The 56,417-nt window shown below is 34.0% G+C and overlaps 7 protein-coding genes across 13 annotated transcripts; 2 read left to right on the top strand and 5 right to left on the bottom strand.

Annotated features, from left to right (window-relative positions):
• Positions 1–87: 87 nt before the first annotated feature.
• Positions 88–12,862, bottom strand: LOC120265645 (ABC transporter B family member 25, mitochondrial-like). 3 transcript variants are annotated; one of them, XM_039273595.1, is made up of 18 exons: positions 12,408–12,862; positions 11,840–12,076; positions 10,828–11,014; positions 10,666–10,727; positions 9,300–9,343; positions 8,464–8,566; positions 8,157–8,264; positions 7,912–7,995; positions 7,726–7,786; positions 7,227–7,372; positions 5,646–5,762; positions 3,566–3,648; positions 2,838–2,926; positions 2,538–2,593; positions 1,097–1,177; positions 517–582; positions 316–408; positions 88–156 (listed from the first exon to the last, which is right to left on the bottom strand). In XM_039273595.1, the coding sequence occupies exons 1-18, from the start codon at positions 12,687–12,689 to the stop codon at positions 88–90; spliced, it is 1,968 nt and encodes a 655-aa protein (XP_039129529.1). In that variant the 5' UTR covers positions 12,690–12,862. The 3 variants fall into 3 exon arrangements, with proteins under 3 accessions (XP_039129529.1, XP_039129530.1, XP_039129532.1); XM_039273596.1 differs by having other exon boundaries at positions 90–218; XM_039273598.1 differs by lacking the exons at positions 88–156; positions 316–408; positions 517–582; positions 1,097–1,177 and having other exon boundaries at positions 2,838–2,876.
• An 854-nt stretch (positions 12,863–13,716) lies between these two features.
• On the bottom strand, positions 13,717–22,535 carry LOC120265462 (protein PIN-LIKES 6-like). 3 transcript variants are annotated; one of them, XM_039273382.1, is made up of 12 exons: positions 22,338–22,535; positions 21,766–22,027; positions 21,310–21,389; positions 20,521–20,645; positions 19,241–19,362; positions 18,054–18,248; positions 17,031–17,105; positions 15,894–15,994; positions 15,684–15,736; positions 14,885–15,079; positions 14,377–14,521; positions 13,717–14,282 (listed from the first exon to the last, which is right to left on the bottom strand). In XM_039273382.1, the coding sequence occupies exons 2-11, from the start codon at positions 21,964–21,966 to the stop codon at positions 14,400–14,402; spliced, it is 1,269 nt and encodes a 422-aa protein (XP_039129316.1). In that variant the 5' UTR covers positions 21,967–22,027; positions 22,338–22,535; the 3' UTR covers positions 13,717–14,282; positions 14,377–14,399. The 3 variants fall into 3 exon arrangements, with proteins under 3 accessions (XP_039129316.1, XP_039129319.1, XP_039129318.1); XM_039273385.1 differs by having other exon boundaries at positions 13,717–14,276; XM_039273384.1 differs by having other exon boundaries at positions 21,766–22,000.
• A 3,797-nt stretch (positions 22,536–26,332) lies between these two features.
• LOC120264385 (immediate early response 3-interacting protein 1-like) lies at positions 26,333–29,908 on the bottom strand. Its single transcript, XM_039272199.1, has 3 exons — positions 29,663–29,908; positions 27,067–27,314; positions 26,333–26,492 (listed from the first exon to the last, which is right to left on the bottom strand). Exon 2 carries the CDS (start codon positions 27,310–27,312, stop codon positions 27,076–27,078), a length of 237 nt encoding a protein of 78 aa, XP_039128133.1. The 5' UTR covers positions 27,313–27,314; positions 29,663–29,908; the 3' UTR covers positions 26,333–26,492; positions 27,067–27,075.
• A 6,689-nt stretch (positions 29,909–36,597) lies between these two features.
• Positions 36,598–42,244, bottom strand: LOC120264236. Of its 3 annotated transcripts, XR_005537384.1 has the most exons (8): positions 42,180–42,244; positions 41,971–42,087; positions 39,632–40,698; positions 37,656–39,527; positions 37,446–37,556; positions 37,287–37,358; positions 37,109–37,180; positions 36,598–37,025 (listed from the first exon to the last, which is right to left on the bottom strand). XR_005537384.1 is itself a non-coding variant. In XM_039272037.1 (3 exons), the coding sequence occupies exons 1-2, from the start codon at positions 42,023–42,025 to the stop codon at positions 39,677–39,679; spliced, it is 1,077 nt and encodes a 358-aa protein (XP_039127971.1). In that variant the 5' UTR covers positions 42,026–42,145; the 3' UTR covers positions 37,655–39,527; positions 39,632–39,676. The 3 variants fall into 3 exon arrangements, 1 of the variants encoding a protein (XP_039127971.1); XR_005537383.1 differs by lacking the exon at positions 42,180–42,244 and having other exon boundaries at positions 41,971–42,145; XM_039272037.1 differs by lacking the exons at positions 36,598–37,025; positions 37,109–37,180; positions 37,287–37,358; positions 37,446–37,556; positions 42,180–42,244 and having other exon boundaries at positions 37,655–39,527; positions 41,971–42,145.
• Positions 42,245–43,281: 1,037 nt separating this feature from the next.
• On the top strand, positions 43,282–43,910 carry LOC120264237 (probable calcium-binding protein CML27). Its single transcript, XM_039272038.1, has one exon. The coding sequence runs from the start codon at positions 43,347–43,349 to the stop codon at positions 43,908–43,910; it is 564 nt and encodes a 187-aa protein (XP_039127972.1). The 5' UTR covers positions 43,282–43,346.
• A 414-nt stretch (positions 43,911–44,324) lies between these two features.
• Positions 44,325–45,797, top strand: LOC120264343 (ycf54-like protein). The gene is given in 4 exon segments (XM_039272150.1): positions 44,325–44,458; positions 44,554–44,625; positions 45,560–45,628; positions 45,630–45,797. Coding segments are annotated over 4 exon segments (381 nt in total). The 5' UTR covers positions 44,325–44,386.
• Positions 45,798–46,903: 1,106 nt separating this feature from the next.
• On the bottom strand, positions 46,904–49,321 carry LOC120264342 (reticulon-like protein B1). Its single transcript, XM_039272149.1, has 6 exons — positions 49,224–49,321; positions 48,883–49,060; positions 48,003–48,183; positions 47,408–47,549; positions 47,255–47,324; positions 46,904–47,139 (listed from the first exon to the last, which is right to left on the bottom strand). Exons 2-6 carry the CDS (start codon positions 49,049–49,051, stop codon positions 46,970–46,972), a joined length of 732 nt encoding a protein of 243 aa, XP_039128083.1. The 5' UTR covers positions 49,052–49,060; positions 49,224–49,321; the 3' UTR covers positions 46,904–46,969.
• Positions 49,322–56,417: the final 7,096 nt, after the last annotated feature.

Here is a 56,417-nt window from a genome sequence, read left to right as displayed (position 1 = left end):
TGAATAGAATTTCAGAAAGTTAATAACAATGAATGTACATATTGCCCATAAACCATATGCAAAAGAAGAAGGGCAGACATCAAATCCTTACAATATAGAAGGTGCCTTCAAGAATACACGCGCAAGCGATACACGTTGCTTTTCTCCACCACTCAACTGTAAGAATGTCAAGTGACTACTTGTCACACAATATAACATCCATCAAGAACAATTGAGCCCTTATGCAATCAAGGTGCAGACAGATAGTAGGACAAAATTTTAATCATCAGACAGTTGAAGTAGCTATTAGATGAATATCAGAAAAAGATCTCTAACCTTTAAACCTCGCTCTCCTACAATAGTAGAATACTTTTCAGGGAAGTTCATGATTGTGTCATGAATAGCTGCACGTTTGGCAGCATCAAAGACCTAATCGTATCGATTTGTTTTTAAGAAAAAAAAAAAACTTAATAAAAAGCATACATAATTGTTTATTAACACTTTTGTAACGCATGAATTAAAATAATGTTCACCAACCTCCTCTTCTGTTGCTGATAACCGACCATAACGTATATTGTGGAAAATAGTATCGTTGAAAAGAACCTGCAAAATTGTTGATTGCAAAAGTCAACCATCCATCAAGCTGAACAAATCATACTTCAGAAAGTGGGCATGTTTGGAACAATAGATGCACACTGGCAAAAAAGATACTATAAAGTGCACACCACAGATTATTATTGGTTGTGTTGTTACACATGAATAGTTGCAACAGTCTCTTGCATTGCCAGGTGTACACTAAATTTTCAATCTATTAAAATACTAGGCACAAAGCTAAGGATATCTCCTTGTATTTCAAGCATGCCACATTCACAGCATCCACTATAGATCATACTATTGAATCAAACATTTGAATTTGCAAATGTACATTGGCATGCAAATTCATAGATCTCATCCAGTTAGTTGGGTCTTGGTCCTTGGAGTTTATAACAGGATCATATCATGATTTTTCATTTCAAAAATTGTCTGGGATTGGATATATTGAACAAAATATTATCAGCACGAAAGATGGAATACCATTAAGAGAATGAACTGTATGAAGTAGCTCATGGAAACTTACAGTGTCTTGAGGCACAACACCAATACACTTCCGCAGACTCTCCAAAGTTACAAGTTGAATATTTTGACCATCAATTTTTATCTGTGAAAGTAAGTTTGATAAACTCTGAACATGGGGAGAATATATCAAACTCCAAAGCTGGTACACAAGAACGCTACTAGCTATTTGGTGATTAAATAACTTAGTGGACTTGAAATCACAAGATATCAGTAAATCAACAGAAACATAAAAACAAAAAAGATAACTTCATGATGTTAGGAAAACTCCATTAAATAATTCAGTACGTATTTGACATCCATCTTTCATCCAAGATCCAGAAAATTAAAAAAAAAAAAAAAAAAAAAAAAATGGCCATAGATTATCAAGACAATTATGAAAGTTAGCTATTAACTGGTTTAACTGATCATAGTATCTAATGGTTAATGTTTAAGTTACTGCATGAGGGAAATCAATGCCGAAGAATTCCTAAATTTTGGGTGCAATAGTTATTGAATGAGATGAAGATGTAATAAGACTTATGCTGAGTTAACTGAAAAATTAACTTACCACATTTAGTGAGAACCAACGATCTTTTGTTAGAATAATTGATATAACAGCTAGACCAAACCCTATAAAGACATCAGCTATGGAGCACAGTGACATATACGAAGTTTGTATAAACTATCACTAGCATACATCTATGAAGGCACTCTTTGCTACTTGCAATCAAGCATCCTCAACAAAATTAGTTTGGGTCCTTATAATCTTAAAAAAAGGGCCTATTTATGAAACAACCATATAAGGTATGGCAGCAAGTTGTTTGTCAGGTTTAACAGATAATCAGTCAAAGTTAGCTATTTAATGGTTGATACTTATGGTGAGCACGACTAAAATCCAACAGAGATACAACCTCAATCGGTCCCTAAACTACAAAAAAATGCTCATATGGTCCTCTGGCCTCGAGTGATTAATGGTGCACCAGTTAGTTGTTTTAATAGATTATTTTAGTTTTCAATTTAGTTGATGTGTCATGGAAGAATCAAAATGAACATATTTGTGTCATTCAGGGACAAAAGTGAACATTTTCTTGTAGTTTAATGACCAAAATGAGCATTAGATAGTTCAGGGTCCAATTTAGATACTTCATCTAACATTAACACTTAATAGATGTTGGGTAATGGATCATTAAATATTTTATATTACTATCTTATTTTAAGTTGTTTTGTGTAATTGTTTATGCTGTGCAACTAGTATGAGGAAGGGAATGAAGCAATTCAAGTTCGGTCTATTTATTCAAGTTTGGTGAACCAATAGACCAAAAGCGAATTAGTTATAATGTTGGGTTTGCGAGGAGATGAGAAGAATAGAGAAAATAAAAGAACAGTAACTTAAAAAAAAAAAATATGATGTCATGTGCAAAACTCAAGTAAAATAAACAAACTGATGGGTTAGTGATTCTTACATTTCCAGAATCAGAGTCAAAAAATCTGTAGAGCAATCTTAGTATGGTTGACTTGCCTGCACATTTTCAAAAAGTGATGAATTAAAAACTTTCAAATGATACAAGTGAACAGTCAAAATAGTGACTTTGGAGTCAGAAACATTTACATCATAGTCAAAAAGCCAAGATATAACATCAATCATGCAGAATGATTACATCATATGACAGTAAACAATGCAACAAAATAACAGATACTAGAAGACTTCAACACAAGGGGAAAAAAAAGAAATACATCACAATGGAATAAGATAGATTACTTACCACTGCCACTGCTCCCAACAATAGCAATGCTTTTTCCTGCTGGAACAACAAAAGAAACCCCATCAAGAATCTTTCTCTCCTTTACATATCTGAAAATTGGAGAAACAATACTTACAAATATGTATTTGACTCAGAGCATTAAACTTAAAAGGCAATAATTCCTAACACAAATTGACAATCACGCGCAGGTTGAACAGTATGCATCAATGCTTAAGCTTGAGCACTCTAAACTATTTGGCCAGAAGGCATCAATGGTGAAGATGAATGTAAGGAAAAGATGAGCTTATGATGGAAACTCCATCTTGAAGCAGGCATGATGTCTGATGTAAATGAAGGACCTGGAGGGCTTGTTCCAAACATTTCAATATTCAGTGTATTTCTTTCAGAATCAAGTCTAGGAGATCTGTAAAGCTCCCCACACTGTTATATGAGGTAGCATATTTGTTGCTGTTTCGTCAGTATGATTTGCATGAGACAGTTATTATCCCTCAGATCGAACACAAGAACAAGTGTTTCATATATTCATTGCATTGTCCCAGAGTTGAAAACATTTGAGGAAGACCGTCACAGTTTTCAAGGAATTATTTGCTTCTTATTTGGGAATTTTAAAGATTGCGCCATCATGCAGGTAGAATATATATATATATGAGTAATATGTCCAGATCATGATGTTGAAGAAACATGTGCTGATATGTAAATATAAAAAAGTTCATGAATCAGTGTTTTACCCAAAATGCACATTGTCGAACTCAATGGTACCTCCAGCTAACAGTAAAGGTTTTGCATTCTCGTCTCTGATTTCAGCTTTCTCCTGTAAACACCATGGCAGACAAAAGTAAGAGATTCATGGATCAGAAAGAAATTCAAAAACCATCAATAAATGATTAGCACCCTAATGTTCTTTGTAGCACACAATAATCTTAATGTCAGCTTAAAGTAAAGAATCCACATGGGAAAAACTCAAGAATTATTCCTATTAATTCACCAGATATTTGTCAATTTAGAGAATCTGGTGAAAAATGAATGTAAATGTTTTGAACTTGAGCAGAACACCTAAATTTGATTCTATTCCATAGATCTAACCGTCTGAAACTTCAAGAGAACATATAAAAAGTTAACAGTTCTCAAGTTAACTGTGTTTTAACCCACATAAGCTTTAAAAAAGTTCAAGTTACATCCATACCAAAATTAAAAACTTATTCTAAAAACAGTGGCATACAGTTAAATAAAAGGTGAATTGTTCCCATTTTGAATTAATCAAGATCGCTTAGTACACATGCTTCCCATGACATAGACCTAGGTGGTAAAACTAATGTTCTTCAGTTCTTGTATTGCATGTGGTTTGGTTGATATCCAATATTTAACATAGATTATGTATTTCCATCCCATATTGTAAGGTTTAAAGTGATCACACATGATGCAGATATGTTTTAGTACATTCTCATCTTTCTCACAATGAATTTGTCTGCAATGCCCAATGTGAATATATTAGCATTGTGTAAACCTCCCTTGATGCCCATTAAGTTCAATCAAACAGATTGAAACACATGGCAAATGCATGCAGATATATATAGTAACATTAAATTAAGCGGCATTTACCTTCACGACATGCAATGAACAAGATCAATTATAATAAAACTCTGTCCTTTGTTTAATCAAACAGATGAAACATGCATCATAATAGCATGGAGAGATATATTAGCATTGTGTAGACTTCCCTGATACCCTTTAAGTTCAATCAAACAAATAGACGGCATATGCATGCAGAGCTATATTAACATTGTGTAGGCCTCTCCCTTGATGCCCTAATGAACACTTATCCAACTCTTAACACAGACACAGGAGGGTTCAAGTGTCAAACATTGAGAAGAAAGGGAAACATGATTTGAGGAAAATGCTTAACTGACACAGGTTATTCAATTTCAATTATCATTTCTTTCAAAAACAGAAAAACAAAACAAAACCAGAGTGGAGAAGAATACATGGTCATATCATGCAGTTATAAATTATAACATCATATAAGACAACTAAATCTAATTCATAGAAAAACAACAGCAAGGATATTACACAATCATGAAGTAAACGCACAGTTAGAAGGTAATGTTTGAAATATTAATGATAAAATTGCTCCTCAAACTAAGGGCAATAGCAAGTGATGTTTTTTAATATCTAACGCCTCAGATCTTGGTCACAGATTGGGAAAAATGTGCGATAAACATTACTAAAATATAGACAGTAGTCCTCAACAAAGCATCAGGGTTAGACCTTCACATCTATGAAATATATGTGCACCATCATGCTCCAATTTGTCAGTGTAGCAATGGCTAGCACTTTATTTAGGTAAATGCTAATGCAGAACTGACTTATACAGACTGAAATAATTGATCTAATGTTGTTTGGCAAATAACCAGTCCTTATGAAAGAGTCTAATAACAATAAAAGCCGAATTACTAATTCATAGAAAATTCAAAGAAATAGACAATAAATACCTCGCACATTTGAGGTTATCCTGTATGGCAGATAGTCAATCAGACTTCTTGAAAGATTCATAATGATAAAAGCCAAATTACTAATTCTGAAAGATCAAAGAAATAGACAACAAATGTCTCACAAAACTGATATTATGCTGTATGGCAGATACTTCAATCAGTCTTCATAAAAGAGTCTAACAATGATGAAAGCTGAATTACTAATCAATAGAAAGCTCAAAAAAATAGACCAAAAAGGCTTAAATCAATTGGCCTTATGTTGTACAGCAGACACTTAATCAGTACTCATAGAAAGCTCAAAGAAACAGAAACCAAATACCTCGAGCAACTGAAACATGGCCTTCATATCAATAAGGCTTTGTCTAGTTTCCCGATACACACTTCCTAGGAAGTTGAGAGGCAGAGACAGCTGGAAGAGAAGCCCATTCACCATAACCTACACAATTAAAATGATACTTCATGCTCAGGAACTCCACAGAGAATAGCGCTTAATAAGGAAAAACAGATGCAATTAAAAAACATGTCTACTGACTTTGCTGAGAAATCACTCTCCATAAGACACTATGAAGAGTGAAGGTATTATTTGATTGCATAATGCCACATTAAACTGTCATATCAATATATATATATATACATAAACCATATCATGATGGAAATCAATATAATTTGTAATTTTGTATGTCCAACCAAGGCCAAGCCATACCTTGCCTAGCAGGTTAGCACTTGTCCAAAAACCTCAAAAATCAACATCATCTAGGAAGATTAGAATCTGATACAGCAATAGCGGAAATCAATACAAGTTAGAATTTCATGTATTTAACCAAGATCTAGATGCTTTGCCCAACAGGGTAACCCTAACCCAAAAAATTACAAGCATGATTCAGGACGACTAGAATCTGATATGACATGCTGGAAATCAATACAAGTTGGAATTTCGTTTACTTAACCAAGATGAAGTATGATCTTCCTAACAGGCTAACACCGATCCCAAAACAATAGTAGTAAGCACAATTCAGGAAGACTAGAATCTGATATAGCGTACTGGAAATCAATACAAGTTGGAATTCCATGTACACTTGACCAAGATGAGGGATGCTTGCCTAACAGGCTAACACCTATTCAAAAACATTATACATAAGCATGATTCAGGAAGACTACAATCTGATATAACATAATGGAAATCAATACAAGTTTGTGATCAGCACAAGTAGAATTATATTTGAAGAGAGCAGAGAAAGTGTCTGGTACCATATAGGTATTCTTATGAAGTATGTCGATTAGGGCTTAGTACATGGTGTTTATCAAAAAGGGTAAAACAGTAATTTTTCCATGTTGTTAGTCTAATACCCAAATGACACCTGTTGGCACCTATGTTAACCCTCCTTAGTCCCAATTAACAAGGTTAGCCTTGGTGAAGTTTAAACTTTTTTTATGTTTGATTGTTATTTGGGTTATCTTAGTACCAAGACAATACTTAATCAAACACAGCCATAGTAATCTACAAAGACCTAAAAACTTAATTCAAAAAATTTCCAGTAAACAAGAATCAGGAGATAGGAATCAGTACGCAAAGGGATGATGTAATTATATCCAAGATCAAGTAAATGGCTTGTCTAACACTAAATCTAATAGACTAAAATATTCAAAGTAAACATAATTCAGAAAGATTAGAATAATTACAAGGACCTTCACTCTTAGCAAGCCACTTTCTCAAAGGAAACAAGCCAAGCTAAATTATTCCTGACCGCAGGCTATAAAGAACTATATTCTTAAATGCCAATTGATGTGATTAAGGCCAGAAATGTATGGTCAACCCTTCCAATGAAAATTAGACCACACAATGCCCTTAAATTGCACAGAGCAACCATACTTAAAGAAAACTAGGAAAAAAGTAAATTACCAAATCACCAACTGTCATGGCACCCTTCATAATTCCATGAGAACACAATACCATGGCCGATGACAAAGCTGTGCTAAATATCACATTCTGACCAAAGTTCAGAAAAGCAAGGCTACTTTGAGTTTTCAGTGCTGCATCCTCATACTCTGCATGAACCCCATGGTAGATGATGATTAGTAATAAATAAATGAAATGAAATATCTCCAATTTAGCTTTAAAAGAAAATTTGAAAAACCAAACAACAGAATGGTATTGACAATTGAAGTTAAAGATGCCCAATTAAGCTTTTAAAAAGATTGAGAATCCAGATGACAGAATCCTGAGTATTCAAGGAACTAGCATTATGAAAACAGAAGAGTAACCTGGCAAAGAACGTCAAGCTTCACATCTGTCTTATTTGAACATGCAAATCTAAACTTTTGCATGACAAGGAAAAAATAATAGCAAACACCCAATATAAGCACTACTTAGTGCTTATAGAGATCTCTGTTTAACTTACTCTTTAAATATTTGTCATACTTTGAGACTTCAAAGGACTCATTGTTAAAATATTTGACCGTCTGAAAATCACAAAAAAAATAAAATAACATAAATAAACAGATGAAACACACTCATTAGTTAATTGATTCCATTGAAAGATAATAGCATTAGGACAATAGAAACAAACTGATTCACACAATCTGACCTCATAATTTAAAAGAGAATCAATTGACTTTGAACTAGCATCATTGTCAGCTTTGTTCATGGCCTGCCTAAACTTAGTCCGCCACTGGCATGAAGAAAGAAAGCTTTATAACGAAGTTCATATTAGTGATGGAGCCAGGGCAACCATAAGCATTCAATAATGGAAAACCCTCACAGCTGATAAACTGAAATGGTTCAAAAACAAATTCCATTATGTGTGACATAATACTCATAGATATAGTTTACCTGTGTGACAATAAGAGTAAATGCAATATATAAAGAAACAGATAGTGAAGTGATCCATGCAAAAGTTGCACCAAACTTGTATGCAAGAATTCCTGAGACCATAGCAATCTGAAAAAAGAGGTAAACAATAAAAGCATGTGAGACAATTCTAGACAATTCTAGATGTATTATTAAGCAATAACCAAGTTTGAGAATGAGTGAAAAAGCTTTGTTATATAGCCCTCAGAACACTATCAACTTTAGAAAGTCAAAGATGGCACAAGTTTGAGAATACTTAAGTGAAAATCTTTTGTAAAAAGAAATATACCTCCAAAATGGTGGGCACCACATTGAATACCATAGATGAAAGGATAAAGTTTATTGCCCGGCTTCCCCGATCAATTATGCGATTCAACGCGCCAGTTTGTCGGCTAGAAATACAGTAAACAATGAAGCAATAAGAATATCTTTATGATATTAGCAAAGAAATCAAATCACTGTGAAAACTTTGGCAGTTTGACATTGCAATAAGTCTGTTACGTAATATTAAAATGGACGCATTCAAAATGTAAATAGACACACCATCTCAGGCCAAAGAGGAATTAATTAAGATGTTAAGCAACACGGAGCATAATAACAAGAGTCAAGCCATGATAAAAAGGTTTATGTTTAGGGGCAGGAAGAAGTAGAAAACAACCATTGATAACAAGGATGGAAGTTGCAAGAGAAATTTGTATACAGATCCAAGCCCCATAAGTTGGAAACATGGACTCCAATTCCTCTTCCAACATTTTAAGTTCAAAGTATATATTTATAGCCCTGAATTTGTTTTGCATTGGAAGAATGATTTTGAGGATGGAAACAAAGCCCTTCTGACTAAGAAGATTACATTATACCTCAATATCCTGCATGTAATCACTAATTTTCTCAATCTAGTTGTGTGGACTTGGCTTGACAGTATATTTGGAATCGTATTAATTTTTTAGGAACTTCATTCACCCTGATTTAGCAACTAAAAATCCAAATTTTAGACTTCAATATCCTGCAAGCGATCCAAAAATCACAAATAAATCATATAGAAATGCTACAGCCACACATGACACCCCAAGATCAGTTGCATAAAATTTACATAATAAAAAAAATGATGCAGCTCCTTAATAATACCTCAAATGGAATCGAAGATCAAGGTCAAGCAAGTGGGAAAATACCTGCAAAAAGATAATGCTTGTAGGTAATTAGTAGTTATCATAAATGAAAATAAAGTTAATAGATTCTCTGATTGTATCTGTATCAGATATTGATATAATATATATAGATGGACTAATCATCCATCAGCATTTCTATCTACTAAAGAAAAGGGAGAATATATAGAGGAGGATCACTAGTTATATATGACTAACTAGTGCACAAGATTATAAACAGCACTTTCAACTTTATTCAAGGTTCAATAACATGTTGGTGTAAGTGAATGATCATGATTGAGAAGTTATCACTGACAAGAAGTAGAAATAAGACTAAATTTTGCTTTTCAAAGTATCATCTACCATAATATGTTATACAGAAATGAAATATATACATCACAATAAAAGCCTAAAATGCACTAGCCTTAATTAATAGGAAAACAACCACAGCAATCCAAGAAAGAGTTCCTCAATGTCCCTCTTTGTTGCAAATTTCTTTATAAGGCAAATAGATAATCGATTCAAAAGCACATTCCTGTAGCATCCTTGCACCAAGAAGGATGGCAATTTAGTTTCAGAAGGATCAAACTTTTTGTACCTGACCAAATCAAACTGGCAAGAGGCCATAATGGGCAAATCACTGATTAGGACTTGTGCATGAATCTAGGAACATTAATGCAGCCCTAAGTTCCTGATTCGATTCCCTAAACAACATGGTCATATAGTCGCATCACCACAATAGTAAGTGAGGACCGGATAGCATTGTTTCAGGCAAAATGAACTCATCAGGTAAGCCACATTTGCATCAAAATAAAGATAGGACAAAGAAAAAACAATAGAAAATCCACAGTTGACTACCAAAAGTTGCTACCATATACCTTTAATGGTACCATTCTATCACCTCCATACTAAACATTTTGGAGACAAAACCACCTACATTTAGTGGCAGTCAATCTTCAAGGAAGAAAACGTGGGAAACAATAAGGTAAACTCATCATATTTTGGAATCAACCAATAAGATGATGTTGCATTGGTTATTCCCATCAAGGTGCAAAGCTTTCAAAATTAAATTATCCTAATTATGGTATACTACTTTGGAAATAAAGATAGCAACTCTTCTAGTGCTAGGTTTGCCGCTCAATAATGTAATTTTATAAGTCGGATGACAGAGCATATATAGCACATAACTGTCATAACAAATAAAATCAAACCAGTAAAGGATAACACACAACAAGAAGATTAAGAGAATCCTATAGCGAAAGAGTGAGTGGAAGGCATTGATGGTTGAGTAACACCCAAAGTTGGAAACATGAGTATTAAATCTATAAAACAAGTAAAAAAAAGCTTACCTTCCTTGAAACACTGCGAATGGCTCTTAATGCAACTTTTGAAAACACAGCATTCCGTAACTCTGCCAAATAATCACAGCCAAACTTAAAGATAATTATACACAAAAAAAGGAGTTAGAGAAGTAAGTGTGTATGCATAATTTGGCGCAAAAGAAAAGCTACCATTGCAGGCTGCTGCTCCAGTTCTGGCTATTCCATATCCAACAAGGACAGCAATCGGACTTACAAAGAGTGCCAGTAACATAGAGTTGGTATCGGCAAATGATGATAATGTGCTACCAGATCCAGTTATTGCTGAAAGCCAATCCACGGCAAGCTTGAATAAGAAGGGCACTTGAACATTTATGACCTATTATTCATTTATAGAGCAGCGTAAGAAATACTACAGATGAAACTTACGCATTCAAAGTGAAGGAGAATAGTTACTGAACCCACAGTGAATCAAACTTGTTCTACATCCATCGAAAAAACGATGGCATCTAACAAATGTAGCCCAATTGAGGGGTGGTTCTTTTGTAACATTACACTCCTTGAAAACTCAGAAATAGTTACAAAATTAGATTTCTACACATTATCATTAAAAATATTTTCAACACTAAAACACTAAATAGATATATAAACAAAATTAACAAAGACAAAATAGTTTAATCACAAAATATTCAGATATGGAATACATTCTAAATAGTTAGAATTCTGTTTTTAAACATGCACAAGCAATTCAAAAGAAATATCAAATGCTAAATGGAGAGAAAGGAACAACAAGTAGTAGAGGTTAACTCTCCTCTGTTTCGTTCTTTTATTGAATAAAGCAAGGCATAAACAAATTGCGCATGAGGTTGGCATGTCTATGGAACAATTGTGCAAAGGAAACCAACACAAAAAAAGCAACAATGACAAATAAAATAATATTCAACCCAAAAATATCATCTAATAAGTCATCGATTTGTAATGGCAATCCCCATAAATGAGAAAAAAAGTTGGGGAAAAACCAGCATCAGGAACTTATAGACTGTTGAGGCTTTGATTAAATATCACCTGAGACTGCTGCTTAATTTAGAGTCAATGTAATAGTGACCAGGTCACGAGCTCAAATATTCAAGCAGTCCAATTTGACAGTAAGTGAAATACTAACTAACAAGTATACGAAATCTTTCAAATGGAATATGAACCTTACTTTTGCACCAACAAGAAGAGCAAATGCAAGCAACACTCTATATCGGAATTCGGGGTTGTCCTTCAGCCACAAGTACTTTGCAAGAGTACTTAGAATCTTCATGTCTGTAATCTGCTCATCAGCAGACAGATTCTTGCCTGGTTCATTTTGGACTTGTTTCGTGGTTCCACCAACTGGCCGGGCTGCCGTCACATCACTCGCAGATGTTGAGAATAATGCATTTCCATTCAAAAATTTCTGTATGGAGGAAGAAAACATCCATCTTTTTTTGGGTTCAAACTCGTTAGGAACTACAGACTATATTCATACAATCTACACAAGGATAAGCTACAACAACCAAAACAAATACTGCCAACAAAATCTACGTCTATAAACTATGCCAAAAGTCATGAATTTTTTTATTTAAAAAAAAAAACCACATTTTCTGTTTCTCCTATTTAGTTGCAGATAATTCTCCAAAAAGCAAAAAAGAAAAACAATGTACATGATCTAATAAACACCATGAACAATATATAATATAAGCAAACCCTTTCAAGAAAAGGAACAAACTCCATCAAACTTCTCATACCGAATCTCTGGAGGTGTTCCCTCCGATAGACGGTGACGAATCCGATAGAAAACCACCAAATCGCCTGAAACAGCCACCATCTCTCAGAATCACACCCACCCGACTCCGATTCAACAACGGGAATCCTCCACCAAGAACAGGAACAGGCTTTCGGCCACAAATCGAGAAGACCCGAAAAGAGCGAACCCTGTTCTCCCACAGTTCCCCGCGAGAAAAACAAACACCCCGGCAATAGTGGAAGAGCCTGCCAGTGACAAGACACCTAGAGACAGTGGTCCGCATGATGACAGAGGCTGCTTGAGATCGAGAGAAGAAGAGAATGAAGGAACCCTAGACAAGACTAGAAGAAGCGAGATGGTGAGGCCGAGGAGGCGGAGGAGGAGGAGGGGCGGTGTGAAGGATTTCGAAAGGAATGGATTTGGAGAAGAAGGAGAGACGGTGGAGGCGGGATTGGACCACGCTTGATTCTGATGGTGAAGTCCCACGCGCCCCGTAACGGGCCGTTTTATAGTTGTTTACCGTTGTTTATTTTTGGAAAGAAATCTGACGGAATATTTTTACCGTTACGGCTGATTGCCAGTAATTTTTTTTTTTTTATAAAAATATCAAACTATTACAATTTTTTTTTAATTGAACAAAAACTTCAATTTGAAATTAAAATAGTTATCTGATTTCAATTTAATTTTACCATGTGATTACTTGAGAAATTCTGATTTATTTTTTTTAATAATATAGACATCAAAAATTCTTTGTCAATATATGCATGATACACTGTTCGTCACTCAATTGATAATTTTATCTCGCATTCTGACAGAAAATTCTAATATGGAATCATAAAAAATAGACCAAAATCTCTCGAATAACCACTCAATGAAATAAAATTAAAATTAAATAATTATTTTGATTTAAATTGAAATCGGATCACAAAATAAATTATTTTTTAAATTAAATTTGGAGTAGATATGATTTGTTTGGGAAGGGTAACAGCGTGATGATGTATTTCCAACGGGTTAATATAACTTTTTGGTAACTAAATTTGATGGAAATGCATTTTAACGAGTAATTTCTGGGAACTAAATTTGGAGTAAATATGATTTTAGTACATACTAGTTCCAGGTCTACATTTCACTTTCCAGCCAATTTTGCAAAAGGGGGCCCCATTTCGCATGGTAAATATTGAGTGCGGAAAAGTCCTTCAATTTTAATAAAATATACAAAACAGCCACATATTTTTATCTTCAAAGCCCCTTTATTTATACCAAATTACGTAAAGATAATTGCCATACCTTCAGCGGAAGAACACTTGCAGTTCACAAAATTATATGGTCCCACGGTAGATTTTGCACATTTTATAAAAGCACCCATACTTCACAAAATTACAAAGTCCGTGGGGCATATTTTTCGGATAAAAAAAAATCCCTTTATTTCTGAAAATTCTACAAAATCATCCCTACCTATTTTAACACATTTTGCATAAAAACAAGACAGTTTTTCCTAACAAGCAACTTGAAATTTTTGAACAAATTGGCCTTTCTCTAACATGTTGCAAAAACATATCCAAAAAGGATCCAATTGTCCGAGAAACACAGCTAGAGCCATACGGTTTTGCTCATTTTGCAGGCTGATGATTTCAGTTATATCTGCAAAGAGGTCATACATTTCACAAATTGTTACCGATGAGAAGCAGCCATTGATGAGGTCTGGAGTCTGCAATGGCAGAAACCGAAGAGAAGAAAATAAATGTACACAAATTCACAGATGAGCTGCTTCACGCAGTTAAAAGTCGCAACGATCATTAGCATGCTCCTTTCAGATTAAGACCTCTCAATTAGAGAAGCAGATACATGACCAATAGCTTGGTGAATCAATCTGTTCCTGTACAAAATAATAGAGCATGAAATTCAATTTTGATCATGTTTATGCTTCGAAGATGATTGATGATGCTGGTAAAAAGAAGCAAGAAATTTACCAATCTTCTAAGAATGAAGTTGTTTAAAAGAGCAAGTCCATGTACAGAACAATCCAACCACTCATGGAGAATATGGCAAAAATATGGACCCAAAAGAGGATAGAAGCAGCTTCCTTTCCGCAGCCCCTTAAGTTGGCAACCGCCCCTGTGCACCAATTTCAAGGATAAAGAAAATTTGAGAAAAATAAAATTTTTACCAGTCCATAGGTGGATGGAAAGTAAAACTTCAAAATTGAAGAAACAAGACACAGGACCAACAATCCCTCAGGCAAAAGTAACCCATTCTTACACTGGTCATGTAATATATATTTATATTTATATATATATATATATGGCCTTGCAATACATAATCTAGACTCTGACAAATTTTTTTATTATTAGTACAAGAATATGGTATCTTCACATGGCATTCTTTTCGACCTAGCACTGAAGGATATGCACTGTGAGTAGTAGCTGATTTTTTTATGGAAAGGGAAAAACAACATCATGAAATGGAAACAACTCATACCAGAAAGCACAGAAGTGGGCATGGTATGTTGAAGCAAGAGGACAAATTTAAACATTTTGTCACCCTTCGGGATAAACCCAAGCTTATCAGCCAAAGTAACTATACCAAGCCCAGCTGGAGGAATTAAAAGCAACCGTGCGGATATTATTGCAGCAGTTGTTCGAAAACCAAGTCTTGAACTCCCTACACCAGGTCCTGTTAACAATAGTAACAAAAGTCAGTTATAAATTAATTCTGTACATCATAGCAGAGGCTTCAAAATAACATTTCCACTACAGATGATATATTGCAAGCCTCTGATGGCCTCCGTTTAAGGATAACTTTCCATGGATAACACATAACAATGTCAAAAGTCCAAAAAACTAAATATAGCTTGATATTTCATAGTTAAAGGTCAGCAAATACTTGAACCATAATCTTCTTGGGTAGTTTGTTAGCCTTCTTTCTCAATCCATTGTGACCAAGAAGGTCATTAACTAGAGTCTAGAATCACTTTCAAAAGTAGATCAGATCTATTACAATCCTATATGAGTTGACTGATAATTTGTTTCCAGTCCATTTGATCTTCGTATGTTGCATAAAGCTTACTATACTTGTGCAAAAGCAAACATAAACCAAATAATGAAATTCTATTTTTGTTTTCTTATACGGCTAAAGCTTAGAAGAGAAGAGAATGAAAAGTATGTGGTCTCATTTGTGACACTGCAACTGCTGTGAATTAATTCATCCATAAATATTTACAAGGCAAAAAAACTAATAATAATTGCAAGGGCCAGAAAGCATTTAGTGACATTCCTACCATCAACAAGATTACCACCCAACGCAAGTAAAATGCAAGGAATCATCGCCTCCCTGACAACAAAAATTGCTACATTAGAAGAAACATTTGAGGACTGCACAATGCAGTTACTTTAAAGAACTAGACATTCACAATATACAAGAATAAAAGAGCAAACGACTACATAAATGATTTACATCATACAAAAACAAAGATAATGAGGCAACATACCCAAGCATGAGACAGCTGTCAGTAAAAAAGAATAATGGAGCATTGTCTGTAAGGATGAAGTTCTTTAGAAAAGGTATGGAACCAATAACAATAGCCAGGATCTGCAACAACCATAAAAAAACAAATTAATGGCATACAAGGAGGTTAGATTAACCAATTCTTCAATACTGAGTTCCCACATCATTGTAGTCTTAGGATCAATTGTCAGGAAATAGTTCAATAGCTATAGTCCTGAACAACCACAGAAATGACAAGAATTGGTAAAGCTGCAGACTGTTCAACATCTACACAAGTAACCATCATGGTGAATGTTACACTGATTTTCAATACCAGGTCAGCATATACAACAGCATTGACCATTAAATAAATTGAAAGAAACCACGAAAGAACATAACCCGCAATAAAAATATATATGAATGAAAATCAATCCTTGTGGGGCATTTGGTAGGGGATAAAAATATGGGGTTTAAAAGAATCTTTTTCAAATAATGTGTTAGTGGGAAAAATTTTATTTGAGCTAACCAAAGTTTTACTTTTTTTATTAAAGTTCGACTTAATTAATACTAATAAAATATAAACATTTTAAAATTAATATTTTAAATTTCTAAATAATAATAAATATTTATTAATACTAATATTTTTAAAGTCAATTATATGGTGTGTAGGTGCATTCTAAATTCTTGGATAGTCCTGTGAAACCAACAAAAATTTGAATTTCTAGTTTTATTCTTCGCTCCACTAACCTCACTATTTTGGCAACTAAAACAAAATGCACACTAGCATTTTAGGCAATAGATTCATTATTAAAGAGAAACACAATTTATATAATGGAAAATCTCCCAATGCAACATCATGCCTCTTGCATGTGAAAGCATAAGTGAAGTCATTAAATAGCAAGTTATTAATCAGTGATGAACAATGACTTCTAGCTTTTAAATTAAGATTAGCGCCCATCAGTTCAAGCACGGAGTTACAAACATAAGGATTAATGGAAGGCATCCATTTGAGGCATTCACAGCATTCACAACATTCCCAGATCAAGACAAATTATGATCCACAGTCCTAATTATACACAGGGCATGCTAGTACCATACTACTTAATCAAAATGATTTTATCCTTAACACGCATATACTTACTGAGGCAATTATAGGGGCCTGAAAAATTTGCTTAATCTTGAATTTCTCTGCGAGATAACATAGATAGCCAATTATCTGCATCAAAAAGAACAAGAATGACAAAAATCCTTAAACAAATTAAACCGTCAGAGACAATTAACAACAAAAAAAATCAAAATAATTTTCTCTGAAAGCAGTTAAGAATCTAACATACTCCGAAAAGAAAATTTCAACCAAAGACAAGTTCTTAAAGCACAAATTTGCAATTTAATTGTGTCCTGAAAGATTTTTGTTTAATACCACGTATACTAACATTCCCTATTATTTGAGAGATGATCTCACGGACACGGTTCCATGGTAGTTACCATAGAACTGAGATGTGGCTCATCCTCACCCATTTGATTGCCTCAATTTAATGACTTCTAGAACAAAGAGAAACACTCTTTGAAATAATTAACAACCTATGCCTATAATATATTAAACAAGCACTAAAACTTATACCCCATGACTAAGAATGAGCCACGTCTCGGTTCTGTGGTAATTTCCACGGAACCGAGTCCATTGGATTATTATTGATGCTTATTTTCTCAGATTAGAGAAAAGAAAAAATAGAAAGAGGGCCAAAAGATAAATTTTGAAACTTCATTGTTGTGAAGGATTTCATTTAAAAATCTAAGAAATAAAACACACTTCAATTAGAAATGCCTTTTTTCTGTTCTACACTCTTTTAGATATTAAAATCGTTAAATTATCATAATAACGTTCATATGCTATATTTAACTATGTAACAGGGTCCACCTTATGCAACCACTTTCCTATTTGCTCTTTCATGATCTCAAAACTAGACTCTTAACACAAGAGACTGTATATTTGTTAGTAACAATTCAGTTTTTTTAAGGTACTGCCAGAAAAATAGTGACAGTGTGCAACTGTTCTGGTATAAAATCATGATCGTGTCAAATTGTCAATATCAAATATAACACAGGGCATGTTAGCTTTTACTTATTAACCAAAAACATAATAAGTGAAAGACTTAGATTATACTTTTGCACTTTTGGAAGTGTCTAGCTCAATCGTTTGAGGCTCTTCGGTTAGCAAGGGCAACAATTGCTCAGGAGCAGAAACATTAACAGGGTTCTTAGTTGGAAGGCTTTCTTCTTTGTCAATGCCATCATAGGTTCGTCCTGGTGGAGGAGCCAGCATATGAAACACATAGGTGTACAGAACAATAGCACCAACCTGCAAGACACATAGATTTGGCAGGAAATTAACTCTTTCAAACAAGTTGAAAATCTCTCAAAAAGCAATTCAATTGATATAGCTGAGCAAGAATACCAGAACCACAAGCCACTTGAATAAAGATAAAATGATATATTGATCATTAATGTGGCAAAATAACTTGAACATTATAAAGCATTGGAGGTCAGACAAACCAAAAAAAAGGGTGCAAAAAGGAGAGATGTGTTGGGTACTTTTGTTACTTTCATCAATAATATTCTAAATAAGAGCTGAAGGTCTTTTCTCAAGCTTTTCTACTCAGCCTAAATTTATAGGAAGAAATTCGTTTTTTTATTATTTTTTATTTTTACAAAAAAAATCCACAAGAGGGCCCAAACACCAACCAAACAAATTGAAATACCCAATAAAGAACCCAAATGGAAGCAACTTGCCCACTACAGAGGAACTTGTGAAATGCTAATGCAGCTGAAATAGTGTGATCTGCTACTATAGACCTTCAAGAAGTTAAGCAGCTTTGAAGGCAAAGAATTCTTCCAAAAGATGAAAGACTCAAGGAGGCAAAATAAACAAACAAGATCTCACAATCACAAACGAGAAAGTTGTGGCAAATGGTTTGTAGGCCTTTTCTTGCCAATAAAGCACAGTTATCTATACCAAGCCTTATCACCTATTCTCTATTAACAAGTCCAAGGGAATTTTAGGATGTTGCTCCTCAGTCACAAAAGCTTAAATTGAAAAACCGCAATAGGACTTCTTATGACTGAGGGACAGGGTTATCGATTATCCAAATTGTACAATAGATGATTAAGAAATTGGATGGCAAAGAATTAAAATCCTTACATCACATACCTATCAAGTAGCTCAATTGTCTGAATTTTAAGTGAAATATTTTTGTTTACTCCACATCATGCAGAAAATAGCAAACATAACACAAAAAAGGAAATATCATGTATATGCATTGTGCAAAAGAGCTAAAAAGAGTCAGAACCTACCCACTGACCAAATGAAATATAGGCATTGCCATCTTGGTTACACTGTCTGGAGTCACCAAATGGGTTGGTTTTATCACGGCATAGAGCTGCTATTAAGACAAGAGGTATATTTCCAATGTTCCCTGCAAAAATTTAACAAGTCATGCACCAACAAACATATGGCATACACATAGATGTGTGTGCATTTGGAGTGATAAAACAGCTACATTCATGAAAATGCTTGCAGCTGTGTGCACACATTTGGAATTATAAAAGGGCTAATGTCAGTACATTTGGATTCATAAAAGAGCCACATTCAAGAAACAAAATAGCTCCGCATGTGCGTGCACGCATGCACATGTGCATTTGGAGTGATAGAAGCCATACTTTGAACATGTATGGATAATTTGGAGCAATAAAAGAGCTATATTGCATAAATCAATGTAATTATGAGTGACTAGAATGAAGAGACCTTGCAAGAAGAAAGCATTTCCTCTCAATTTTTCATCAGTTGATTCTTAAAGAAAATTTACGTGCTACCAAAAGTTATAACTTCATCTTCAAAATTACTTTACCAAAAAAAGAAAATTCATTCCTCAGTCTTTTCATCAAAAGGGTGAAGCCTTAACCCTAATGTGGTAAAATTAGCATTAACAGAGGTACTATTAGGGGATAAATTAGTTTAAAGGTGCTGTGATCAACCAAGCTTCACACACTTAAGCCACAATTAGGCATTATTTGATGCAGTTAAAACCACTTGAACACAAAATAGTCTCGATTAGACATTTGATTCTATCCAACTATTTAAATAACCATAAACACTAATAAGGATCATTTTCGTCATTCAAACAAATCAAACCAAAAATGAGATGGTAACACAATTAAGGGAAGCAAGTCTTCACATAGAATTGAGGATTTCATTTATTTGGATCAAGTAGCTCTATAAGCATGTACCCTGTGCATTATATACCCAATAAAAAATTATTCATGTAATTAAATAAGATAAATGTTTTGGAAACCTCCATCATTTTAATAATTTTGATAATCTTAACTTCAAACGTTTATCTTTCATGTGACATTCTAAACAAGCTACTGAAATAAGATGTGCACAAAACAAGTGCAACTGAATCCCTGAAACTTGAGCAATGATAAAGTACATCCAATTTAAATTAGAAATAGACTCGCATGGGGAGAAACCATGATCAGAGAAATGACATAAAAATTGTTGTCAACAAGGGGAGACAATTTAGCATAACTGAAAAGCAATGATCAAGTAGAACATCACAGCTTTTGAAGCTTACCGATTCCAATATGTATGATGGTGAATTTGAAATATGGATAAGGAGGTTTGATAATACACGCAACGATGAGACCAATTAATGAGCCTGATATTGTGGCCAGAATGACATTGACAGGAATAAACCACCTGCATATGATTAGACGTTACTTGCAAGTCGTTTCTGTATTTTGTTTTTTAACTTAAATTAGGAAAAACATCTCTTCTTGCATATGCATTAATATTTTATGCTAAATCATATCCTAAAAAAGACATGTGAATGTCACTTGCGGCACTGTAAAAAAAAAATTAAGAAAGCAACCATGTTAAGCCACATTACAAAAAATAATACAAAAAAACAACATTACCAGAATCAACTAAGAAACAAGCAGGCTATTTTTCATAAGCATAAGTCCTAAACAATTGACCAAACTAACAATAAGACAACTGGGTGGTTGTGATCATGTAGTACTTTTTACATACAGCTAGTCAAGATTTCCCCTAGACAAAGAAAGTAACAATATCACCAACAAATTAATCCAAAAGAGGCACATATCATAATCAAAATATTAGATCATGTAGTACTCATTAAAAAAATGAAAATTACAATCAAATCATTTGTAGCAGCTTGTAGTTGACTTTCTACAAGGTTCATGCTTATTGAATGCATGCCTAGACATGTTAGAATTAGACCTTTTCAGGAACAGAGAATGCTGCATAAATAATAAATCAAAATGAAACTTAAAAGACAATCCAGAAGAAAATTAAATAATGGAAGTGCTTTGTTACAAATAGAAGTAAGAAACACTCTTACCATTCAAGCAATTTCTCGAAAGTAATTGCTTGACCGAGTTGAGAGAATATCAGGCAAGGCAGTAGAAGGGAAAACACTAGCTGCAACATCCATTAGAAAAATAAGTCCTTACATGATTAGACAATTGGGAAATGAACAGACATAAAAGCAAAGAAAACATGTATGTCATTGCCAACTTAAACAAATATTTTTCTTCTAATCCAATAACCAACTAATATTTTTTTTTTAATGTAGACCACATGTGCATCAAGGCCCACCAGTTATGAATATAATAATTGTAAACAAACTACCAGACTAGTGACAATTCCAAAGACACCCAAACATAATCACCACCCCAAGCTTTTACAGCTTGGAACAAAGAAGAAGAAGAAGAAGAAGAACATATGGAATCCACTACCAGAAAAATTTTGCAACCAAACCAAGTGAAATCCTTTTTGTGCAAAACCTAATACTCACCCCATTAAGTAGCTTCCGTCCATTAGAAGGCAAAATGTTGACATACTTAGACGCCATCAGAAACCCCATGAAACACATAACGAAGACCTTGGCAATTGGCAAGATGGCGAATTTCATCGTAACAAAGATCGACTGCCCTCCTCCACTTACACCATGGCCCTCCATCAAGATCTCCAACACCGACCTTCCCCTTGCACTCATTGCAACTGTACTCCCAAATCCAACACTTCTCAATCTGAATTACCACCAAACCATAAAACCACTAAAAAAAAAAGTTAAAATTATGATTTAAAATCAGAAATTATGATAAGAATCAGAACCTAAATCCACAAAATCAAAAGCTTCAAACTAAAAAAGGGAAAATTTTGTATAACGAAAACGTTGACGCAGATCAAATTATCCGGAAAAAAAAAGAACCAATAATTCAATCCAAATAATTCTAAACATAAACATACGAAAAAAACCACCCATAAATTCCCATCAAAAGAGAGAAAAAATCAAACAACACTGTAAAAACCCCACACATTATAAAACACAAAGAATCAAAACCCAACACCCTCCCCCTAAATCACCTGCAAACGAACCAAACCAGATCTTGATCGAAGTCTCAGAAGAAGAGCAGCCACAAGACGAGATGAGAACCCGGAGATTCCTATGAGAAGAAGAAGCTCTAGCGTTCGTGGAGAGAGGAGGCGAAGGTGAGAGAGATGGTTCTAGTTTGGCAGAGAAGCACGAGATTTGTATGAGATGGGACTTCGTTTTCCTTTCGAAGTTGCTTACAAAATTTAACTAATAATATATTGTTTTATTATTTATATATATATTTATATATATATAAGTTGGTTAAAAATTTATTAAGATGGATGTGAAATACCAATATTGGGCTCCTAAAAGAATTCAAACTTTTTAATTTGATCAATATATATTGCTCATTTATCAATGAAAATTAAGTGACCTTATCAAAAATAGTTGTTTGATAAAAAATAATAATAATAATTTATAAAATAAGTTTTTTAAATAGTTTTTTTAATAACGTGGATGGGTTATTTTTTTCTCGTTTCTATTTAAAAAATATATATATTAGTTTCTCTTTAAACTCTACATTGTTAATTGCTGTTTAGATTTAGGATTTAAGGGATTAAGATTTAAGTTTTAGGATTAGTGTTTAATATTTAATGGTTAGATTTTTAAAATTTTAAATATAGAGTTTTATGGTATTTGTATTTAAAATTTTAGGGCTTCAGTTAGAATTTTATAATTTTAAATTTTTAAAATTTATATATTTATATTGTTTGTTTATAAAGTTTATAAAAAGAATAATGAAGTAAAGAAGGTCGTTTGATTCGTGATAATGACATATTACCACGTAATGAGATTACCATACTAATATGAATAGAAATGTTATATGATTGGGAATATTATGGTAATTTGATATAACCATATTCGGTTGAGAACTCTTATTACCAGGAATAGTTCATTACCGTGTTTAGTTGTCATAGTAATCAATTTTTTAAAATATAAAAAGTTATGAGATTACCATGGTAATCCAAGATAAATATCAAATTTGGTGATAATAGAATTATCAATTTTTTGGCAATATTCTCAAGTTGGTAATGTGATATTACCGTCCAGATTACCATCAACGTAATAATATTTTTAGATTACCACGTAATATATAGTAATCTTTTGACATTACTGCGAACCAAACGGCCTCTAAAATGTTTGAAATAATTATAAATTGAAATTTATTCTGAGATTTTGATTGGCAACAAACAATATCTGAATTATTTGACAGCCCTTCACATACTTGTCCAATTCCTATAATACCAAATTAAAAGATTTGTTTTTCTTTCAAAATTATTGCTTTCACTCAAACGTCTTTCAAATTATTACTTCACTTAAACTAAAAATAGACTCATCTCCTTAATTTACATTCAATTACAAAGCTAATATCTATATATATATATATATGAGGCCTAATATTTTAGGGATGTCCGTAGAGTTGTTACGGACATATATAATAATAATAATAATAATAATAGATTTGGCTCAAAGATAACTTGCGGTATTATTGAATTTAGAAAAAATAGCCTTATATTTATTTAAATAAAAAACTATAATTAAAAAAAAACATTGCCTTAACAATAGTCTGGCATATTGCATAAAAACCATTTGAAAAGGAAAAAAATAAAAGATAGAATGTTAATAAATTTTATTTTAATGCCTTTGATACAAATAATTGGTGTGGATGTATAAAACAGTGAGTTATATTTAATAATAATAAATTATTTATTATAAAAATATTTTGAATATTATTATTTAAAATAATTATAACAATTAGATATTTTATTCTCTTTAATTACTATAATTAAATATTTAAATTAATAATTCATTTTTAATTATAATTTTATATCTTAAATTAATTAACTCATTAATTATTATTTAATATAATAATTATATTATTAATTATTTAAATTAATAATTATTCTAATTAAAAGATAAGCAAGTAATTTACCCTTCATTTTAGGAACTAAGACATAATTAGTAGTTTTTAATATTTTTTGTGTTTGAGATGTCTCTATTCTCGAGTTCGAAATCTCTCACGTATAATATTAAAAAAATAAATAAATACATGCTTATCTTCAATTTATGAAAAAAAAAAACTTACCCTTTCATTCTCTCTCATCCCTCCCATAACCCCTTCATGCCATCATTCTTCTTCCATTGGCCTCCCAATTCAAAATCCAAACACCCTTTTCAAGATTTGCTTGTCTCTTAATATGAATCTCAAGCCATGAATTCAATCTAAGTCGGCTTTTGGGAATCAATGAAGCCATTCTCAAATTCATAAATATTACAATCTTTATTGTCTTTATCAACCACAAATTCTTATAGTTATGGTTCAAACACTATTATCTTTTAAATGAAATATCTTTAACAAATCATATTGGCTCGGTCAAAATTGATTTTCAAAAACTTAATTTAAAGCTGGCCTACTAAATTATTGTATATATATATATATATTTAATTTTATGCATTCTAAATTCAACTTGAATTAAATAAATAGGTTTGGATTAACCAACTTTTTTATTATTTTGATAATCTATGTTCTTCCATCATGCTCAAATATGATTGATTTAACATCTATCATTTTCACTATAAAACAAACAAAATATATGTAAATCCAATTATATCAAATGGTTTTTAGAAAATTTTAAATAAATAATGATGAAACTCACAGGTTTGTATATGCAAAAGCCAAAAAGGACTTCAAAAATATATTTGATAATGTCAAAACTTGCCAATGTAACCTGTGGATAGAGTATGATGCACATGGGAAGAAGAAGAAGAAACAAAATGAACAAATGGCAAAGCTTTTGTCTTGGAAAGCATGAGTTGCAATCAAAGGAATCCTATGTATTATGTCTAAATATTTCAATACATATAAATTTTTTTTAAAAAATTAAATAAATAAACAGGTAATGACAAATTATATATATGCATTTTTTTTTTTGAAATATAAGTTTCTAGTTTGAATATGATTTTTTTTAATAACCAACTTTTAATTGTGGCAATTATTAATGCACATAAACACAACAATGTTATGGTCCATGCTTTTTTAGCATTTATTGTTATGGTCCTGGCTTTTTAGCATTTTTTTTATTTTGTTATTTAGCTTTTTTATGCCACTCAAACTACTAAATTATTATTATTTTTTTTTGGGAAAAAGCATATATATATACATATGCCCATGTAGAAAAGAAAAGGACAATTAGAAAGACAGAGGAGGACAAACTTGTCACCTAGTCTTCAATAATTGAATGGTATAATTATTAATTAATATGAAAAGTTAATGGTAAATATATATTAATTAATATTAAGAGTGTAATCAAGCTCCAGTGAATTCCAACAAAATAATTCCCATTTCTCTCTCAATTAAAATGTTTCATTATATTACAGAATTAAATTAAAAGTAGAGATAATTTTTGTGTTTTTAAATTTATAATTTTAATAACTAAAAATAAGTCATTCCATATATAATGATATATAACCCAAACCGCCAATTTTTTTTTTTATTTATAATCTATGGCTAATATTTAATTGAAATTTGTGGATATACAAATAGTTTTACAAAAATAGGTTTGGTTTATACGCTTTTTGCATGCATGTGTATATATGCAATTTATGCTTATGTTTACAATCTTTTTAGATTCATTATAGAATTGAACAAATAGATTGTGATGAAAATTGATATATTATAGTTGAAGTAAATAAAAGATATAATATAATAAAAACATAAAAATTTGAATTTTATAAATAAAAAATGCTATTTATATAGCAATTTTCACTTCCATAATGTTGAGAAATAAGAGGCCATAATTCAGATATGGGACCCTTTTTAACCAATTATTGAAGCAACCAAAGGTGGTTGCATCTCTACATGAATGAGTCATGGGCATTTAGGGTTGAATAATTCATCAGAATAATTTTGCCATTCCAATAAAATATTACACAATGTAAATCAAAATTATCATTAAAAAAAAAAAAGTGGCAAGCAACTCAGAGGTGGGACTGTAATCTCAAACACAAACTGCATGCATACTTAGCTCATTCTAAAGACAAGAAAAAGTGAGTTTTTCATACAAGTGAAGAGCATTAGAGTCATATAACATGATGATTATGATGATTGATTAGATGCATTCCAAATTGATTTCTCATCTGCAAACCTGCAAAAGTAAACAGGGATTGAACATTGGCAGAAGTAATACAACAAGAATTTTCTCAATCTAAACTTAAAAAAAAAAATGTGACAAATGATCACCTGCTTCTTTCAAATAATACAAAAGTTGCCTATTCATTGTAACTTCTTGGCCATTGATCAATAATAATCTTGAGCGAATTTCCAGTTTTAAAAACGTCATGCTTGTCATATAACATGAACAATTACTTAAGACTTACAGTTACAGCAAATTTTTTCTAACATTTCTGCCCCTAGTAAATTAAATGGATCATAATTAGATCGGTCAACTCTAGTTTGGATGTTCAATGTATACACTTTACTGACAACAAGATATGTTCATGTTTGTCTTACTGACAAACTTACAATGGTGCATGAGGATTTTGTCAAAGGGGTAAACATGGACCAATGAAAATTTAGTATCTGTGAGGTATCTCAATCTCAATTCATTGACAACAAGTAATTCAACATCATACACACACAAATAATGTCGATTGATCTACCCAAATGCAATACCTACTTAAATCAATAAATAAATGAAATCATTAGTTTGTGCAAAATACCTCTTATCATTAGCCTGAAATCAGCTTTACCACAATGGTAATAGCATTCAGAACTATCAGTGGCACCCTCAGATATTGAGTTGCATAAATGAGACCTATGACCTGCCCTTTAAGTGATTTCGCTCGACCACCACCTGAAACCTCAGAGAAACTCCAACCTCTTGGAGCAAGAAAGCGGTCTTCATTTAGAATTGCTAACGCGTTTGCAATGAGCAGAACACCCTCAAGAAATGTCCACAGACCCATTCCTGTACAACATCCTTGTAACTCAATGCAAGAACTTGTATTTTTAATATTTAAGAACATTCCAATGATCATAAGTCAGTTGACAGTACTAAAAGTACTCATGTGATCTGATGCAAAAAAAATTGTAATATTTTCAAGGGGGAAAAGCATTTTAATTCAAGCAACAATACAGCTGTACTCACTGAAATAACATAAATAAATGAACAAAAAAAGAAAGAAATAGAAATATATTGTTTGATGGAAACCAAGGAATCAAGATGAATTCAAACAAGTGAGCCTAAACCATATGAAATTCCATTCTGAGTCTCACTACAAGTAAAAAGTTCACATTAAGAATGATAGCTTTTCGCTCTGTCAAGATACAGGAAAGGCTGCGGACTTCTTCATAAGCATTTTGGAGAAGCTGAATGCACATCTGGATTCTCATACTAATTTTAAACATTTAAAACTTCCAAGCTATCCCATATCAAGCTATCCCATATCAAGAAGATGCAAGTCTAGCGGCTAAAAATCCACCAGAAATGAAATACAGACCAAAGATGCAGAGAAAACAAGGAAAGCATCACTTTAATTTTGGATTAAAAATCCATGGGAAAAATCTGTATAGGCCAAGTTCCCGGTTTCTGGAATTATCATCAAAGTCCAAATGTTAACAGTTGAAACAAAAAATTCTTACCCACCCTGGCAATTCATGCCTACTAAGATGGGCGAAGGGAAGAATCTAGTCAACAACCAACTAGGAGTTGAACCATTAAACATGTCATAAGCTGCCACAATTGCAATAGTTCAAGTACATAAGTACGGTCCACCATACCAGACAAAAGGCCAATAGAAGTACAAGCTGACGCCTGAGATAGAAATTATAATGAGGACCTAACTATACTGTAAAAATCCAAGACCTACCTAAATTGTATATTCTAAGACTTAAATATGCAGTATACAAGTAGCAGTTGATTAGGTCTTGGATAATTACAATACACTAGACCTAATATACATTGTAAATATACAGACCTAAATATATTGGATGATTTCACAGTATATTTAGGTCAAGTTATTGCCGGTGGTCAATGTCAAAAGATGGGTCTAAACCTGAAACTTATCAAAAGTATATAGAGGAAATGCCAAAGTTTGAGATAAACAGGTAATCAATTAATAGTAGGGTAATGAACTGATTTAACTTAGATAGTGCAATCACGTACTGCAAAGATCCTTATAAAATTCAAAATTCTCCATATCTCCAACCACTACCTAAACAAAAAGTCATAAACAAGTCTAGATCCAAAAATCTACATCTTCAATATAAAATGTATTCATCTTCAACAATAGCACTCTTAATATGCTGACAATAGCATGCCAACAACGGCAAGCTACTGCTGTGCATGTTTGGTTACTGACTAGCAAACATAGAACAACTGCTCGATAGGAAGAGCACCAGATTGCCTAGGAAATTATCACTCCAAGAAAGCAGTATCAGCCCACCAACTGGAGAATATTTTACATAGGGAGCAATACTTCAAACACCATTTCTGCTTGATACCCTCGGCAGCACTCCCACAACAGTTTCTGAGCTAAACTTATCAACAACACAAGCACATATCACAATCCTGTATAAATTTATATTCATATTGTAATTTTAACATGACCTACTTCCACATTAATAATGGCGATCACAGTAATATATAATTTACTTATGTTTGTTACTTTTGTTTATTAACAACTACCACATAATAATCAAAGACTCATTCACTGAAAAAATAATAATAATTACTTACATAACAGTGAAATGAAGCCCGTAGCACCATCAGCGTAATTACATGAACTAGGTTTACAGCTAAAACAACTAATCCCTCGGCATATCTTGATCATGAGTTCAGAACAAAATCCAAATTTGAGACAATTAGTTTCATATTTCTCATTTACATGACAAAGAAATGCTTTAAGACATCATTCTCCAGGGTCTTCCAAATCAAGCAACATTTACATTCTCTCCTTCGAATCACATGAAGCATTTTATCACAAAAAAAAAAAATGTTTCAAAACTTAAAAATTACATGTTTTTTTCATCCGCAAAACAAAATTTATACTGAAATAAAAATCCTATACCAACCTATATCAACAATTCAACCAAAAACCTCAACATCTTAATCAAAAGTTCACGAACTAAACAAACAAAAAACTTTAAAAAAACAAACAACCGAATCCTTGACATCCATACCATAATATTAATATGAAAACAAGATGTTCCAAAACCAAATCGTAAGAACTAATAAAGAAATCATCAATAAAAAGCCCAAATTCTCAAGTTTTCATGATTAGAAACAATCTATTTCAATCTTGGAATTCAACCCACCTCGAAAGGGTGAAGGAGAGGAAGGGCGACGGCTGAGAGGTTAGGGATCCGGTGTCCTCCGAGGATGAGTCTTGGGATCCAGTGATCGCTGAGGATTGGGGACAGATTCCGGTGACAAGCGGTCTCGGATCTGGCCGCCGGCGAGAAGACGTGAGAGATGGAAATCGATAGATGAGAACGAACACGAGACCGCGAGACCGACCTAGCTTGCTTTGTGTGGGAAATGGATCTTCTTTTTCGGACCCGTTTAGGAGCATTAAATCCGGATCCGGATCCACTTATCTAAAAGATCCTACTCGAATTTGATCATTAAAATGGGCATTTTAATATTTTGATTTACTTTTAATCTACTTGTATGAGGAAAGCCAAAGGGTGGCATTTTGGTCTTTTTCTTGCGCAGGTGGATAGTGCTTCTTGTTAATAGAGCTGGAGAGCTCTCCGCGTATGTCCGTGCCTTGTGTTTATGCTTTATAAATTGAGACATGATAAATGATAAATGTAGTTGGAGTTATGTATATTTGAATTTTTTTTTTTTTTTGACAAAGTCCACAAGCAACAAAGCAAATGACAAGTGGATACGGAGATGCACCAGTTACGGTTGCTTGAATGACCTCTTGAGAATAATCCCCCCGCTATGCAACCCTAGACGGGAGAACGAGAGGTAATCCTCACACAGAACTCCCTGTGTGAGGATTTATAAGTAATAGATTTAGATTTTTCAAAGTATTTAAAAGAAAGAAAAAATGTAATATGTATAATGATAAAAATAAGAGATTTTTGAAGGTTTATCCCTCAATATTTTAAAATTAAGTATTTAATTATGAATAAAATACCCCTGAATCATAGGTATTAATTGTATATATACCGTTGATGTTAACATTCGGTTAGTTAACTAACAACAAACATGCAAAATGATCGTTACACCCTTTGCATATACATATGAAAACTTTTTCATTGTAAATTTACAAATACTTTTTTTAAAAAATCTAAAATTTAAAATTATTAATTTTGTGGTTTTTGAAAGGTGTACAACCAATTTATCCTAATTAAGAAATACATTTAATTTACAAATATTTATTTTATTAAACTTGTTTATCAAACCAACCAAATAACAAAAACAAATTTTAATCATCACAAAAACTTGGATTATGAATGCACCTTTAAATAACACATTCACATTCACTATATTCACATATCACATGTAACACATTTACAAATGCACCTGAATTATCATAATTTGCATAACACATACACCTATAATATCACCATATGAAACATTGTATAACATCAAAAACACATACATCAACATATCCCCATGTTTAGAAATACTTACACATACATCAGCATGTTTAGAAAATGATGTTTAGTACAGCAATATCTCCACAAAATATTTACAAATACATTAACATGTTTAAAAAACAATGTTTACAAATACATCAACATCTCCACATGTTCACAAAATAATATTAATGCATCAACAACTCCACATGTTCACAAAATGATGTTTAATACATTAACATCTCCACACCTACAAAAATTACAAAAACATATTATTTTAAATGTAAAGACCATGAACCAATTTAGGCATCAAAAGAAAAAATAAATATGTGACGCAGCGGATACGCAGTTCTAATCCAAAAATTCACACTCAAATAATTGTAAACAAGAAAATCAACTTTCAATTCATCGATCCCCTTTCACAAACCCTAAAACAAGTATTTATAAAGGTTTAGACTAAGAACAAAATAATAAATAAAACTAAAATAGTTACAAATTATTGGATAATAATCTAACTAATAAATCTAAGATAATTACAAAATATTAAACAAAAACAACTTTGAATATTTAAATTTAAAATCCTAAAATCTTTAGCCACTGTGTTGTGTCATTCACCCCCACTAGCGAGAAACTCAACCTCGAGTTTTAATCTGGGCAACTAAGCTTGCAATTGAATGTTTCAGCAAACCATCACCATTCCAAAATTTAAATTTCTTGTTCTTATAATCTTCCAATTTAGTAGCTTTCTTTTTCTTCCTCTTCGAAAATAACCACATCCTTAGCTTGGATTCTTTGAGATGCTCTGACAAATCCTTATCGTTGGTCTTGTTGGTCTTCTTTCTTTCACCAACACTTTTCAAATCAACTTTTTCATTTTTTTCCTCAGTTTTAAAAGCTTCCCTAATTATCTTTTCACAATTTCCATCATCAATAATAGTATTGAACACCTTATTTTTAATCAATTGATGGTTTTTCGGAGTTGACATTATCTGCCTTAAAAGATAAATTTGTTTTCTTCTGCTTCATATTCTTCTTCATTATCACCATCAGGCTCACAAATAATCTCTTCATTCTTCTCAATAATGTTTACAGTCTTCCTCAAAGGACATTCATTTGATTTGTGTTTAGGTTGATTACACCTAAAACACTTCCCTACAGTAGGTTTCGTATAGGGATTTTTTGTTTTCCTGATTTTTTTATCTTTCCCTTCTTGATTTTTCCCTACAATCTCTACTATCTTATTCCTTCTATATTGGTTGTTGTTTTTATTGTTACAATCTTCAAACTCTTCTATGGACTCTTCAGCTTTATAGTCTTCATGGTTCCTCCAACCTCCCTCTTATTGCATTAACTCTGCCCATATTCTTCGCCTCGAAAAAGGTTTGGATAACTTGTACACCGATTCTATCTCTGAGTGACGGCCTCAAACCCTCTAAATACCTCGCAACCTGCTGCCCTTCTAACTCAAGGAGGTTGTTTCTCTCAGCCAGTCTCATGAATTCTACCTTATATTCATGGACATATCGATTGCCCTGCTGACAACGTTGGTATTGCTAAAACAGGATTTGCTCAAAATCTGGGGGTAGAAACTCCCTCTTCAATAAATGCTTCATCTTGTACCAAGTTTGTACAGGACATTTATCTTCTCTTTCTCTCCTAGATTGAATTCGTTCCCACCATGCAAATGCTCCCCCTTTCAAACGGCATGCTACTAATCAAACCCGTTTCTCTAGAGGGGTATCCATGTAGTAAAAAAATCTATCAATCTCTACAATCAAATCCAAAAATTCTTCTATGGCCAAGCTTCCGATGAAAGACGGGATATTCACCCTTAACCGGAAATCTCCATCATCCCTTTCAGCACAGCCATAATTATTTCTCGCCCTTGGGTCTTTATATGGTTGATGATGCTCGAACCAATTTGGTTCAAAATCATCTTCTTCCTCTGAATCTTCATCATAGACATATTGTGTATAAAAAAAGGGACAAGACGACGTCTGTCAATAGGAACCAGCACTAGCCAACTCCACCCCTGGCCTTCTCTTGTCATTCTGTCTCCTATGTGAATCCATTTGTAGAGCATCTAGACGATCTACAATTTCTTCAAAGCGCTTATCAAAACGCCAGAATCTGAGATCCATCCGTTGCTCTAAACGTCGCTCAAATTATTGCATCGCTTCATCCCCTAGAGGGGCTCTAGTCTCCTGATCACCATCACGAAGACCATCAGTTGACATCATCGCTCTGATACCACCTGACGCAGGAGATACGCAATTCTAATCCAAGAACTCACACTCAAATAATTGTAAACAAAAAAATCAACTTTTAATTCATCGATCCCCTTTCACAAACCCTAAAACAAGTATTTATAGAGGTTTAGACTAAGGACAAAATAATAAATAAAACTAAAATAGTTACAAAATACTGGATAATAAACTAACTAATAAATCTAAGATAATTACAAAATACTAAACAAAAACAATTTTGAATATTTAAATTTAAAATCCTAAAATCTAAAATCTTTAGTCACTATGCTGCGTCAATACGAGAAGAAAAGAAGCTATCAATATGAACAATTCATATCTTAAAATTCTCTTAACCATGAAAATTCTAGTCTCCAAAGCAAAACCCAAACAAGAAACAACAAGAAATCAATGGACAATAAAAGGGTCTCAAAGGGAAAGAACAAACCACGCCCACACCTTCACTTGGGTTTGACAAGGAATCGTAATTTTGATTTGACGAGGATGCGAGAGGCAGCTACCCACGGCAAACAGCGAAAGGGACGGTGAGGATTCAAGAGGGTGAGTGTACGAATGGGCATTTTTTACATTTTACAAAACTTAACCCATGTTTTAACCATGGTTAATATTGTATAGTTATTTTCTATCACCAAAACTTAACCGTATGGGTTATCCGTAATACATCTTATTTTTCAAGGGTATACATGCAATTATGATGTTTTATGACTAAAATATGTAATTTTGTAGTTTTTGAAGGGTGTACAACCAATTTACCCTAAAAATAATGGACCATTAAGGGTTGGTTGAAGTGATAGAGGAATAGTTTGGAGTTCAGCACCACATGCCTACCCCTATGGAACCAAGTTGGATAATCTATACTTAAAAGAGGTGAAAACATGAGTACAGTGGTCACCCAGACACCTCCACCAATGGACAACGGTGAATGGAGATACTATCAATGAAGGATCATCTAAACCAACCTCTCATTGGTCTGACCTCCAGTTGGCAAGACACATTTTCGCCAGGATCCTTGTAAGAACCTCTTAGACGATTAGCTCTCTCTCATACGATTAACTGATGCTTACTCACCTACCTCCTTAGGTCTCTCGCGTCTTAAATCCTTGAGCTGAGACTTATATAATCCTCCACACACACTATCCCTTAAAACCTTCCTCTTATGTGTTGATTCTCTGCAGCTTCCAAATCCAACAACTATCAAATCTAATATTGCAGTTTTGATTGCAACCCAAGTTGCAACTTAGCGTTCTTACTGGTACCTATTAAGTCACAACTCTAAGTTGTAGCGTGACCTCAAGACAGCATGGCCTTAAGACATTTCCAACGCTCCCAATTGAATTTGAGTCAAACATTGCAAAATTCTCCCGTTCTATGCTAGATTAAAACTAATTAAACTCCTACGTCTTATTGGCAAGAACCTCACAAAGGGTCTTCAAGCATGCTCAAACATGACTCTCTTTGATTTTTCCAAACTTGTCTTCAATCAAATCTTTGATCATTCACCAAACATAATCTTCAGCTAATTTTGATCTTTAATACTCGCTCCAAAGAGTCTTCAATCATCTTCACATGGTCTTCATCAAATCCTTAATCAACTTAGCTTGGTTTCCAAGTAATTTGAGCCACACTTAATTTGGATTCATGACAAGTTATCTTAACATATGATCTTCATCATAAATATCTTCAATCAAATATTTACTTCCTCACTTAAGCTCCTTCAATAATAGAATTCAATAAATTTTCAATATTGGTCTCCAATTGAGCATCTAAATTTGATCTTTTTAAATCAAGTCTTTAATTCAAATTTTCCTCTATAAATAGCACCAAACCGAACTTGTGATTTGCTCGCCAATTTGCTTCTCCAAAAATAGTCTTTAATTTAAATCTTCATTGCTTCAAATTAGCTTGCCCAGAATACCTTCATTAAAATCTTAATTACTTCAAATCAGGTTGCCACCAGCCAATTTAATCCAACTTGATTATAGCTTGTAATTTTAATTTGACCAAGTCCCCATATCAAGCCACCACTTCATTATGTTGCCACTTAATCATTTGTTAGCTCAGTGTACTACTACTACCTCACCAAAACCAACTAATTGCACATGCTATCATACTCTGTGTGACAAATAATACCAACATATTAATTAACATGCCGACTCCAATACTAACATTCCATGTAACAATTGACATGACAAACACCACAAATTACACACACCAAAATTTATTAAAAAAATATAATTAAAAAAAATCATGACAATAAAAACAACTAGAACAAATTATACACATATCATAATAAACATTTTGAAAATACAAGCAATGCATGCTTTGACCAAAAATTTTATGGAGGGTCACTTAACTTTCAGTTGTGTATCAAATTGGTCATCGAATTTTAATTTGAATCAAATTTGTCACTTTGCTTTAATTTCATTACACCGGCAAGCCATTGAGCGTTTTCCCGAACCTCTTTGATTACGTGGCGGTCGGAGCAGTCCAGTCAGCGTCTCCTTGCCAGCTCAAGTTGCTCTGTTGGCGCCTCCACGTCAGCAACTGATGAAAACCCTAGCAAGCGTTGTCCACATCATTTTAAATGGCTTCCACGTCCACTTATATTCTTCCCCATTTCGCTGCACACCATGAGAGAACTATGGCGCAGATGGAGAGGATCACGGCATACGTAGATGGCGAGAAGGATATGCTCAGATGGTGAGGCCCTTTCAAGCATCCAAGTGAACTCTCATCAAAGGAGGATCATGCCCTACCCAAATTATCTCGCACTGCGTGAAGTTCTTTCTAGGGCACACTGTGCAAAGTTCTTCCTAGTTTGTAAATTTATGTGTAAAGAAATCATTGTAGGGATTGTTTATGTTTTGCTGAAAGTTGCAGATTGGGAATTGTTTCAATTCCTTTTTTCATATATCCCTTATGACGTGTTTGAAATCTTAGTTGTTTTCAAATTGTCTTTTATTAGCATTCTCTATGTGTTAGATCAAAAGATATTGTTTGCTTGGATTAAGGAGAAAAGACATGAACAAATTATGGAATTCAATTTTCAATTATTTACATATTTCTATTAATTTTGTTTGGTTCCTTACAAATTAATATTTTGTTTGGTTGAATGGTATTTTCCATCTTATCCAATAGCTACATGCTGCTGTTAATTTTGGTTAGCTCATAATGCAGTATGTACCCAAATTTCCATTAGTTACTGATTGGTATTAATTTTTGTTTGAGAGGGAAAAATTTGTCATTAGTTACTGCAGCATGTAACTAATTCAAACTATTGTTAATTTTTCTACAAGTCACTGAGTGGTGTTGAATTTATGATTTCATCATAACATAAACCTGGCCATTAAAAGACAACAATTAAAGAGAATATAAGAATGGAAGGACAAACCATAATTAAAAGATTTTCATTATCATTAAAAGATAGGAAAGGCAGGTTTTACAAAACTGGTGAAACAAAACCAATGAGAAGTGTTCATTACAACATTGCTTTTGATTTCACATCCATACATTGTGGTACACCTAGGCAGTAGAAGGTGTTACTTCCCATAGTATGTGCCACTTCCTCCAGGTGGAACCCAAACCTTCTTTCTCATTGCACCATCTTGTTCTCTATGTCTTCCTTCATCATCTTTACCTTTCCCTTGGGGCTTTGGCACTGGAACTTTTGGTGTGGCATGTGCAATTTTTTTGGTAGTGTGTTGAGGCTTTGCACTTGTGCTTCCCTTGCCTCCTATGACTTCCATTTTTTGCCTCCCTATGATTGTATTTTTTGCATGTTGTGACCCCATGTCTTGACTTGTCTTAGGTGCATCAATCACCTGCAGGCAATAGTGAACCCAAAAACTCTTTTCATTAGTATCAATGTGTAACTCTTGAAACTTTTAAAGCATTTCTGACTGACCTTTAAGTTGGGGTCTTCAAATGGCAATGGCTGACTTGATTCATTTAGGGTGCTCCTACTCCAACTTTGAAACTTTAATGTCAAAATGGCCAAAAAAAATAAATAAATTTGTTTGGATAAATCTTATAACAGTCTGAATCCTATATTAACAGATTCTTAACTTTAACATGTAAAATACCTGTGTTCTGGGTTCTGCATCCTGATTTGTTCTCATTTGATCATTTTGATTCCCACCAATCAAGGCATCAACCTTTACAGTTTTTTTATTTCAGACATTAAAATTCAAAGTTTATCTTCGCATCAGCCTTTAAACAAAATCAAAGAGAAAAGAGAATACCATTGTAAAATGTTCATACAGAACTTGACTGTCAATATCATTCATTGGGTTGTCCTGGCTTATTCCACTGGTTTGTGCATATTCCTTGGTCACTGCATTGGATTTTTTCTCCTGTCAAGCAGAAATGAGACATGCTCACCTAATTATCCACACAAAACACTATACATTTAGAATGAATTGCCAATAGAATACATATAGACAGTTAAATACCTGCCCACCACCATGGAACCTCTTGTTGTGGTCTGCGGCTCCACAAAGGCTGCACCTAATTGTCACACCCTTCTTGCTAACTTTTCCCTTGGTGAAGACTTTGGTTTCTTCATCCAACTCCTTTCTCCTTAGCACGGTCTTTCTGCCTCTCCTTTTGCTAATTGGTTAAGGAGGGATCATAGGCCCTTGATCACTCTTAGGGCAAGCATTTTTATCATGAGTGGGGGATAAGGTGTGCCCATATGTGTCCATGTAAGTGCTGATTTTGTAGCAGTTGTGCAAGTAATTTTCTACTCTATCACTGTTGTAGTAAATCACTGATATGGCATGAGAGCATGGCACACCAGTCAACTGCCACCTCCTACATGAACAAGTAGCCCTAATCTTGTCCACTACAAACTGACCATCAGGTCCTAAGACTTGGTATTGATCCCCTCCAGACCAAGTTGTAGTATATAGGAAACTTGACTGCTTTAACTTCTCCAATTTTTTCATTATCCTTGGACAATGCAAAGTTGTGCATTTCTTCATTGAGTTCCTCCTTCTTTGAATTCTAATCATCAATTGGGTTCTGATCATCTCATTCATTGTTACAATTCCTTTAAGCCTTGCTTCAAGGATATTTTTATTAAAACATTCACACATGTTGTTTAATAGCAGATCACACTTGAATTTTGACTGAAAATGTGACCTTGTCCAATGCCTCGGATCTATGTTCTTCATATAGTCATATGCACCTATGGACATGTCTTTCAAAGTGGTCATAGCTTTTTCAAAGGCAGGAATAGATGTTGCAGTTGCACATGCCCAAACTGCATCCTTCAATGCCTTGCCTTTAAAATTTTTTCTAAAGTTTGTGTGGATATGTCTAACACAGAACCTATGCTCACTACTTGGGAATAATTCCTCAATGGCAGGTACTAAACCCTAAGAATGGACATGTGAATGGCACACCATCAACACCCACAAATGTAAACAAATTAGAAGAAAAAAAATTAATGTTAGAACATGCATGACGAAATTAAAGTAGATAGTTAAACAATACATTTCCATAATCAGTGATAACATTTCACAATCATTGATAACATTAGGCAGAACCACATACAACCTCATTTAAATCAACAACTTATGACATTAATTATCATCAGATCATGTGATGAACAACACAATGCATAGCAAATTAATTAGGGTGAGTTCAAAATAATGCAATTGCCATGACATTAGGCAGGTCAAGTGTTACACAGATAATTAATTAAATCCTGCTTATATGCTATACAACATATTACATAACAAATAATGTAATGAAATCAGAATGAATGCATCAATCATGATATTTAAATTGGCAAAAGTAGTGACAAACCATACAACTACAATTAGAGGAACATATTCACTACAACAATAAAAGATTCATTGTTGATATCAACAAACATCCAGCTAACTGATAATTAAGTCACATCACTGAAATAAAAATCTAACAAACCTTTTAGTCTGTCAGACATGAAGCACCAGTGATTGCTGTTGTTGATCTGCAGGTCCCCTTGTAAAAGTCCAAGGAACCATGTCCAATTTTCCCTATTCTCCTTCCTCACTGTTGCCCATGCAATGGGGTAGATGCAATCATTAGCATCTACCCCCACTGCTGTTAAGAGTTGGCCACCATACATGCCTTTTAAGAAGCAACCGTCAATGGAGATCACTTGTCTGCATCCTGCTAGAAAGCCCTGTCTGAGAGGTGCTAGGCAAATGTACATGGCTTTGAATACTCCCCCATCACACTTGAACTTTATTGTTGATCTAGGGTGAGCCCTTAGAAGTTCTAACCTGTAATCATAAAGACTTGTCATCTGTGATTGCTCATCACCATCTATGAGCCTTGACACAGATTGACAAGAATAACAACAAATTAAATTAATTATCACTGATTAGCCATATTGAAAAAAAATTAATTACACACAAAACTAGGTTTTTGTACTCACCTTAGGGCAATGCATTTTGCCCTATAAGCCTTCAGCCTGCTGATGTCAACCTCTTTGGTTGATCTTCACTGCTTGGATAATGCCAGACACTTTCCAATTAGGGTCAGCCCTAAATTGTTCCAAATATGCATTAGTTATCCACTCTGCATTGACATGCTTGTTATTGTGATCCCTTGCACACTCATGCTTCAAATGCCCAGATTTTATCTGTATTGTGTTACTGTCCTTTACCATAGGGGAGGCCCATAAGTAGAAAGAACAATTTTTCTTACATAAGGCCTTACATCTTTTTTGAGAATTGGGTTTGAACTTGAGGACATATCTATTTCTAATGCCATAATTTTTAACAGCTTCTTTGAATTGCTTAAAAGACCTGAACTTCATGCCTATTTCGAATTGTGGATTTCTCATATCACACTCGTCATTAAATTCTGAGTATTTAGGCCTTTTGCTAATTAGTTCATCCTCATCCGTAGAACTGCAGGACTGGAATTCATCAGACTCTAAATAATCTGATTCAATGTCAATTTCCTGAACTGATCTTGGTGGTTCCCCAATGATACCAACCACTACCCTTTCTGTCTCATTGGTGTTTACTTTATCTCTATTAGATTCATTGCTAAAATCATAGTCAGAATCATGGAATTCTAAGTCTGCATCATGTCTATTCCCTTTACTGTTATCACCAAGTATTAAGCCCTCCAAACCACTGTCTGATGCACTCATTTCCTCTTCTTCATCTATTTCCACGGGTACATTTAATGCTTTTACTTGTCCACTGTTTGCAATTCTGACAAGCACATATACCTCCTTGGATGAGTCTACAGTACTTGCCATGGTTAGTGCATCAATGTCATCTCTAATTTTCCTCAGGCAACTAGGGTCACTAGTCATATCTAACCACCACATTTTGCATTCAGAGACATCTAGATTGAATTCCCTACACATACTTAACAACTCAATTCTTGATATTAGGTCTGGACAACAAAAATCAATAAACCCAGCCAATGTTTCTACAGTACCAATTGTGTAATGGATCTTAATTGTGAACAACTCAGCATCTGCCACTGGGAAAAAAAAATTCTATAGTTACTACTTGTTTGAATGAGAATGACAATATGCTAAACAGTCAACATAGTACTAATTTATACACTACAATATTAGAAGAAAAGCCTAACCAGAAGAAAACAAAAAGATTGAAATGACATAATGAAAAAGTAAACAGTAGAGAAATAAGTACATGGGTGAGCATGCTTATAAGAAACCATGCTAACATTAAAAAAAAATGGAGAGAAGGCTCACCTTGGCAGAAACTCAGTTGGATGGGAGTATTTAACCATAGCAACAACTTACAAAAAATAAATAAATAGATGTAATGGCACGTAGATGCTGTCAAGAAACAACAAACAACTCAATCTCATGTATCTCAATATTTATGTCTTCATCCCCAGACATGGAAAAGGACTCCTCCACCATTAACCCGGATCAAGTGAAACCATCACACCAATATATATATATAATTAGTTTCAATGCCAAGATGAAAATTATATATAAAAATGGCAATGAAGTATATAATATATAGCTCAAAGATCCAAGTCAATTGATGAAAGTGTGAGAATATAATGTGCATGGGAACCAAAAAAATAGCAACAACTTGCAAAAAATAAATAAATAACAGATGCTGATAAAAAAGATTATGCACAAAATCAACCAACATATCAGGCAAAATACTACCAAAATAACAACTGCTAATAACCAAACATGGGAACACCAACTATAAGAACTATCTGCAGTAGGCTATCTCTATTTTTTTGTTATGACATTAATGCATGTATTTTTTTTACCAGGAAACACCAAGTCATAATGAACAAAGGCAGTGCACCCAATAAACAAAGTTATGACTTTCTGGTTGTTTGGTTAAAAAGAAAAAAACCCAACAAAATAAACATACCAAAAAACACTAAAAGAGACAAGGTATAAGTTAATTCTTCCACTTCTTTATATGCCCTACCAGCCAAAGTACAACCAACATAACTATATTGCAATTAAAAACATGGATACCAACAATCTATATTATCTTATCAAGCAATTTTTAAATTTGTCCCTGTCAGGGACCACAATAAAAGGCATTACACCATCGGCAGTAAATTTTCACCATAGACAATACAAGATCAAAAACAAGAAGCAGAACCCCCATCAAAACACCTCACAAGCTAATGACAAAACCCTAACTCATACGACCTTCACCTTGACATAATGCAACTCCTACCAGTACAACCACAGCATGAAAAGGAAAATAAGAACAAAATCTCATATTAGGGTTTCAAGGCAGCACTTACAATACTCCGGAGCTTTCTCCCCCGCCGGCCGTTTCTCCCAACTCACTGCCATCATGCAATGATCGTGCTTCCCAAACTCAATCTCGCCTTATCGGTGGTTACAATGCTCCCTCACCCCTTCAAATTACACAGTGTTTCAGAATGAAGATCGGAGTCGGGTATAGATGGAAACCCTCGGAGGTTTTCGTGTTCAAGGTCTTACATCTCACCTCGAGAATGATGCCGATGATCGGTGCGGTAATCTCGATATGTGGACAACGCTTGCTAGGGTTTTCATCAGTTGCTGATGTGGAGGCGCCAACAGAGCAACTTGAGCTGGCAAGGAGACGCTGACTGGACTGCTCCGACCGCCACGTAATCAAAGAGGTTCGGGAAAACGCTCAATGGCTTGCCGGTGTAATGAAATTAAAGCAAAGTGACAAATTTGATTCAAATTAAAATTCGATGACCAATTTGATACACAACTGAAGTTAAGTGACCCTCCATAAAATTTTGCCTAACTTGAGCATTACAAAATTAAATAAAATCAAAGAATATTCAACGAAAGAAAAGAGTCATTATGAAGACCCGAGAAAAGAACATCCATGACTTGACCCCATTGTGGTTAAATCAAAGTCAACACACTCTCCTTAGCCCATGTTTGACCACCCCAAACATTCTTCCAATTTTTTGGTAAGACCAAAATTTGATTGTAATAGTAAAACATTGTTTATTAATCCAGTGACTTGCTCATACATATGGATGAAAATTATAAGTACTATAGTTTTTTGTTTTACATATGACTTTTCAATAAATTATAAAATTAATTTATAATTTAAAAACATATTACTTATATGATCATTATCTATCTCTAATTAAAAAAATTCTAAAATACAAAAATTATCTCGTTGAAAATTATTTTTTTTATTTTTTTTTCCAAATATTATATATAATGGCAAGCATGGTTTCCCAGACGTGAAGGCAAGTGTAACATACTAACATGCTCTTCCCAAAGATTGAAGGAACAAGACTCCCATATTTTTGGAGTCTTTCTCACATCATTAATTTAATTTTATTTTAACCATATAAAAACAAAAAGAAAAAAAATATATATTTATATATACACCCCAGTCATAGATAGCAGTTCTTTAAAATAGAAAATTTTCAAATAAATATTTTTAAAAAATAATTATTAATAATAATAAAACCACACGGTTTTCCATATTCCCCGCCACTTTTGTCGGTTAATCGTCACTCTAAATCCAAATCCACCCAAATAATTCCTTATAACTCCCTCAAGGGCTTCAACTCGACCAAAAAATTTTCAAAAAACCTTTTTTTTCCTATATAATTCTTTTTTAGTCCCTCCCAAGGCCCAAGCTCCGACCTCGTCTTCAATGGAGGGAGAGAAGAAGCCGGCGCTGCTCTCCCGGCCATCGCCTTCGTTCCGGCTCCGCTGCGCGAGCCTCAACGCCGTGCGGCTCCGCCGCATCTTCGACCTCTTCGATCACAACGGCGACGGCGAGATCACCGTTGAGGAGCTCGCCCTAGCCTTAGATCGCCTAGGGCTCGGAGCCGACCTCACCGATCTCCGCGCCACCATCGATGGCTACATCCAACCAGGCCATCAAGGGCTTGCATACGAGGACTTCGAGAAGCTTCACTCGGCTCTCGGAGAAGCTCTGTTTGGGCAGGAAGTAGTCGGTGACGACGAAGCGGGAGTGAGAGAGGAGGAGGATGAGGATATGGAGGAGGCCTTCAAGGTGTTCGATGAGGATGGGGATGGGTTCATCTCTGCGGCGGAGTTGCAAGCGGTGCTGGCGAAATTAGGGTTGCCGGAGGGGAAGAGCATGGCGAGGGTGATGGAGATGATTTGCTCCGTTGATCGGAATCACGATGGACGGGTGGATTTTCTCGAGTTCAAGGATATGATGAGAAGCATCGCCGTCAAGAGCTCTTGAATCTAATCTTTTTGGATCCGTAGGGATGGTGTTTTTGTTATTATTAATAATAATAATTTTTAAAAAAAGGGGTTAAAAGAAGGGGAAATTTGGGAGATTTGCATGGATTACTAATTAAATAGGGTAATTTTATAAAACTACTAAAATTACTAAAAAAATATTAAAATAATAACAATGACATATTCTTGATATATATATATATATATATATATAATTTTTAATCAGTTTAGGTGTTTTTATAAGCAGGAAGAATTGTTTAATGTATTTTTCTGAAAATGAAAAATAAAAATCACTTTTAAATATAAGATTTCAGAGAAAAATAAACAAAAAAAAGTTTAGTGAGGAATATGATATTATGAAAAACAATGGGGGGTTATCTGCAAGAAGAGTAAATATATATATAATAAAGAATCCTGAAAAGATAAACTAGATAAGGCCTTCGTCTTGTTGGACTTCTACTCATCACTGCGAAGCGAATGGTAGCTCCGGCGACGCTTGCCCTCGGCCCATGCGCCGCGCTTCCGCCGGCGGCGACCGTGGCTGGGAAGGCCCGGAGAACTCTGCAGCTTGTGCTTCCTGGTTCTCCACACCTTCAGAGCTCTGCTTCGTCTCTGCCCAAGTCGTGCATCCTCCGTAATCGCAGGGCTTTGTCTTTCTCCCCGCGGCCGTCGCTGTAGATTCAGATCAGTCTGGATCGATCCAGACTGAAGAGAAGGTCTGTACCCATAATCCATCTCTGTTCTAGGAGATTTTTGAATTTGATTAGGGTTTGGTGTGTTTGATTGTTGTAGATTTGTTAGGAAATGCAATTGTGTGTAATTTTTGTGCTTATTGATTTCATTTATCTAGGAATTTTTTTCATTTTTTCTTTAATTTAGAAATTTAACTGGAATTTGGAAGGAAATGTAATCTTCAAACCTCTAGTTGTAAGATGGAGATTTTTGAATTTGATTAGGGTTTTGTGTGTGTTTAATTGCTGTAGATTTGTTAGGAAATGCAATTGTGTGTAAATTTTGTGCTTATTGATTCCATTTATTAAGGAATTTTTATTTATTTTTCTTTAATTTAGAAATTTAACCAAAATTTATAAGGAAATTTAATCTTCAAATCTCTAGCTATATGTCAACCATTAGATAGCCCAATGGTATGACATCAAAGTGTAAGGGGGAGGTCATGGGTTCAAATCTCTCACCCAACAGTACTGTTTACCCGGGATTCCTATACTATTTTCATACTGTAAATATACTGTACATCCCGGTTTCAGTACTGTTTAATACTGTTTATATTCATAAAAAAGGGCGTTTGTCGTCTATTATTCAAAAAAAAAAAAATCTCTAGCTATATAAGACTTTGGTTTTGGGCCTGATTTTGGTGGTTATTGATCCAAAATTAAGCATTTGTGTTTGTTTAATTTGGAAAAAAAAATAGAATTAAAATATATTTGATGCAAACCCAGATATATTATTTGAGCATGATTGAATCCAAACTTATATATTTAAATCCATGTTTTCCAAATTAACTGATGTGATATTATCAGATTACTCTAACCAAATGTGTGAGGAAATGAAGATCCAAATGCAAAAATGCAAACTTCAAAAAAATGTCTATGTTGAAGGGTTTTTTTGTGATGGTTGTTATTGAATCTTTAGGAGAAACCTATGAAATATTACTTTGTGGTGGCAAATGCAAAGTTCATGCTTGATGAGGAGGAGCATTTCAAGGGAGCTGTTGTTTGAGAGGCTGAGACTCTTTGGTGAGAGAGACAAAGAACAAGATTTCTGGCTTGTCATTGAGCCCAAGTTCTTGGATAAGTTTCCAAACATCACCAAGAGATTGAATAGGCCTGCTGTTGCGCTCGTCTCCACCAATGGCCCTTGGATTACGTAAGCCATGTCGATGAACTCATTCTCCTTATTTTGTTTTTCCTTGCTCATGAATAATAATTCTTAATGTGCATTGTATATCACTGATGAAAGATAATTTACCAAAGAATGCAATGAAGAACAGAGCATTACATGAATGTTTGTTTGTTTATATGGTGATATATATTAAAGTACTATATATATGATCTATCTGGAAGATAATTTATTTGGAAGGATGAAGAAATAATCTCGAGCATGGTAGAAGATTTAGTTATGAATAATCAAGCAAGGCTTCTTATCAGTGTTGATGATGTCTCTCTCGATTTGCTATTATCAAAATGACATTGTTTCTACTAATTTATATGGGAGATTAGGTTTTTTGTTGTTTGTCTGTATTATCTTATACTTTGCTAATAGCAACGTTGTTTGCAGATAGATATTTTACTATTTTCTCAGGTGAATTTAGTGTTGTCATTTGCAAAGTTTAAAAGTTGAAAAGGACACTAGATGTCATCTTGAACTCTATTTTGGTTATTCTTAATTTAGTGTTGTAATATTTAATAGTTTGAAATTGATTTGACAGGTTTATGAAGCTGAGATTGGATAGAGTTTTGGCCGATAACTTCGACGCAAACAGCCTCGAAGAAGCTTTAGATTTTAATCCGGTTGATTTGAAGTTTGACAAACCAGAGAAGTGGGTTGCGCCATATCCAAAGTATGAGTTTGGATGGTGGGAACCCTTTTTACCACCAGTGAACAGCAAAACGAGTTCATAAGTCAGTTTTCATTTCCCGTTTCAACCCAATTTTTAGATAGATTGTATTTTAGGGGACTATGTTGTTGTTATTTGTATCATATGTTGGAACATCCATGCTGTTAAGGTTCATGAGCATTACTTTGTATTAATAATTCTAATGTGCAAGCGGCTTTCAGTTTCAGTAGATGGTGTTCATCCATGTTTAATGTTTTCTTCCCTGTTTTCTTTGTTTTGCACCTATTTTTTGAGATATTCTCATGTACCATTTCTTAGAATGTAAAGACTAGACTATATATATATAGGTAAAAGTTCAAATCACATCCCTTATCAATGTTCACCAGAAAAACTACCAAAAAATTAGCATGAGATGGTTGTACCGAAAGGATGTTGAATATAATCTCGAAAGAGGGTTGAAATCAAACAGAAATTTCATCAGTTACTTATTGCTGTTTCTTATCAGCAAATGGTCCTCGAGGAATCTTCTGGAGAAACTTGGCATCTAAAATTGCATACTTCTTGTTAATTTCGACCATGGCCTTCTCAGCAGCGGTGTCGACCTGATCTTCGTAGTTCTCATAGAGTGCAGGCAATGTGTAGAGAAGAACAAAAACTGCATAACAAAGAGAAAAACATTGACAAATACAAATTCAGTAATTACAAATGTATGAACAAACCATTGATGATAAAACTAGAATTGAAACAATAAAAAATGAAGGGAAACTGACCAATGTAAGATAGAGTTAGGAAACTAAACCAATTACCGACTACAGAAACAATCCACAAGCCAGCAATGACCTGCAGAACAAACAGACTTTATTAGAACATTTAGGAAAAAAAAAATAGAAGCTGAAAGAATAAACTAGTTCCTAGTATCATACCATCAAGAATTTCTTCAAATCTTTTCCAGAAGCAACATACTGAAAGGTTGCAAAAGCCTCATTGATTTCATATCTAATAGTATGAGCTATGCTTAGAAACAACTCCTCAGACAACATAACCTCTGGAAATTTTGGTGGAGCTCTGCATTTAACAAATCAAATGAATATTAGATCTCATAGCACTTATTTCAACAGTTCTTTTTATGATAATTGAATGAAATTAATGCAAGTAGATAGCTATAACTAGCAGAGCGTAAGAAAAGATTAACAGGATAATAAAGGCCTCAAGAAACTAGTCAAACAGCTATGGAGGTGACAAATTAGGCCAATGGAGTTCTTTTTACAGGCACATTAACAAAAAAAGAGGTCCTATGAAACACATCATGATGCTTCAATCACATAAAATCATTCTACATAAATTCTTCATGTCATGTGCTAAGAATTTCTAAATACAGGGAAATATTGGAAGATAGAGTATGAAGTAAAAAACCACGGTAGTTGGGTAGCTTGGGTTGTCTCAGTATGGTAAAATATAAATCTGTGAAACTATCATTCAAATTTTGAAAGAACTGTGAATGCAAGGCTTGGTTTTTACCTGTTCAAGAATGCAGCTGCATTGGACCAGATAAATGACACTGCCAGCGCTAGTATAAGAGAATGGCTGACAAAAGTAAGTAGGTGGTAGCCCATGCATTCAAAAAGAAGCCAGAGAACGGTCACACCAGCAAGTATGCTTGCAGATAACTGCTTATTTCTCCACAATACAATATCAGCAGCTGAAAACACCATGAAGGGATAAACTTATTATACAAAATGGTTAAGTTTAGAAAGTTCTCAAAAAAACAAAAAAACAAAATCAATTAACTAAAGACCTTTGTTAATCTTTTATGCAATGATTAAATGTTTTTTTCATCAATGCAGAGCAAGTAATTTCCTCTAGAAAAAGCTAATTAGGGTAAAAAAATATTGAATCCCACACCAATGAAAGAGGTAATTGAAAAGCAATAGCAGTAATTTTTTTCTGACCAAATGATGCTGAGCATTCCCTACAAATTGACATTCCCAGTTTGGTAATAATTCCTACATAATTCATATGCCCTTAATGCAAAATAACTGAAAGAAGCACCCTTGTAATTTCACTAAAAAATGATATTGCATAAACCTGAGGTGCATTTCCCCCATGAATATCATGTATACTCTTCTGTGACGTTCAAATCATCAATTACACTGATGAATTAACTAAATATTCTTATTTTACAAGCATAACTAAATCATCCTGCAAAATCAAAATAAAATTCACGTAGGAAAGAAGAAGAAAAAAATAAATCATGTGCATCATGATTGTATCTTTCGCAACTAGAAATTGGTTTTAGAGCATGAATTTCCCATTTGATAATACCGAAGCAGAGATCAAGACATATGCACACAGCACACAAAAGAAATGATTTTCAAGAAAGAAAAAGAAGAATTTTTACACTTTCCCCCTCCGAGAACAGCATGCACAGGCTCCTTTCTCCCAAACAAGCGCTTCTTCCGGAAACTCGGCTGCTCGCCTTCAGAATCCGAAGAAGACGACTCCTTGTACTCGTGAATCTTCTCATTGATCTTCTCCATGAAAGATCCACGCTCCACAGCCTCCACCATCCTCAAAACCTTCAAATCAAACGAAATCGATCTCGAAACCATAAAAAACCAACAAAAACCCCAGAAAAATCACAAACATAATCACAATTCCATTCAATCACACCATTAAACAAGGAAAAAGCATCATTTCAAACACAATCATAGAATAAAAACCAAGAGAAACAGATCAAACCTCGATCGAAATGAGGGCAAAACTAGGGTTAGGGTTTCCCTTTCGAGTTCTTTGGAATTCGAAGGCTCTTCGGGCTCGCTCTCGAAAGAGAAAGAGAAACTGGCGAACGGAGAGGGAAAGACGGGGCTCTTATATATAAACGCCCCCATAATAATCGGGCGGTTAGTGATTCATCGTGTTTTGATCCAACGGCTCTCGTTGAGCCCAAAGGTTGAATTCTTAACGGAGAAGTAACGCCGTCAAATCTCAGTTATGTCCACGTGGACACAGCGCGCTGCTACATGCATGGTTTGGAAACGCTTCTCAAATGCAAATGCTTTTTCAGTTTCAACCTTAATATTTAGTATAATAAAAATCATTAAAGGCGGTCAATTTTTCGCTTTGGCCCCTGAAATTTATAAAATTATGTTAGCGCTAGCCAGGTTTGAAAAGGTAAAATATGCCACAACTATTGTAAATACTACTAAATATTTCATTCTCAATATATAAAAAGAAAAAACATCAACTGTGGACATTCGTAGGAACGTCCACAGTTCAACACAGTGTCAATTAGGGTGCTTTAGCGAGATCTAATTAAGGAGTAGTTGGGTTGATTAATTTTGGTTTTGTTTATAAATGTTGGCTTTAAATCTAGTAGAATATGGTTGGATAGTTGTTCAGATTTGTTCAGTTATTGTGCACAAATTGATTGAACGGTTTAGATCAAATCACTGTGCAGCCACTTTTCACTGTGCTACTATTTATAAGCACACTGATATTGTTTATGAAACAGTGCTGAACCGTTGGATCGAAATCCAACGGTTGATACCAACGTTCGTAGATTTTAAAATTCAATCTCATATAAATATATATATATATATATATATATTATAAAAATTTAAATAGTATAATAATAAATAAAATAAAATATATATCAAACACTCTTACTTTTACCTCACATCTTCTTATTTCTTTTTTCTTTTTATATCATTTAAAACAAATAAGAGATATTTATTACCATAAAAAAATAAATGATTAAAATTAATTCAATCAACGTTTCAAAATATATTAATAGACAGAATAATAATTGGTGACTAATACAGTGTGACAATTGGTATAGTAAAATATATACTGCTAATATAATATCATAGATGACTGGTTTACTACAGTGACATTATCTACTACAGTCACTATGGCTATAGTGCATCCACTGTATATATAATATTCATAACAATAACAACCACTACTTAACTATTTTTTAATAAAATAATCATAAATAATAATTATATGATATTAATGTAGCATAACATTATGTATAATTGTTTTCTGATTTTCACTTTTCAAGAATACTCAGTGACATAAGGATTAGAGAGAAGAGTCAGACCTAACGTTTTAATATTTTAAAATTAAACAAGTGCAAATCATATGTATTTTTTATAATGAACATTACTTAAGATTTTTACAAACACAAAAAAAAAAAATCAATGTGTACAAAATTTTAAGATAAATGATAATAATAATTTGAGTTAGTGACAGTAATGGTAATAACGAATTCACAAAAATGTTTTTAGTTTTTTGCCCTTTAAAAATTAGAGCTGTTTTTAAAATAAAAATTTTTTTTAGTTTTGAAAACTGTTTATAAAAAATAAGCTACGATTTTCTATACTTTACAAACAAATAAGATTAAAAAAAATATAAATCACGAATTTCATGATAAGACTCTTATCTTGGCAATCCAATCTTCTAACTCTAATCAATTCAGTCGTAACTTCAATTCCCACATACTAGATAATGATCTTCAGACTCCCTTCTTGAATGGTCAAGACCTTTAATAGGATACAACATGAGGCGAAGGCTAGATATCAGCAATAATGGTTGTTGACCTATCAACTACAAGAGACTCTACAAACCCCGAGATTAGGAAGAGTAGGGCATTCTTAACCTCGATAACAGAAAAAAATTTGTGTGGCTCTCAAATCCTTCATTACAATTATTTCCATCAACTCCAAAGTGGAACTATTCACCAAACCGCTCGAGAAACTATCCGGCTTTTGGAGAGGCATCATGAGGTGTCTTCTAAGCTTCATGGTGTGTATTGCCCACATCATATGAGATGGCACATCTACCCTCTTCTGGCATGATGGATGGATAGGCCAACGAACACCCCGACCATTCTAATCTACTGGCTTCTATTGTCACCACCAACCTTTTGGATTAGTTAAGGCCATTGCATCCTATTTAATACATGAACTCCTGGAAATTGACCCTACACTAGCAGATAGCTTGCTCAGGTCAACTAGCTCCTCCCTAACTCCTATTGACACAAAAGGTGGAATCGTACATTTAGCGGTATTTTCTCAATTAAATCTTTCTACTATTTCCTTAATGACGTAAGCCTTCAATGTTAAACTAGTCCTACTATTTGGGAGGATTACTGTATAAGGAAAGTTAAGGCTTTCTTTTAGCTCGCTTGGGACAATAAAATCCTAACCTTAGAAAACCTTGCTAAACAAAGGTGCAACATGCTTCTGTCTGCCACTTGTGCAATCTGCTCTACAAGGATCAAGTCAGTCAACCACCTCTTTTTTATTACATGTATGCAATATACATTTGGAATCACTTAAGTCAGATGTTCGGCCTTAACCAACTCTTCACCACCATTTCTACTATGTGGGGACGTAGAGGTCACAGCTTTATGGTCCGAACAAGGAAACATGGGATTTATTGGTCAGAGCCATTTTATAGAGTATATGGCTGGAGAGGAATAGTCAAATTTTTTAATGCTTTATCTTCATCGCATCAATCTTTGGCCATTAATATTACTCATTTATTTCTTATTATAGGTGTCTATAGCTCCAAAGTAGAAGCTCCATGAGTTTGAAGGATCAATCAGCACTACCAAGAAAAGCCTTGAGTTTCTAAACTCCCATATGGACAACTCGAGAGTCCCTACAAAGATGAATACTAGCACTAGCTTAAGCTGAGTAAAGCTCATTCCTCCCGACTGAGAGAGTCGTCCTTCTCCCTGCTTAATTGCATGCTCTTATTGTGGGACTCCTCAAGGTCATGTCAATGTTTATTTTCATATTTTGGAGTTTGTATGTTCCGTTGTTGTTGTTTTCTCAGTTACTTTTAATAGACTTCTTTTTTGTGGTATGTATTGCATGTGTTTGAACTCTTTTGTGCTTCCCATCTTTTCTTTTTGATGCAGTGGTTTATCCATGTTTATCAAAAATAGATAAATAAATAAAAGGAAATTTTTGCTGAAGTACATTATGATTTGCCTCTTTATCAATTCGGGACTTGTGGTTTGAGTTGTAGCTGTCACGCCCTGACCCGTGGGCCCCAGGACGCAAGAACCACCGCGACAAGCCAAGGAGGGATACTCCACACTCAACCCTCGAGTCACCGCAAGGATGACAAAACACCGGGAATCAACAACCTCAAACAACAAGTACAAAATAGGGGAAGTCAAGGTACGCAAGGGAAGCATCAACCACATGAACTGATAGTAGAGTTCAAGAACTGCACTGATCACATGTACAACGGAGTTTCCAAAAGATTAAACAAACATACAAACCATGCTTTTAGAGTTTCAAACACACTAATGGATCCATGCTCAACTACAACATATACATGCTCAAAGATAACATACATGAACGTGGTACTGAATAAAAACAAACAATGGATGCCTAACACACCACTTTAATACCTCACTGCTGCTTGCAAAAGCCTGGGGAGAGAAAAGAGGGGTGAGCAACTAAAGTTACTTAGTGAGTGGGTTAGCACAATACTACAAAAATACAACAAAATACACGAAATAACTCACCAAAATAATGCTCTACTAATACCAACAGTTTAGAACATAGATAAACATAACAAAGATTATCGCTACAATATAACAAAAGATAGTGTCAAGAAAGTCTTTTTACCCTAACTAGGGTTTTACAGCAACAAATCAATGAAAGACCAAATACCGGGTTTGTACTACAAAACAAGTTAAACATCAAACCAAACTTTTATAATAATACAAATGGATCATAACAGTTCCACTTATATATATATATATATATATATATATATATATAACAACTATATAATACGAGTCTCAAAATCCATAAATAGATACTCACCGCCAAAACCACAAATTTAATATAACACTACAAAAGGAATGCAACATGGTCTAGAACCCTCTCTACACCTTCGTTGCGACCACGGCTAGGTTTAGAGACGTCAAGGAACTCATTTCCTTAACGTTGACCCATCGGTATACCATGTGGTGACCCCGGCCTCCGGATGAACTGTTAGGATTATGCCCTCGAATGCCAACTAGGATACTTGTATTAAGGCATTTCATTTGTATTAAACATTCTTATTTAATAGGCATTTATTTTGATGTTCATATAAATCTTGTGATGGCATTATAATTAGTTTTGAATATCATAGTCCATGTGTATTAAGTTAAAACTTCTACTCTTTGTGGAATAAAGAGGATAGCACTAGAAGGGTTTGGTACTTATACACTTAAATAGTTCGCAAATCGGAGAATCTTTAATTGGGCATTAAAGTTTCATAAATATTTATATGACATATACTTTGACAAAGAGTGCTAGTTGAACACTATGGAATAGTGGGAGCATATGCCATAAATGCATCATTGGGAATTGGTGTATTCGAACATGACTCGCAACAATCCAATCACATGGGTTTTACTCTTTGACAGTAAATGATTGGAATTGTTGGTTATGATCATATGAGTGGACCTTAGACCTGAAGTATCATGATCACAATGTGCTTGTGACGTCTAGTCTGTTACTAGAGTTGTTAGGCTCAGTTCACCTTTTGGTAGGGCCGACCTCGAAGTGCGACTATGTCGGACAGGTAGCAGTTGTGAGTGATCACCAAGAAGGAATTCGTTCTCTCGGAAGTAAACGAATCAGTATCCTATGCGACTATAAGTATGTGAGATTAGAAGACCTTGACCAAGACAGTCAAACTAATCGTGTGGGACACGAAGGGTAATTTGGTAATCTCACCCCACTATAGTTATTTGCATATGATCGAGTTTAGTGAGTTTGACAATTACCATGGCTCTCACTCGGTTGGGATATAAGAACGAAAGGTTTATACACATATGGTAATCATAATCGGAAAGGTTCATAATGATGTACTCATTCGTGTTCAATTGGGCTACGACGTGGGGCCACGGGTCAGGGCTAGGTGTTACCCACGTCCCTTTGGTATCCTCTCATTACCAATCGAAACGAACCTAGGGAGTCACGCTAAAGGGATAAAGAATCGGCCCTCGCTTTTGTATGCAGGTAGAATTGTCAATTTACAATTTTACTTCATGGGATGAGTGAAATTGTAAATTGATCTAGGGTTTTTTTGTCTTAAGTTTAAATTTTTGATTTAAATTCGATGGAATCGAATAGATAATCAAAAATTATGAGGACTCAAAGATAAAAGTGGTTTTAGTTAGATTAGGACTCATATTTCTAATAGAACTTCTATGGTAATGTTTATCATATTATGAAGGTTCATATTTTGAATAAGACTTCATAATTGAATGATGTTTATCATGTTATAAAGGTTCATATTTCGAATAGAACTCATAATTGAATAATGTTTATCATGTTTTATGAAGTTTCTATAAATATGACTCCTCTCCAACTATAGAAAAGTCTCAATTAATTCTTTAGTGAGAAAATCCCCTAGCTCTCTCTTCCTCTCTAACCCTAGCCTCTATTTGGAGAAGAAGAGGAGATTGTCTCTTAATTCCGGCGTGTGATCAAGAGGCGTGGAACTTTCGTTCGGCGCTAGGAGATCTACGACAATCCGAGAGATAAGTTCGGCGCATCATAAGCAAGAAAATCATTAAGAGGTAATTTTCTAGGCCTTTTAATTAAATTACGGAGCTCATTAAAACAATTAGAATATATATATATATCGCAAATATATTATTGCTTCCGCATGCCCTTTTAATGTTATTTGATTTTTGTGATATTACCCAACATGAACATCCAGTCAGGGCTCTACACTCCCACTTGAACGAGACCAATAAGTGTGTCGATCTTCCACGCCACCTTAATAGGTTGGTCATGAAAACCGCCTACTGCAGTAGGATGCCACCAACTAAGTAATACAAACATGCATCTCGCAACAAGAAGTCCATAACCAGGACAATAATCAATATCCAAAATATCTGTCATTTCCACACGGAAATAATAAACACAAGTATATCCAAAGATTTTAACATAAATCAATGCACAACTTACACACCAAATAACAATCCGAAAATCCTTTCCTTTGAACAATAATGCTTTTAAAGTATGAAACATCACTATATAAACTCATTTTAGGTCAATCAATACCTTAATTTAAGTATAGAAGAAAATAAAACTTTACTTAGTAATATAGAATAATTATAAGTATTCTTCTAGTAGAATATGTATAATTAATCCTACTCACAACTTTGGTGATTTAACTTCTCCGAATGCTAATCCTCTGCTAGCTCCTTACCTTAAGCCAAAGCTTCACCTCCTTGCTAAAGCACAACAAGACACCAACAAGCTTTTGCTAAAAGAAATCACACAATGAAACAATAAGTTTTGCTACCAAACAACGGCAAATCGATCCTAGCATTGGCTCAAAACTCAATTTTTATGTTACCAATGAATTCCTAACGTCTTAGGCTTCAATCTAAACCAAACAAACCGAAGAAACAACTAAAGTTTTACCAGTGCTACAGTACTGGCACAGTAAATCAGTTGCTACAGTAACCAAGAAATTGGTACAGTGAAACCGGCCCTAAACTGATGGTTTCCTCCCGATTTACGACAGCAAATCAAGAAATTTCTTTACAAGAATCCACCACAAAGAATCACAAGATCAAGGGCTTCAATTTAAGCCCAAAATCAACTCAAACCAAGGTAAATTTCCAGGCATTCAAAGATATTAAAAACGAGAAAATACTAAAAAAATACGAAGAAAAAACCTTGAATCAAGGCCTTACCACACTCAAGAGGATGAGAGGAAGAAATTTGATGCTTTGATCCGCCGGAAAAGCTGGCTGGAAAAATTTATTAGGGTTTGGGGTGCTCGGCCGAAAAGAAGAAAGAAAGAAGGAGAAAAGGAGAATGAAGGAAAAAGAATTTAAATGAAACTTTTGGGTTGCTATAGTGCTGGCTACTACATTGAATACTGGTTATTACA

This window comes from Dioscorea cayenensis, chromosome 7, assembly GCF_009730915.1.
Source record: "Dioscorea cayenensis subsp. rotundata cultivar TDr96_F1 chromosome 7, TDr96_F1_v2_PseudoChromosome.rev07_lg8_w22 25.fasta, whole genome shotgun sequence".
Lineage (NCBI taxonomy): Eukaryota > Viridiplantae > Streptophyta > Magnoliopsida > Dioscoreales > Dioscoreaceae > Dioscorea > Dioscorea cayenensis.
Note: the sequence above shows the minus strand (reverse complement) of the source record. Positions and strands in the feature narration are given on the sequence as shown.

Coding starts and splice junctions, on each gene's coding strand:
- LOC120264342 (XM_039272149.1), bottom strand. CDS start 49,051: ATGGTGGAGGCTGTGGAGCGTGGATCTTTCATGGAGAAGATCAATGAG. Junction 48,184..48,882: donor TGTTCTCGGAGGGGGAAAGT/GTAAAAATTCTT, acceptor TGGTGTTTTCAG/CTGCTGATATTGTATTGTGG. Junction 47,140..47,254: donor CCTAACTCTATCTTACATTG/GTCAGTTTCCCT, acceptor TTTGTTATGCAG/TTTTTGTTCTTCTCTACACA.
- LOC120264236 (XM_039272037.1), bottom strand. CDS start 42,025: ATGATGGCAGTGAGTTGGGAGAAACGGCCGGCGGGGGAGAAAGCTCCG. Junction 40,699..41,970: donor GGAGAAAGCTCCGGAGTATT/GTAAGTGCTGCC, acceptor TTTTTTTCCCAG/TGGCAGATGCTGAGTTGTTC.
- LOC120264385 (XM_039272199.1), bottom strand. CDS start 27,312: ATGGGTCTGTGGACATTTCTTGAGGGTGTTCTGCTCATTGCAAACGCG.
- LOC120264237 (XM_039272038.1), top strand. CDS start 43,347: ATGGAGGGAGAGAAGAAGCCGGCGCTGCTCTCCCGGCCATCGCCTTCG.
- LOC120265645 (XM_039273595.1), bottom strand. CDS start 12,689: ATGCGGACCACTGTCTCTAGGTGTCTTGTCACTGGCAGGCTCTTCCAC. Junction 7,373..7,725: donor GTATGACAAATATTTAAAGA/GTAAGTTAAACA, acceptor GGGTTCATGCAG/AGTATGAGGATGCAGCACTG. Junction 1,178..2,537: donor TTGACTCTGATTCTGGAAAT/GTAAGAATCACT, acceptor TTACTTTCACAG/ATAAAAATTGATGGTCAAAA.
- LOC120265462 (XM_039273382.1), bottom strand. CDS start 21,966: ATGAGTGCAAGGGGAAGGTCGGTGTTGGAGATCTTGATGGAGGGCCAT. Junction 20,646..21,309: donor TTCGAGAAATTGCTTGAATG/GTAAGAGTGTTT, acceptor AATCATATGCAG/GTGGTTTATTCCTGTCAATG. Junction 19,363..20,520: donor CATCATACATATTGGAATCG/GTAAGCTTCAAA, acceptor AAATTTTTGCAG/GGAACATTGGAAATATACCT.